Raw genomic sequence first — 68315 nt, 5'->3', positions numbered from 1 at the left:
CTTATCAGTGAGTGAATACCATGTGTGTTCCTTTGTGACTGGGCTACCTCCCTCAGGATGAATATATTCTAGTTCCATTTACTCGCCTAAGAATTTCATGTAGCCATTGTTTCTAATAGCTGAATAGTACTCCATTGTGTAAATGTATCAAATTTTCTTTTTTTATTGGATTTTTTATTTACATTTCAAATGTTATCCTCTTTCCCCCACCCAACCACTCACACTTTCCTACCTACCCGCCCTGATATTACCCTACACTGGGGGTTCAGCCTAGGCAGGACCAAGGGCTTCTCCTCCCTTTCATGCCCAATAAGGCCATCCTCTGCTACATATGCAGATGGAGCCATGGGTCTGTCCATGTGTACTCTTTGGATGGTGGTTTAGTCCTGGGAGCTTTGGTATTGTTGTTCTTATGGTGCTGCAAACACCTTCAGCTCCTTCAATCCTTTCTCTAACTCCTAAAATGGGGACCCCATTCAGTTCAATGGTTGACTGCAAGCATTCATCTCTTATCACAGGCTTATCATGGATGTCATTTGATTTTTGTGAGAGCACTGGTGAATCTTTACTAATTTTAACAGATGAGTGAGAGTGCTGTGAGTGTTGGAAAGCCAGGTCAGTTTTACAATATTCCTATAATGCGCAATATAAGAGAAGGTGACTTTAAATAACTACAAAGGACAACTACAAAGACACATGCTGATATATCCATATATTTTTCTCCTTTAATAGAGTAAAGAGCATGACAGTGAAACAAGGTACTGAAACTTAAATTTTGTTAGTAGTCTTCAGGACACATTCAGGAAGTGAGATATGGTTCTTAAAAACTGTTGAGTATTCGTCACTACCACTGCGATGCTTTCTTTCACAACAGAATTTTGTTTCCATGCTAGTGGATTTTCTACTGTCTAAAATGCATTTCATTAAATTTTAATTAAATATTAATCATATCCTGTCTGAATTATGCCAGTTTGTTTCTTCATACAACCTGGCATCCAAAGACATATCTTTTGAATTGGTTTAAGGTTCTGATCATTTAATTTTATATTACCTATTGGCTTGCTGTATATAGCTTTTATTATATTAGGTATCTGCCTTGCATCCCTGATCTTGCTAAATTTTTTTAGCATGGAGGGATATTGGCTTTTGTCAAAGTCTTTTTCCAGTGTCTAATGAGAAGATCTTATTTTTTTTTCAGTGTTTTTGTGAATATTACACTATCCCTGCATCCTTGGGATGAATCCTAACTGATCACAGTGACTGATATATTTTGATGTGTTCTAGGATTCCCTTTTATTGAGTATTTTTGCCTCAATCCTCATAGGAGAAATTGGTCTGAAATTCTCTTTCTATATTGCATTTTCTGTGGTTTAGGTATCTTAATAGTGACTTCATAAAAATATTTGGAAATGTTCCTTCTGATTCTATTTTGTGGAATACTTTGAAAAGTATTGATATCAGCTGCTCTTTCAAGTCTGGTAGAATTCTGCATTAAACCCATATGACCATAAAGGTTTTCTTGGTTGGGAAATATAAATCTAGAAATGAGTTATCCAAATAAAATACTTAAAACTGAGGTATAGAAATAGAATAATCTCACAATCCTGAAAAACACCAAAGCCTAACATCTCTTATCATCATGAAAATGCAAACCAAATGATTCCATATTACTACTGTCTAAATGACTGAATACATGAAGCTCAGACTGCCAAGAATGTAGAGTAAGGGAAACACTCCTTCATTGGAGATGAAAATATAAACTTGGAGAGCCACTATGGAAATCAATGTGGTGATACCTTGGAAATTTGAGACTTAATCTACCTCAAATTCCAGCTATACCACTAGTGGGGAGCTATACCACTAGCATGTTCCTACCTACCACAAAGACAATTGCTAATTGGCATTTATCCTGACGTTATAATAGTTAGAAACTCAAAACAAGCTTGACGTTCTTTAACCCAAGAATAAATAAGGAAATTGTAATATATTTACACAAAAGAGTACTGATCAGCTGTTTAAAAAATGACATAAAATTTATATTCAACTGGATAGAGAAATCATCCTGAGTGAGGCAACCCAAAACACACTTGATATGTGCTGAAGTATTAGCGAATATTAGCTCTTATGGAAAGGCTATCAATTCTATAATTCTCAAGCCCAGAGAATCTAAAAAAGAAAAAAAAATTCTATGGTAGGATGCATGAATCCTTCTTGGAAAGGAGAAACAGAATAGATTTGTGTGTTGATTGGGATAAGGTAGGAATAATAACAGGAGGAGAAGTCATATTGTAGAGTAAAGAATAAAAGAAGAAACTGTAAGAAGAATTATCTAGAATAGTTGGAAATTTACTGGATGATGTGGAAACCTACTACACCGGAAACCCCCTGAAAATTATGTAGGTGACTTTAATGAAGACTCCTTATAATCTATGTTATGTGCCCTATATTGGACATCTTCTATATACACGATAGTCTCACAGTGATGGGTAGAGTCCATTCCAAAATGGAAAAGGCATGGTGTGCATGATGGAATGTATGGCTATGTGAGTGCTTTGCTTGATAGTCACATTTTTCCAGATAAAAGAAAGAGGCGGAGTGCAAGATTTGAAATTAGAAAAGTACAAAAAAATCCTCAAATACTGTAACTATTAATGACAGTCATCCATCAAGTATCCATATACTAAGGCTTCACTACGTCCTCCACAAGGTTATATTTATGTGTTTATTTTTAAGTAGATGCGTTTTAAAATTCTGTTTCCTGTACTTCCCTTAATTTCATATAATCTCCAAACCTAATATTTTCATGAATATTGTGTAATTTATTTTCTAAATGTCTTTCTTAGAAATATTCATTGTCAAGCGGCAGGTCCCCTGCAGTCCAGACACGCCCAGATCTGAAAGGACCCAGTCAACAGCTCCCTGCACCCAAATCCCGTGGGAGGGAGAGCTAAACCTGCAGAGGGGCAGACAGGTCTGGGAAGGCAGAAGAGACTACACTCTGCCCACATTTCTGACTCCAGAGGAAAACACCTAACGCAATCTGGGACCCATTTGCACAGGGCCGCAGGGAAAAGGCGCCACCCTCACAGAGAGCTCAAAGGCAGCCTCCCAGGAGCAAATTCAGCCCTGTGACCAGAGGTAAGACCAATTTTTCTGCTCCCAGTGACCTGCGTGGTGAACTCAGGACACACGCACACATGATCAGCTGAAGACCAGTAGACAGGAAAGACTACAATCCTGAAAGCAGAACGCTCTGTTCCCATAACTGGCTGAAAGAAAACAGGAAAAGAGGTCTACAGAACTCCTAAAACACATGCATATAGGATGGTCTAGCCACTGTCAGAAATAGCAGAACAAGGTAATACCAGAGACAACCTGATGGCAAGAGGCAAGCACAGGAACCCAACCAACAGAAACCAAGGCTACATGATAAAATTCTCCCACCAAAGCAAACACTGAATATCAAAACACGCCACAAAAGCAAGATCTTGATTTTAAATCACATTGATCATGATGATGGAGGACTTCAAGAAAGGCATAAAGAACTCCCTTAGAGAAACACAGGAAAACATAAATAAACAAAGAGAAGACTATAGAGAGGAATCACAAAAATCCCTGAAAGTATTCCAGGAAAACGCAATCAAACAGGTGAAGGAATTAAAATGGAAAAAGAAGCAATAAAGAAAGCACCAAGGGAGACAACACTGGATACAGAAAACCAAAGGAAGAGACATGGAGCCGTAGATACAAGCATCACCAACAGAATACAAGAGATAGAAGAGAGAATCTCAGGAGCAGAAGATTCCATAGAAATCATTGACACAACTGTCAAAGATAATGTAAAACGGAAAAAGCTACTGGTCCAAAACATACAGGAAATCCAGGACTCAATGAGAAGATCAAACCTAAGGATAATAGGTATAGAAGAGAGTGAAGACTCCCAGCTCAAAGGACCAGTAAATATCTTCAACAAAATCATAGAAGAAAACTTCCCTTACCTAAAAAAAGAGATACCCATAGGCATACAAGAAGCCTACAGAACTCCAAATAGATTGGACCAGAAAAGAAACTCCTCCCGTGACATAATAGTCAAAACACCAAACGCACAAAATAAAGAAAGGAATAAATAAAAGCAGTAAGGGAAAAAGGTCAAGTAACATATAAAGGCAGACCTATCAGAATCACACCAGACTTTTTGCCAGAAACTATGAAAGCCAGAAGATCCTGGACAGATGTCATACAGACCCTAAGAGAACACAAATGCCAGCCCAGGTTACTGTATCCTGCAAAACTCTCAATTAACATAGATGGAGAAACCAAGATATTCCATGACAAAACCAAATTTACACAATATCTTTCTACAAATCCAGCACTACAAAGGATAATAAATGGTAAAGCCCAATATAAGGAGGCAAGCTATACCCTAGAAGAAGCAAGAAACTAATCGTCTTGGCAACAAAACAAAGAGAAGAAAAGCACACAAACATAACCTCATATCCAAATATGAATATAACAGGAAGCAATAATCACTATTCTTTAATATCTCTCAACATCAATGGCCTCAACTCACCAATAAAAAGACATAGACTAACAAATAAGCAATGAGCATTCTGCTGCCAACAAGAAGCACACCTCAGAGACAAATAAGACACTACCTCACAGTGAAAGGCTGGAAAACAACTTTCCAAGCAAATGGTATGAAGAAGCAAGCAGGAGTACACATGCTCATATTGAATAAAATAGATTTTCAACCAAAAGACATCCAAAAAGATAAAGAAGGACATTTCATATTTATCAAAGGAAAAATCCACCAAGGTGAACTCTCAATCCTCAATATCTATGCCCCAAATATAAGGGCACCTACATACATAAAAGAAACCTGACTAAAGCTCAAAGCACACATTGCACCTCACACAATAAGAGTAGGAGATTTCAACACCCCACTCTCATCAATAGACAGATCATGGAAAAAGATACTAAACAGAAACATAGACAGACTAAGAGAAGTCATGAACCAAATGGACTTAACAGATATTTATACAACATTCTATCCTAAAACAAAAGGATATACCTGCTTCTCACCACCTCATGGTACTTTCACCAAAAATGATTGAAAAATTGGACATAAAACAGGCCTCAACAGATACAGAAATATAGAAAAAAATCCCATGCCTCCTATCAGACCACCATGAGTTAAAGCTGGTCTTCAATAACAATAAGGGAAGAATGCTCACATATACAGGGAAGTTGAACAATGATCTATTCAATGATAACCTGGTCAAGGAACAAATAAAGAAATAAATTAAAGACTTCTTAGAACTTAATGAAAATGAAGGTACAACATACCCAAACTTATGGGACACAATGAAAGCTGTGCTAAGAGGAAATCTCATAGCTCTGAGTGCCTGCAGAAAGAAATAGGAGAGAGCATATGTCACCAGGTTGACAGCACACCTAAAAGCTCTAGAGCAAAAAGAAGCAAATACACCCAGGAGGAGTAGAAGGCAGGAAATAATCAAACTCAGAACTGAAATCAACCAAGTAGAAACAGAAAGGAGCATAGAAAGAATCAACAGAACCAAAAGTTGGTTCTTTGAGAAAGTCAACAAGATAGATAAACCCTTGACCAGACTAATGAGAGGACACAAAGAGTCTGTCCAAATTACCAAAATCAGAAATGAAAAGGGAGAAAAAACTACATAATCAGAGGAAATGCAAAAAATCATCAGATCCTACTACAAAAGCCTATATTCAACAAAACTTGAAAATCTGGAGGAAATGGACAATTTCCTAGACAGATACCAGGTACCAAAGTTAAATCAGGAATAGATAAACGATTTAAACAACACCATAACTCCTAAAGAAATAGAAGCAGTCATTAAAGATCTCCCAACCAAAAAGAGCACAGGGCCAGATGCGTTCAGTGCAGAATTCTATCAGACTTTCATAGAAGACCTCATACCAATACTATCCAAATTATTCCACAAAATTGAAACAGATGAAGCGCTACCGAATTCCCTCTATGCAGCCACAATTAGTCTTTTACCTAAACCACACAAAGACCCAAAAAAGAAAGAGAACTTCAGACCAATTTCTCTTATGAACATCGCGCAAAAATACTCAATAAAATTCTGGCAAACCGAATCCAAGAGCACATCAAACAATCATCCACCATGATCAAGTAGACTTCATTCCAGGCATGCAGAGATGGTTTAATATATGAAAATAAATCTATGTAATACACTATATAAGCAAACTCAAAGATAAGAACCACATGATCATTTAATTAGATGTTGAGAAAGCATTTGACAAAATTCAACACCCCTTCATGATAAAAGTCCTGGAAAGAATGGGAATTCAAGGCCCATACCTAAACATAGTAAAAGCCATATACAGCAAACCAGTTGCTAACACTAAACTAAATGGAGAGAAACTTGAAGCAATCCCACTAAAATCGTGGACTAGACAAGGCTGCCCACTCTCTCCCTACTTATTCAATATAGTTCTTGAAGTCCTAGCCAGAGCAATCAGACAACAAAAGGAGGTCAAGGGGATACAGATCGGAAAAGAAGAAGTCAAAATATCACTATTTGCAGATGATATGATAGTATATTTAAGTGATCCCAAAAGTTCCACCAGAGAACTACTAAAGCTGATAAACAACTTCAGCAAAGTGGCTGGGTATAAAATTAACTCAAATAAATCAGTAGCCTTCCTCTACACAAAAGAACAACAAGCCGAGAAAGAAATTAGGGAAACGACACCCTTCATAATAGATCCAAATAATATAAAGTACCTCCGTGTGACTTTAACCAAGCAAGTAAAAGATCTGTACAATAAGAACTTTAAGCCTCTGAAGAAAGAAATTGAAGAAGACCTCAGAAGATGGAAAGATCTCCCATGCTCATGGATTGGCAGGATTAATATAGTAAAAATGGCCATTTTACCAAAAGTGATCTACAGATTCAATGCAATCTCCATCAAAATACCAATCCAATTCTTCAGAGACTAAGACAGAACAATTTGCAAATTCAACTGGAATAACAAAAAAACCAGGATAGCTAAAACTATCCTCAACAATAAAAGGACTTCAGGGGGAATCACTATCCCTGAACTCAAGCAGTATTACAGAGTAATAGTGATGAAAACTGCAGGGTATTGGTACAGAGAAGCCACATAGACCAATGGAATAGAATTGAAGACCCAGAAATGAACCCACACACCTATGGGCAATTGATTTTTGACAAAGGAGCCAAAACCATCCAATGGAAAAAAAGATAGCATTTTCAGCAAATGGTGCTGGTTCAACTGGAGGTCAGCATGTAGAAGAATGCAGATCAATACATGCTTATCACCCTGTACAAAGTTTAAGTCCAAGTGGATCAAGGACCTTCACATCAAACCAGATACACTCAAACTAATAGAAGAAAAAGTGGGGAAGCATCTCGAATACATGGACACTGGAGAAAATTTCCTGAACAAAACACCAATGGCTTATGCTCTAAGATCAAGAATCGATAAATGGGATCTCATAAAACTGCAAAGATTCTGTAAGGCAAAGGACACTATTGTTAGGACAAAACGGCACCCAACAGAATGGGAAAAGATCTTTACCAATCCTACAACAGATAGAGGGCTTATATCCAAAATATACAAAGAACTCAAGAAGTTAGACCACAGGGAGACAAATAACCCTATTAAAAAATGGGGTCCAGAGCTAAACAAAGAAATCACAGCTAAGGAATGCCGAATGGCTCAGAAACACCTAAAGAAATGTTCAACATCTTTAGTCCAAAGGGATATGCAAATCAAAACAACCCTGAGATTTGACCTCACACCAATGAGAATGGCTAAGATCAAAAACTCAGGTGACAGCAGATGCTGGCGAGGATGTGGAGAAAGAGGAACACTCCTCCATTGTTGGTGGGATTGCAGACTGATACAACCATTCTGGAAATCAATCTGGCGGTTCCTCAGAAAATTAGACATTGAACTGCCTGAGGATCCAGCTATACATCTCCTGGGCATATACCCAAAAGATGCCCCAACATATAACAAAGACCCATGCTCCATTATGTTCATAGCAGACTTATTTATAATAGCCAGAAGCTGGAAAGAACCCAGATGCCCTTCAACAGCGGAATGGATACAGAAAATATGGTACATCTACACAATGGAATATTACTCAGCTATCAAAAAAATGACTTTATGAAATTCATAGGTAAATGGAGGGAACTGGAAAATATCACCCTGAGTGAGGTAACCCAATCACAGAAAAACACACATGGTATGCACTCATTGATAAGTGGCTATTAGCCCAAATGCTTGAATGACCCTAGATGCACAGAACTCATGAAACTCAAGAAGGATGACCAAAATGCGAATGCTTCACTCCTTCTTTAAATGGGGAACAAGAATACCCTTGGGAGGGAATAAGGAGGCAAAGTTAGAACAGAGGCAGAAGGAACACCCATTCACAGACTGCCCCACATGAGGCCCATACATATACAGTCACCAAACTAGATAAGATGGATGAAGCAAAGAAGTGCAGGCCGATAGGAACCACATGTAGATCTCTCCTGGGAGACACAGCCAGAATACAGCAAATACATAGGTGAATGCCAGCAGCAAACCACTGAACTGAGAATGGGACCCCCATTGAAGGAATCAGAGAAAAGACTGAAAGAGCTTGAAGGGGCTCGAGACCGCATATGTACAACAATGCCAAGCAACCAGAGCTTCCAGGGACTAAGCCACTACCTAAAGACTATACATGGATTGACCCTGGGCTCCCACCTCATAGGTAGCAATGAATAGCCTAGTAAGGGCACCAGTGGAAGGGGAAGCCCTTGGTACTGCCAAGACTGGACACCTAGTGAACATGATTGATGGAGGGAGGGTAGCAATGGGGGGAAGGTTGGGGAGGGGAAGCCCATATAATGGGATGGGTAGGAGATGGGGGATGTTGGCCTGGAAACCAGGAAGGGGAATAACAATCGAAATGTAAATAAGAAATACTCAGGTTGGTTCCCTGCACTCAAGACACCTCCGGAACATGAAGGAACCAACCGGATAAACAGTTCTCTGCACCCAAATCTCATGGGAGGGAGAGCTAAACCTTCAGAGAGGCAGACACGCCTGGGAAGCCAAAAGAGACTACACTCTGCCCACATTTCTGATTCCAGAGGAAAATACCAAAGGCCATCTGGGACCCTGGTGCACAGGGGCTCCCAGAAAGCGTGGTGCAGGTCCTCCTGGTTGCTGCCCTCGTCGGGAGCTCATAAGCAACACCCCATGAGCAAACTTGAGCCTCGGGAACACAGGTAAGACCAACTTTTCTGCTCCAAGTGACCTGACTGGTGAACTCAGGACACAGGTCCACAGGAACAGCTGAAGACCTGTAGATAGGAAAAACTACACGCCCGGAAGCAGAACACTCTGTTCCCATAACTGACTGAAAGAAAACATGAAAACAGTTCTACAGCACTCCTGACACACAGGCTTATAGGACAGTCTAACCACTGTCAGAAATAGCAGAACAAAGTAACACCAGAGAGAATCTGATGGTGAGAGGCAAGCACAGGAACCCAAGCAACAGAAACGAAGACTACATGGCATCATCGGAGCCCACTTCTCCGACCAAACCAAACAGTGAACATCCAAACACAACAGAAAAACAAGATCTAGATTCAAAATCATATTTGATCACGATGCTGGAGGACTTCAAGAAAGACATGAAGAACTCCCTTAGAGAAATGCAGGAAAACATAAATAAACAAGTAGAAGCCTATAGACAGGATTCACAAAAATCTGCGAAAGAATTACAGGAAACCACAATCAGACAGATGAAGGAATTAAAAATAGAAATAGAAGCAATAAAAAAGTAAAAAGGAAAACAACCCTGGATATAGAAAACCAAAGGAAGAGACAAGGAGCCGCAGATACAAGCATCACCAACAGAATAAAAGAGATAGAAGAGAGAATCTCAGGAACAGAAGATTCCATAGAAATCATCGATACAACTGTCAAAGATAATGTAAAGTAAAAAAACCTACTGGTCCAAAACACAGGAAATCCAGGACTCAATGAGAAGATCAAACCTAAGGATAATAGGTATAGAAGAGAGTGAAGACTCCCAGCTCAAGGGACCAGTAAATATCTTCAACAAAATCATAGAAGAAAACTTCCCTAACCTAAAGAAAGAGATGCCCATAAGCATACAAGAAGCCTACAGAACTCCAAATAGATTGGACCAGAAAAGAAACTCCTCCCGTCACATAATAATCAAAACACCAAATGCACAAAATAAAGAAAGAATATTAAAAGCAGAAAGGGAAAAAGGTCAAGTAACATATAAAGGCAGACCTATCAGAATCACACCAGACTTTTCGCCAGAAACTATGAAAGCCAGAAGATCCTGGACAGATGTCATACAGACCCTAAGAGAACACAAATGCCAGCCCAGGTTACTGTATCCTGCAAAACTCTCAACATAAATGGAGAAACCAAGATATTTCATGACAAAACCAAATTTAGACAATATCTTTCTACAAATCCAGCACTACAAAGGATAATAAATTGTAAAGCCCAACATAAGGAGGCAAGCTACACCCTAGAAAAAGCAAGAAACTAATCGTCTTGGCAACAAAACAAAGAGAAGAAAAGCACACAAACATAACCTCACATACAAATATGAATATAACAGGAAGCAATAATCACTATTCCTTAAAATCTCTCAACATCAATGGTCTCAACTCCCCAATAAAAAGACATAGATTAACAAACTGGATACGCAAAGAGGACCCTGCATTCTGCTGCCTACAAGAAAGACAACTCAGAGACAAAGACAGACACTACCTCAGACTGAAAGCCTGGAAAACAACTTTCCAAGCAAATGGACAGAAGAAACAAGCTGGAGTAGCCATTCTAATATCAAATAAAATCAATTTTCAACTAATATTCATCAACAAAGATAAGGAAGGACACTTCATATTCATCAAAGGAAAAATTCACCAAGATGAACTCTCAATCCTAAATATCTATGCCCCAAATACAAGGGCACCTACATACGTAAAAGAAACCTTACTAAAGCTCAAAACACACATTGCACCTCACACAATAATAGTAGGTGATTTCAACACCCCACTCTCACAATGGACAGGTCATGGAAACAGAAATTAAACAGAGACGTAGACAGACTAAGAGAAGTCATGAACCAAATGGACTTAACAGATATTTATAGAATATTCTATCCTAAAACAAAAGATACACATTCTTCTCAGCTCCTCATGGTACTTTCTCCAAAATTGACCATATAATTGGTCAAAAAACGGGCCTCAACAGGTACAGAAAGATAGAAATAATCTCATGCGTGCTATCAGACCACCATGGGTTAAAGCTGGTCTTCAATAACAAAAAGGGAAGAACACCCACATATACGTGGAAATTGAACAATGCTCTACTCAATGATAACCTGGTCAAGGAAGAAATAAAGAAAGAAATTAAAGACTTTTTAGAATTTAATGAAAATGAAGCTACAACATACCCAAACTTATGGAGCACAATGAAAGCTGTGCTAAGAGGAAATCTCATAGCTCTGAGTGCCTGCAGAAAGAAACAGGAGAGAGCATATGTGACCAGCTTGACAGCACACCTAAAAGCTCTAGAACAAAAAGAAGCAAATACACCCAGGAGGAGTAGATGGCAGGAAATAATCAAACTCAGAGCTGAAATCAACCAAGTAGAAACAAAAAGGACCATAGAAAGAACCAAAAGTTGGTTCTTTGAGAAAATCAACAAGATAGAAAAACCCTTAGCCAGACTAACAAGAGGACGCAGAGAGTGTGTCCAAATTAACAAAATCAGAAATGAAAAGGGAAACATAACTACACAATCAGAAGAAATTTAAAAAAAAAAAACATCAGATCTTACTACAAAAGCCTATCTTCAAGAAAACTTGAAAATCTGGAGGAAATGGACAATTTCCTAGACAGAAACCAGGTACCGAAGTTAAATCAGGAACAGATAAACCAGTTAAACAACCCCATAACTCCTAAGGAAATAGAAGCAGTCATTAAAGGTCTCCCAACCAAAAAGAGCCCAGATCCAGATGGGTATAGTGCAGAATTCTATCAGACCTTCATAGAAGACCTCATACCAATACTATCCAAACTATTCCACAAAATTGAAACAGATGGAGCACTTCCAATTTCCTTCAATGAAGCCACAATTAGTCTTTTACCTAAACCACACAAAGACCCAACAAAAAAAGAGAACTTCAGACCAATTTCCCTTATGAATATCGACGCAAAAATACTCAATAAAATTCGGGCAAATCGAATCCAAGAGCACATCAAAACAATCATCCACCATGATCAAGTAGGCTTCATCCCACTCATGCAGGGATGGTTTAATATACAGAAAACCATCAATGTGATCCATTATATAAACAAACTGAAAGAACAAAACCACATGATCATTTCATTAGATGCTGAGAAAGCATTTGACAAAATTCAACACCCCTTCATGATAAAAGTCCTGGAAAGAATAGGAATTCAAGGCCCATACCTAAACATAGTAAAAGCCATATACAGCAAACCAGTTGCTAACATTAAACTAAATGGAGAGAAACTTGAAGCAATCCTACTAAAATCAGGGACTAGACAAGGCTGCCCATTCTCTCCCTAATTATTCAATATAGTTCTTGAAGTCCTAGCCAGAGCAATCAGACAACAAAAAGAGATCAAGGAGATACAGATTGGAAAAGAAGAAGTCAAAATATCACTATTTGCAGATGATATGATAGTATATTTAAGGGATCCCAAAAGTTCCACCAGAGAACTACTAAAGCTGATAAACAACTTCAGCAAAGTGGCTGTGTATAAAATTAACTCAAATAAATCAGTAGCCTTCCTCTACACAAAAGAGAAACAAGCTGAGATAGAAATTATGAAAACGACACCCTTCATAATAGACCCAAATAATATAAAGTACCTCGGTGTGACTTTAACCAAGCAAGTAAAAGATCTATACAATAAGAACTTTAAGCCTCTGAAGACAGAAATTGAAGAAGACCTCAGAAGATGGAAAGATCTCCCATGCTCCTGGATTGGCAGGATTAATATAGTAAAAATGGCCATTTTACCAAAAGCGATCTACAGATTCAATGCAATCCCCATCAAAATACCAATCCAATTCTTCAGAGAGTTAGACAGAACAATTTGCAAATTCATCTGGAATAACAAAAAACCAAGGATAGCTAAAACTATTCTCAACAATAAAAGATCTTCTGTGGGAATCACTATCCCTGAACTCAAGCAGTATTACAGAGTAATAGTGATAAAAACTGCATGGTATTGGTACAGAGACAGATAGACCAATGGAATAGAATTGAAGACCCAGATAAGAACCCACACACCTATGGGCAATTGATTTTTGACAAAGAAGCCAAAACCATCCAATGAAAAAAAGATAGCATTTTCAGCAAATGGTGCTGGTTCAATTGAAGGTCAACATGTAGAAGAATGCAGATAGATCCATGCTTATCACCCTGTACAAAGCTTAAGTCCAAGTGGATCAAGGACCTCCACATCAAGCCAGATACACTCAAACAAATAGAAGAAAAACTGGGGCAGCATCTCGAACACATGGGCACTGATGTCCTGAACAAAACACCACTGGCTTATGCTCTAAGATCAAGAATCGACAAATGGGATCTCATAAAACTGCAAAGCTTCTGTAAGGCAAGGGACACTGTGGTTAGGACAAAACGGCAACCAACAGATTGGGAAAAGATCTTTACCAATCCTACAACAGATAGAGGTCTTATATCCAAAGTATACAAAGTACTCAAGAAGTTAGACCGCAGGGAGACAAATAACCCTATTAAAAAATGGGGTTCAGAGCTAAACAAACAATTCACAGCTGAGGAATGCCGAATGGCTGAGAAACACCTAAAGAAATGTTCAACATCTTTAGTCATAAGGAAAATGCAAATCAAAACAACCCTGAGATTTCACCTCACACCAGTGAGAATGGCTAAGATCAAAAACTCAGGTGACAGCAGATGCTGGCGAGGATGCTGAGAAAGAGGAACACTCCTCCATTGTTGGTGAGATTGCAGACTGTTACAACCATTCTGGAAATCAGTCTGGAGGTTCCTCAGAAAATTGGACATTGAACTGCCTGAGGATCCAGCTATACCTCTCTTGGGCATATACCCAAAAGATGCCCCAACATATAAAAAAGACACGTGCTCCACTATGTTCATAGCAGCCTTATTTATAATAGCCAAAAGCTGGAAAGAACCCAGATGCCCTTCAACAGAGGAATGGATACAGAAAATGTGGTACATCTACACAATGGAATATTACTCAGCTATCAGAAACAATGACTTTATGAAATTCATAGGGAAATGGAGGGAACTGGAAAATATCATCCTGAGTGAGCTAACCCAATCACAGAAAGACATACATGGTATGCACTCATTGATAAGTGGCTATTACCCAAAATGCTTGAATTACCCTAGATGCACATGAAACTCAAGACAGATGATCAAAATGTGAATGGTTCACTCCTTCTTTAAAAGGGGAACAAGAATACCCTTGGCAGGGAATAGAGAGGCAAAGATCAAAACAGAGGCTGAAGGAACACCTATTCAGAGCCTGCCCCACATGTGACTGATACATATACAGCCACCCAATTAGACAAGATGGATGAAGCAAAGAAGTGCAGGCCGACAGGAGCCTGGATGTAGATCTCTCCTGAGAGACACAGCCAGAATACAGCAAATACAGAGGCGAATGCCAGCAGCAAACCGCTGAACTGAGAACAGGACCCCCATTGAAGGAATCAGAGAATGAACTGGAAGAGTTTGAAGGGGCTCGAGACCGCATATGAACAACAATGCCAAGCAACCAGAGCTTCCAGGGACTAAGCCACTACCTAAAGACTATACATGGACTGACCCTGGACTCTGACCTCATAGGTAGCAATGAATATCCTAGTAAGAGCACCAGTGGAAGGGGAAGCCCTGGGTCCTGCTAAGACTGAACCCCCAGTGAACTAGATTGTTGGGGGGAGGGCGGTAATGGGGGGAGGACGGGGAGGGGGAGGGTTAGGGGGATGTTGGCCCGAAAACTGGGAAAGGGAATAACATTCGAAATGTAAATAAGAATTACTCAAGTTAATAAAAAAAATTCTCAAGTTAATAAAGATTTTAAAAAATGCTATCTTTCTTCCATTGAGTGATTTTAGCTCCTTTGTCAAAGACCATAAGTGTGTGGGTTCATTTCTGGGTCTTCAATCTGCCTGTCTCTGTACCAATAACATACAGTTTTTATGACATTGCTCTTTAATACTGCCTAAAGTCCGGGATGGTGATTCTGTCAGAAGTTCTTTTATTGTTGAGTATAATTTTTGCTATCCTGGGTTTTTTCTTATTCCTAATGAATTTGCAAATTGTTCTTCCTATCTCTATAAAGAATTGAGTAGGAATTTTAATGGGGATTGCATTGAATCTGTAGATTGCTTTTGGCAAAATGGCCATCTTTACTATATTAATCCTGCCAATCCATGAGCATGGAAGATCTTTCCATCTTCTGAGGTCTTCTTCAATTTCTTTCTTCAGATATTTGAAGCTCTTGTCATACATATCTTTCACTTGCCTGGTTAAAGTCACACCAAGCTATGTTATATTATTTGGGGCTATTGTGAAGGGTGTCATTTCTTAATTTCTTTCTCAGCCTGTTTATTCTTTGAGTAGAGAAAGGCTACTGATTTGTTTCAGTTAATTTTATACCCTGACACTTTGCTGAAGTTGTTTATCAGTTAGTTCTCTGGTGGACTTTTTGGAGTCACTTAAATACACTATTATATCATCTGCAAATAGTGATATTTTGGTTTCTTCCCTTCCAATCTGTATCCCTTTGATCTCCTTTGGCTGTCTGATTGCTCTGGCTAGGACTTTGAGTACTATATTGAATAAGTAGGGACAGAGTGGGCAGCCTGGTCTAGTCCCTGTTTTTAGTGCGATTGCTTCAAGTTTCTCTCCATTTAGTTTAATGTTAGCTACTGTTTTGCTGTATATGGCTTTACTATGTTTAGGTATGGGCCTTGAATTCCTATTCTTTCCAGGACTTTTATCATGAAGGGTGTTGAATTTTGTCAAATGCTTTCTCAGCATCTAATGAAATGATCATGTGGTTCTTATCTTTGAGTTTGCTTATATAGTGGATTACATTGATGGATTTTCATATATTAAACCATCTCTGCATCCCTGGGATGAAGCCTACTTGATCATGATGGATGATCATTTTGATGTTTTCTTGGATTTGGTTTGTAGGAATTTTATTGAATACTTTTGTGTCAATATTCATAGTAAAAATTGGTGTGAAGTTCTCTTTCTTTTTTGGGTCTTTGTGTGGTTTTGGTATAAGAGTAATTGTGGCTTCACAAAAGGAATTTGGTAGTGCTTCGTCTATTTTAATTTCGTGGAATAGTTTAGGCAGTATTGGTATGAGGTCTTCTAGGAATGTCTGATAGAATTCTGCACTGAACCCCTCTGGACCTGGGCTCTTTTTGTTTGGGAGATTTTAATGACTGCTTCTATTTCTTTAGGAGTTATGGGGTTGTTTAAATGGTTTGTTTGTTCTGATTTAACTTTGGTACCTGGTATCTGTCTAGAAAATTGTCCATTTCCTCCAGATTTTCAAATTTTGTTGAATATAGGCTTTTGTAGTAGGATCTGAGGACTTTTTTAATTTCTTCGGATCCTGTTGTTATGTCTCCCTTTCCATTTCTGATTTTCTTAATTTTCGATACACTCTCTCTGACCTCTGGTTAGTCTGCCTAAGGGTTTATCTCTCTTATTGATTTTCTCAAATAACCAGCTCCTGCTTTTGTTGATTCTGGGTATAGTCCTTTTCATTTCTACTTGGTTGATTTCTGCCCTGAGTTTGATTATTTCCTGCCTTCTACTCCTGGGATTATTTATTTCTTTTTGTTCTAGAGCTTTTATGTGTGCTGTCAAGCTGCTGATATATGCTCTCTCCTGTTTCTTTTTGCAGCCACTCAGAGATATGAGTTTTCCTCTTAGTACAGCTTTCATTGTGTCCCATAAGCTTGGGAATGTTGTATCTTCTTTTCATTAAATTCTAAGAAGTCTTTAATTTCTTTATTTCTTCCTTGACCAAGTTGTCATTGAGTAGAGCATTGTTCACCTTCTGTGTACATGTGGGCTTTCTGCCACTATTGTTGTTATTGAAGACAAGTCTTAGGGCATGGTAACCTGATAGGATATCTGGGATTATTTCTATCTCCCTGTATCTGTTGAGGCCTGTTTTGTGACTGATTATATGGTCATTTTGGAGAAGGTTCCATGAGATGCTGAGAAGAAGGTATATCCTTTTGTTTTAGGGTAGAATGTTCTATAAATATCTGTTAAATCCACTTGGTTCATAACTTCTGTTAGTTTCTCTACGTCTCTGTTTAATTTCTGTTTCCATGATCTGACCATTGATGAGAGTGGGCTGTTGAAATCTCCTAGTATTACTGTGTAAGGTGCAATGTGTGCTTTGAGCTTTAGTAAGGTTTCTTTTATGTCTGTAGGTGCCCTTGCATTTGGAGCATAGACATTTAGGATTGAGAGTTCATCTTGGTGGATTTTTCCTTTGATGAATATGAAGTGTCCTTCCTTACCTTTTTTAATGACTTTTGGTTGAAAGTCAATTTTTTTTGATATTAGAATGGCAACTCCATCTTGTTTCTTCTGGCCATTTGCTTGGAAAGTGGTTTTCCAGCTTTTTACTCTGAGATAGTGTCTGTCTTTGTCTCTGAGGTGTGTTTCCTGCATGCAGCAAAATGCTGGGTCCTCTTTACATATAAATTCTGTTAGTCTATGTTTTTTTTATTGGGGAGTTGAGTCCATTGATGTTGAGAGATATTAAGGAATAGTGATTGTCGCTTCCTTATTATTTTCATTATTAGAGGTGGAATTATGTTTGTCTCTCTTCTGGTTTCATTGCAAGGAAATTATATTCTTGCTTTCTGTATGGTGTAGTTTCTCTCCTTGTGTTGGAGTTTTCCATCTATTATCCTTTGTAGGACTGGATTTGTAGAAAGATATTGCATAAATTTGGTTTTGTCGTGGAATATCTTGGTTTCTCCATCTATGTTAATTGCAAGTTTTGCTGGCTACAGTAACATGGGCTGGCATTTGTGTTCTCTTAGAGTCTGTATGAAATCTGTCCAGGATCTTCTGGCTTTCATAGTCTCTGGTGAGAAGTCTGGTGTGATTTTGATAGGTCTGCCTTTGTATGTTGCTTGACCTTTTTCCCTTACTGCTTTTAATATTCTTTCTTTGTTTTGTGCATTTGTTGTTTTAACTATTATGTGACAGGAGGAATTTCTCTTCTGGTCCAATCTATTTGGAGTTCTGTAGGCTTCTTGTATGTTTATAGGCATCTCTTCCTTTAGGTTAGGGTAGTTTTCTTCTATAATTTTGTTGAATATATTTACTGGCCCTTTAAGTTGGGAGTCTTCACTCTCTTCTATACCTATTATCCTTAGGTTTGAGCTTCTCAATTTGTCACAGATTTCCTGTATGTTTTGGGCTAGGAGCTTTTTGTGTTTTACATTATCTTTGACGGTTGGGTCGATGTTTTCTATGGTATCTTCAAGAGACACAAAAGATTCTCTCTTCTATCTCTTACATTTTGTTGGTGATGCTTGTATCTACAGCTCCTTGTCTCTTCGTTTGGTTTTCTATATCCAAGGTTGTCTCCCTTTGTGCTTTCTTTATTGTTTCTATTTCCATTTTCAATTCCTTTACCTGTTTGGTTGTGTTTTCCTGTAATTCTTTCAGGAATTTTTTTGTGTTTCCTCTCTAAGGGCTTCTCCTTGTTTACTTGTGTTTTCCTTCATTTCTCTAAGAGAGTTCTTTATGTCTTTCTTAAAGTCCTCCATCATTATCAAAAATGTGATTTTAAATCTAAATCTTGCTTTTCTGGTGTGTTTGGATATCCAGTATTTTCTTTGGTGGGAGAACTGGGCTCTGATGATTCCAAATAGTCTTGGTTTCTGTTGCTTAGGTTCCTGCTCTTGCCTCTAGATATTGTGTTGTCTCTGGTGTTTGTTTGTCTTGCTGTTTCTGGGAGTGACTTGACCCTGCTGTAGGCCTCTGTGTCAACACTCCTGTAGAACTGTTTTCCTGTTTTCTTTCAGCCTTTCCTGAGAAGAGGTGTTCTGATTTCAGGTGAGTGAATGTTCCTGGAGACTGTCTTCCAGCTCTAGGCATGGGCAGGAATCAAAGGGTCCTGCCCCTGATTGCTTGTGTAGTTCCTTGCACCCAGCAGGCACAGTTGGCACTATGTGATTCCCTCTTGGGTCTGGACTGTGGGCAGAGGGTATTCTCCTCTGGCTTCTCAAGAGTATCCACACTTCTTAGGGTCCAGATATCTCCCCCAGGGGATTTGGGTACAGGGAGCTCTTTGGCTGATTCAGTTCAGTCCTGGGCACAGACCAGAACCATGGGTACTGGTGGCTGTCTGTTCCTATATCCCTGTGTCCAGAGGCATTGTACAGTTTCCCCTTGGACCGGCGATGTGGGCAAAGATGTGCAGAGGTGACAGTCTGTCCTGCGGTCGCAGGATGTCTGCACTCGTAGGTGGTCCATTCTCTTCCCCATGGGATTTGGGTGCAGGAAACTCCCATTTTTAGTTTTTAAATGGTTTTGTTCAATTCCTTCACCTCCTTGATTGTATTTTCTTGTATTTCTTTAAGGAATTTATGTGTTTCCTCTTTAAGGTCTTCTACTTGTTTACCTGTGTTTTTCTGTATATCTTTAAGTGAATTCTTTACATCCTTTTTAAAGGCCTCTGTCATTTTCATGTGATGGAATTTGGGGTCACTTTCTTGCTTTTCAGGCATGTTGGGGTATCCAGGGCTTGCTGTGGTGGGGGAACTGGGTTCTCATGGTGCCAGATTGCATTGGGTTCTGTCACTTATGATCCTGCACTTGCCTCTGGCCAACTGGTTGTCTCTGATGTTAACTGACCTGAGTGTCTCTGACTTCTGCTGCCCTCCTTGGAGGCAGATAAAGCCAGTCAACATTAAGACAGGCAGACTATCTCTGGTTAGGGTGGCCCTCTTGTTTCTCTGGTTAGTGCAGGCCTTCTGTGTCCTGAGGCCTGTAAACCTCATGGGAGCAGGCAGGCTGTGTCCCTGGTTATTTTGGCCTCCTGGGAGGCAGACAGGCTGTGGGGTATAGGAGGGTGTAAGGCCCAATGATCTGGTCATGGTATCAAAGCAGACATGTAGGAAAGTTGAGCTCTGCAAGGTAGGTTGGCCCTGTGTCAATTGGCTCTGTGTCTTTGGTTACTGCTAACCTCCTGAGGGTGTAAGTGGGTGTGTGGGTGAATATCTGGCATCTGATCTGGCCTGGGTAGGAATCAGGCTGTAAAAAGTGTGGAGCTCAGGGGATAGGGGTGAGGAGGTAGGTCTTTTATCAACTAGTCCCTATGGTTGTCCCTGCTGGCAAGATACCAACGGGAGAAAACAAGGTATTTCAAGATAAATCCAAATTCCAGCAATAGTTATCTTCAAATCCAGCCATACAGAAATTATTACAAGGAAAACTCCAACCCAAGGAGTTTAACTATATTCAAGAAAACATGGGAAATAAGTAATTCCATACCAGCAAAACTAAAAAAGAACACACACACATACACACACACCACCACCACCACCACCACCACCACCACCACCACTACCACCACCATCACCACCATAACCACCATCAAATAACAGGAAATAACAAACACTGGTCATTAATATCTCTCAACATCAATGGACTCACCTCCCCAATACAAAGACAAAGGCTAATAAGATGACTGTGAAAACAGGATCCATCATTCTGCTGCATACAAAAATCATACTTCAGCAATAAAGATATGCATTACCTCAAGAATACATGCCTGGAAAATCATTTTCCAAACAAAAGGACCCAAGAAGCAGGCTGGAGTAGCTATTCTAATATCTAATAAAATAAACTTTCAAGCAAAATTATTCAAAAAAAACAGAGAAGAACATTTCATACTCATCAAAGAAAAATCTACCAAGATGTTATGTCAATTCTGAAATCTCTGCCTCAAATACAAGGACACCCAAACTTGTAAAAGAAAGATTGCTAAAGCTTAAAGTGCACATCAGGGTTGTTCTTAATCTTGGTTTCTATATTTTCTTCTAGCATATTATATAGGCCCACAATTACATTTTAATTTATCATGGACTTTATTTTCTCCATCTATGGTGATTGAAAATTTTGCTGGGAATAGTAAAATTGGCTGACATCTATGCTTCTTTAGAGTCTGAAGCATATGTCCAAGTCCTTCTGACTTTTAGATTCTTCATTGAGAAGTAAGGTATAATTATAATACATTTTCCTTTATGGGCCACTGGGTCTATTTTTTTAGAGTTTAAAATTCTTTAATATGTAATCTATTCATGAGCAATACTAAGCATTTTGTTATAAAGACATATAAATAAAGAACAAGCAAAGACTCTCATTGTGAATTTCTTGTCTGTATTTCTGATACACTCAAACTAGCTCACATTTTGTCTTTCTATGCAGCCTTAAATTGTCTTCAGGATGGTTTTACCCTTTCAGGAACCCTTGTTTTATTTCTAATTGGTTTATTTTTTTTATTAACTTGAGTATTTCTTATATACATTTCGAGTGTTATTCCCTTTCCCGGTATCTGGGCAAACATCCCCCTCCCCCCTCCCCTTCCTTATGGGTGTTCCCCTCCCAACCCTCCCCCCATTGCCGCCCTCTCCCCAACAGTCTAGTTCACTGGGGGTTCAGTCTTAGCAGGACCCAGGGCTTCCCCTTCCACTGGTGCTCTTACTAGGATATTCATTGCTACCTATGAGGTCAGAGTCCAGGGTCAGTCCATGTATAGTCTTTAGGTAGTGGCTTAGTCCCTGGAAGCTCTGGTTGCTTGGCATTGTTGTACATATGGGGTCTCGAGCCCCTTCAAGCTCTTCCAGTTCTTTCTCTGATTCCTTCAACGGGGGTCCTATTCTCAGTTCAGTGGTTTGCTGCTGGCATTCGCCTCTGTATTTGCTGTATTCTGGCTGTGTCTCTCAGGAGAGATCTACATCCGGTTCCTGTCGGTCTGCACTTCTTTGCTTCATCCATCTTGTCTAATTGGGTGGCTGTATATGTATGGGCCACATGTGGGGCAGGCTCTGAATGGGTGTTCCTTCAGTCTCTGTTTTAATCTTTGCCTCTCTCTTCCCTGCCAAGGGTATTCTTGTTCCCCTTTTAAAGAAGGAGTGAAGCATTCACATTTTGATCATCCGTCTTGAGTTTCATTTGTTCTAGGCATCTAGGGTAATTCAAGCATTTGGGGTAATAGCCACTTATCAATGAGTGCATACCATGTATGTCTTTCTGTGATTGGGTTAGCTCACTCAGGATGATATTTTCCAGTTCCAACCATTTGCCTACGAATTTCATAAATTCATTGTTTTTGATAGCTGAGTAATATTCCATTGTGTAGATGTACCGTATTTTCTGTATCCATTCCTCTGTTGAAGGACATCTGGGTTCTTTCCAGCTTCTGGCTATTATAAATAAGGCTGCGATGAACATAGTGGAGCACGTGTCTTTTTTATATGTTGGGGCATCTTTTGGGTATATGCCCAAGAGAGGTATAGCTGGATCCTCAGGCAGTTCAATGTCCAATTTTCTGAGGAACCTCCAGACTGATTTCCAGAATGGTTGTACCAGTCTGCAATCCCACCAACAATGGAGGAGTGTTCCTCTTTCTCCACATCCTCGCCAGCATTTGCTGTCACCTGAGTTTTTGATCTTAGCCATTCTCACTGGTGTGAGGTGAAATCTCAGGGTTGTTTTGATTTGCATTTCCCTTATGACTAAAGATGTTGAACATTTCTTTAGGTGTTTCTCAGCCATTCGGCATTCCTCAGCTGTGAATTGTTTGTTTAGCTCTGAACCCCATTATTAATAGGGTTATTTGTCTCCCTGTGGTCTAACTTCTTGAGTTCTTTGTATATTTTGGATATAAGCCCTCTATCTGTTGTAGGATTGGTGAAGATCTTTTCCCAATCTGTTGGTTGCCGTTTTGTCCTAACTACAGTGTCCTTTGCCTTACAGAAGCTTTGCAGTTTTATGAGATCCCATTTGTCGATTCTTGATCTTAGAGCATAAGCCATTGGTGTTTTAGACAGAACAATTTGCAAATTCATCTGGAATAACAAAAAACCCAGGATAGCTAAAACTATCCTCAACAATAAAAGGACTTCAGGGGGAATCACTATCCCTCAATTCAAGCAGTATTACAGAGCAATAGTGATAAAAACTGCATGGTATTGGTATAGAGACAGACAGATAGACCAATGGAATAGAATTGAAGACCCAGATATGAACCCACACACCTATGGGCAATTGATTTTTGACAAAGGAGCCAAAACCATCAAATGGAAAAAAGATAGCATTTTCAGCAAATGGTGCTGGTTCAACTGGAGGTCAACATGTAGAAGAATGCAGATCGATCCATGCTTGTCACCCCGTACAAAGCTTAAGTCCAAGTGGATCAAGGACCTCCACATCAAACCAGACACACTCAAACTAATAGAAGAAAAACTAGGGAAGCATCTGGAACACATGGGCACTGGAAAAAAATTCCTGAACACTGGGTCTATTTTCCCTTGAAGCTTTTAATATTCTTTCTTTGTTCTATATGTTTAATGTTTTTATTATTATGTGGAAAGGAAACTTCCTTTTCTACTCCAATCTATTTGGTATTCTGTATGCTTCTTGTACCTTTATAGACACCCCCTTTAGGTTAAAGAGTTTTTCTTCTACAAAATTTGTAAAAATATTTTCTGGGACTTTAGTCTAAGTACTCTTCTGTTCTTATTATTCAAAGTTTTGGTCTTTTCATAGTATACAAATTTTCCATTATGTTTTGTGTCAGAAAATTTTTAGAATTTACATTTTCGGTAAGGGATATATCTATTTCTTCTAACATATATTCAAAACCTAAGATACTTTCTTCCAACTCTTGTGTTATGTTGGTGAAGCTTTCATTTGTTATTTATACTTAGGAATGTTTTCAATATCTGAATTTTAAGATTTATAATTATCTCAGTTCATTTTATTTTATTTGATTTTTCTTGTTTTTGTTTTTATTTTCTGGACTTGAACAATTTTATTTGTTTCTTCCAACTGTTTATTTCTTACCTTTCTATAAAGGACTTATTCATTTTCTTCCATTGTTTGTTTGTACTTTCCTGTATTTCTTTGAGATTTTTATATGCTTTCTTCAGCTATTTTTTCTTGTCTTTCTCTAAATGATTTATCCTTTCCTCATTAAGAAACTCTATCATCTTCATATAGTTGGTTTTAAGATCTTTATCTTTTACCTCACCTATGTTGGAATATTTAGAACCTGCTGTAGTCAGACAGTTGAGATATGGTGGAGACTTATTGCCTTGAAATGTTCTTGAATGTGAACTTTTCAAAAATTTTATTGGCTATTTTCTTTATATACATTTCAGATGTTATCTCCCTTCCCTGTTACCCCTCTGGAAATATCCTATCTCATCCAATATACCCCTGCTTCTATGAGGGTGCTTGCCCACCCAGACCAAGGGCCTCTCCTCAGATTAATGCCCAAAAAGGCCATCCACTGCTACATATGCAGATGGAGTGAATGGTAACTACATATATATTCCTTGGTTGGTGGTTTAGAACCAGGGAGCTTTGAGAGGTATGGATGATTGATATTGTTCTTCCTATAGGGTTACAAACTGCTTCAGCTACTGGTTTTTCTCCAGCTCCTCTATTGGGGACCCCACTTTCAATCTAATGGTTGGCCTCCTCTGTAATTGTCAGGCTCTGGCAGAGCCTCTCAGGAGACAACTACATCAGGCTTCTGTCACCATGCACTTCTTGGCATCCACAATAGTGTCTAGCTTTAATGATTGTATGTATGTATCCAGGTATGGTAGTATGTGATTGGCCTTTCCTTCAGTCTCAGCTCCACACTATCTCCAAATTTGTTCTGCCCCATGGGAACTTCAACAGAGACCCTGGAGAAGGGGTGGGAACAGATGGGACAAGAGGTTCGAGAAGTATTCTGATCAAGTCTCATTCAATAAAGCAAAAAGCACTTGCTTGTAAGCAGAAAAACTACACAATACAAATTGGTTGTCAGGGTAACAATAAACATATGTCACATCAAAAACCAATGGCATAAGTTTTGATTTCCCAAAAACTTCCAACCTACAATAAGTTTCAATTTCCTGAAGCTTCTAACTAACAATACAGTGAAACTCATTCTTGTGCAGAAGCAAGCTACCATGCAGTCTCCAGTATTCTTGACTGGTGGCAACCCCCACATATGTTACTTGGAAACAAGGGCCCATGAAGTAGAAAACACCTAGCTCAGACAAAGGAAGGCATAAGCAGGTTGGACGGTCCTGGATAGGTCCCCATTTTTTATTATTTCAAGCCACGAGAGAGCCCCTTGGGAACTGCGTCTGAGCAAGGCATTCTTCTCTAGTCGTGTTGTTGGATAAGGTAGCAGCTTATGTTGGCTCTCCTGTCTCAGGCCTCAAATGGTCAGAGAATGTTGTTCACTTACCCATCATTGACTGAACAGTTCAGCTCACAGGGGAGGTGGTTGGTAGCAAAAGACCCACCTAGGTCATTCATCTCAAGGCTTTGATAATGGACCTGTATAGGCCTAGCCTGAATGGCCTCGATTTGTTGCTTAATAAAAGCCATGAACTTGTTGAAAATCACAGGTCCCAGTGTAATCAAAAGCAAAATAATAACCAGGGATCCCACAAGGGCATCAAAAGAGAAGACATAGATGATCTCCACCAATGTTCCTCATTGGCGACAGAAGAAAATTTCTGTCTCTGTAATTCAACATTGAGCTTGTGTAATTTACTAACTTGGGTTTCCACCGAGACAGATTCATTGACATAGAAACAGCATTCTTCTCCTAGGAAAGGTCATGTTCTGTCCTTTTCCACGGTCAGGAGATTTAAGACTCACTGGTTCTATAAGGCAACCTGAGCAAGGGAATTCATCTGCCTTTGCAGGAGGACAGAGATTCTGCTGAGGCCTCTACTGCCAATTGAAACTGTTGAGAAAGTTTTGCTATGGTGCAGAGGGAATGTCCTATAGTCCCTCCTGCCAAGTCAGCAGCTACAATGGATGTAACAAGGTTGATGACAGCCACCAGGGGTAAGAAAACAGCCCATTTCATCCTTAAGGATGGCAGGCCAGCCCAACCTAGATATTCGGCAGGAGTGTGAAGGGTTAACTGTGGTACTAAGGTAACAGGAAGGCACAGCAACTCCTTATTTACAGAAGCTGAAAGAGTTTAGTAAAGAGTACCATTACACCAGAAAAAGAACCCTTGAGGGGTGAAAACATCTTTATTTGGAACAATCGTCAAATTACACAAGATAGTGCTAGCATCTGAAAGCCAAAACCAATGATAGATCAGAGATTGGAGAAAAGCCTTTATCCATATTACTAGAGCCATTAAATGAGGTGGGATGTGGGACTGCTGTTAAAGGAGGATGTCCTAGCATGGCACAAAGGAAACATGCAGAATCATTGACAAGACCTGTAATGTTGGCAATCATAAGGCCTTCTCTGAGAAGAGAAAGCCAGGAAAAAGGATGTCCTGAAGACAGGGAGATGAGTTGTGCATTTAACTCTTTTTCTTGTTCTTGGATTTCTGCATGAAGTGAGGTTTGTATTTGGACAAGAGAATGCCAAATATAGACATAACTGCTAGGCCAGGTTGTATCTCTAATCATATACATGACTCCCTTGACTGGTATAGTCCAGCGAGAATCCCATGGATCCTAAACAACCCACGTATAGCCTGTGGGTGTGTAATAAAACTTGTGGCCCTGATAAGGACCTTGGATAATAATCTCATCATTTCTTACGGTCCTAACATCATGGATTCTGCCTGATCAATAGGGACATCCCCCATTCTCCTCAATCCATCTGTCTATGCAGTACGGATGTTGTTGATCGAACAAAAAGCACAAAACAGGGGCAACTTTTCTGGGGCATGCCTTAAAAATCTGTAAAATTTAACATTATAGCAGATTGTCACCCCACAGGCGGGCAATCAGCCGTGGCCAAGAGATGACCATAACTGAGTTTTAGCATGGTTGGTATAATTTTCTGTCAGGAAAAAATGCCAGGCACATGGGGAAATTACCTCCCTTCTATCCAGTGCTAAAGCATCACAAGTGATTTCAATTGGCTCAAAAGGACCATCCATAGGAACATTTTCAGCAAGTTGAATTCAATCTTTTCCTGAAAAGATTGTATTCTCAGGGAAGAAGTTATTCTCTGGATTTATTATCATTATCAATTTGTTTTACCAATCACTCTGGCAGCCATCTAACTGCATCATTTTCTTGAGAAAAAATGTAGACTGACCCTCTCCCCCAGATAAGCACTGGGTCAAGTCCATGCCATGTATTATCTAAAGAATCTTTCCATTTGACCATGGTGAACTGGTTTTGTGAATTAGGGTGCCAAAAGCAATCTGCAGCTGACCTTTTATCAGCATCCAATTTTTAAAAAATTAAAATAAGAAGGGCATGGTTTAATATATTTCTGGGGGTACCCTTCACAGGGTACCATTCTTCCTTTTTTATTTTTTCAATAGTGGTTTTTAAAGACAAACGTGCTCTTTCTACCATGCCTTGTCCTTGAGGGTTATAGGGAATCCCCATAACATATGCAATGTGTAATTGTGTACAAAAATCTTGAAAAGCCTTTGAGGTATAACCCGGACCATTATCAGTTTTAATTGTTTGTGAATCCCCAAAACAGAAAAGCAATGTAGTAAGTGGGCAATGACATTTTGGTGGCTTTACCAGTTTGTAGGGTAGCAACAATGAACCCACTATAGGTATCTATACAAATACATTTATATTATAAATTACCAAATTCTCAGTAGTGCATGACATCCATTTGCCAGATCATATTTGGTGCCAAGCCTTTGGGATTGACTCCCAAGTGTGGAGTTGGGAGGTGAATCACGCAGGAAGGACATTGTTTGACTACCTGTCTGGCTTCTTCTCTGGTAATATTAAACATCAATTTTAAATGATGTAAAGAATGAGCAGTCTCTGACTGTTGAAGATTTTCAGGTAGGCTGGGTGAGGCAATGGCTTTTAACTTAGTGGCCCCATCTGCCACATCACTTCCTTGTGTCCAAGGTCCTGGCAGACCAGAATGGGCCCTGATATGTTCTAAGAAAAACTTCTTGGTCTGTTTCTGGATATGTTTTTGACAAGATAAAAACAAAAGTGGCTGTTTCTGAGACATATTGAATCTGTCCCACAATTTCTAACAAAGGCATGGAATGGGCTATCGGTATAAACATTCAAGGATTCATCAGGAAAGGTGGAAAGAACTGCAATAATGGATTGTAATTCAGCCAATTGGGCAGAGGAATTTTGAGTCTGAAATTTAGCTATTTTATCTTTAAAAGTATAGGCTGCAATCCCATTAGAGGATCCATCAGTAAATACTAATAAAACATCATCTAAAGGTTCTTTACTAATAAATATAACAATGTGTAACTTACAAAATTGAATTAGTCTATCTGGTAAATAATGATTATCTAAATCCCCTGTAAATGAGGCACAGGCGATTGGCCACGTATCTGTGTTTTGTAAAAGCCAATTGACCGGAGGTCGGGTGTAAGCCTGAATAATTTTTGCTGGCTCAATTCCAAAATATTTTTTAGCATTTTCTCTTCCTAAAATAATTAAATCTGCTATAGCTTCATCATAAGATAATAAAACCTTTTTCAGGGAAGGAGGTAAATGAATCTGCACAATAGGGTTACTCTGCCAAAAAAGGCCAGTAGGTGTCACAATAATATTTTTAATATGGTGAGCACCAAAGGTTGATTATAATCTATATGAGTAACAAATTTGGTGATGGCCTCCTTGACCTTTTGTAGTACCAAAGTGCTGACTGAGAAATTGTTCTTGGGGATTTAGGGTTAGGATCTCCTTTTAATATATCAAACAAGGGTTTTAATTCCCTGGTAGTAAGTTTTAAATAAGGTCAAAGTCAATTAATATCACCCAACAATTTTTGGAAATCATTTAAGAGTATATAATTGATTCCTGCGAATGGTAGCCTTTTGATTAATCTTTTGTCTGTTCATGTGGAATCCCAAATAAGTGTAGGGTTCTTGTAACTGAACCTCTTCTGGAGCTATTTGAAGTCCTGAAGCAACTAGCACTTGTTTCAGCTGTGTAAGGCATTGTAACCCCTGTCTACCTTCTTGTCCTGCTATTAAAATATCATTCATGTAATGAACAATAGACATGCTTTTCCAAGAATCTCTGATTGTTTGTATGGCCTTGTCGACATATTTTTGGCATAGGGTGGGACTGTTTGCCATTCCTTGAGGCAAGACTCTCCATTGATAGTGCCTCGTAGGTTCTTTAAAATTTATAGATGGTAGACTACAGGCAAACCTTTTCTGATCGTCAGGATATAAAGGAATTGTAAAAAAGCTATCTTTTAAATCAATTATTACTTTAACATAACCTAGAGCTTTAGCCACAGGAGAAGGCAGCCCAGGTTGGAGGGCTACCTTGGTAGCATTTACAACTCTTAAATCTTGTAACAGCCTCCATTTACCAGATTTTTTCTTAATAACAAAAATAAGAGTATTCCAAGGAGAGTTACTTGGAATAGGAGTTTAATATGTCTTCCTTCCAATTGTTCCTGCACTAACAATTATGCTACTTCTAGTTTTTCAGAAGTTAAAGACCATTGATTGACCCATATGGGCTCATCAGATTTCCAGATAATTGGATCAGCATACACTTGGGGTGCAGGCACATCAATAGTCGAAGTCAAAAATTTCCCAATCCTTTTTTATCCTTCTGACCCGTGGCTGAGATAGATTAAAGCACACAATTTTCTTGCTTTCCCAATCCTTTTCCACGGCTATATCCCTGGGCCTACATCTGTGCAGCAATCACCTCATTAAGGCTGCACATTATAACTTTCCTCTGGGAAAGCAAGTCCCTCCCCCATAAATTCACAGGCAAATGAGGAGTTACAAAAGGCTTAGTAAGGCCTGAATTATTTTCCTTAATTCTCCAAGTAAGGTATTTTGAACTTTGTCTCAAGTTGCTACTCTGACCAATAGCTCTCAAATTAGTTAATGTCTCTACAGTAGGCCAACTGGAAGGCCAATCTCCTTGTTTAATGACAGTCACAACACCGGAATGGACCGACCAGATAAACAGTTCTCAGCACCCAAATCCCATGGGAGGGAGAGCTAAACCTTCAGAGAGGCAGACACGCTTGGGAAACCAGAAGAGACTGCACTCTGCACACATCTCTGACGCCAGGCAAAAACACCAAACGCCATCTGGAACCCTGGTGCACTGAAGCTCCCGGAAACAGCGGCGCAGACCTTCCTGGTTGCTGCCGCCGCGGCGACCTCTTAGGCAGCACCCCACGAGCAAACTTGAGCCTCTGGACCACAGGTAAGACCAACTTTTCTGCTGCAAGTGACCTGCCTGGTGAACTCAAGACACAGGCCAACAGGAACAGCTGAAGACCTGTAGATAGGAAAAACTACACGCCCGAAAGCAGAACACTCTGTCCCCATAACTAGCTGAAAGAAAACAGGTAAACAGGTCTACAGCACTCCTGACACACAGGCTTATAGGACAGTCTAGCCACTGTCAGAAATAGCAGAACAATGTAACACTAGAGATAATCTGATGGCAGAGGCAAGCACAGGAACCCAAGCAACAGAAACCAAGACTACATGGCATCATCGGAGCCCAATTCTCCCACCAAAGCAAACACAGAATATCCAAACACACCAGAAAAGCAAGATCTAGTTTCAAAATCATATTTGATCATGATGCTGGAGACTTCAAGAAAGACGTGAAGAACTCCCTTAGAGAACAAGGAGAAGCCTACAGGGAGGAATCGCAAAAATCCCTGAAAGAATTCCAGGAAAACATAAATAAACAAGTAGAAGCCCATAGAGAGGAGTCACAAAATCCCTGAAAGAATTCCAGGAAAACATAAATAAACAAGTAGAAGCCCATAGAGAGGAGTCACAAAAATCCCTGAAAGAATTCCAGGAAAACACAATCAAACAGTTGAAGGAATTAAAAATGGAAATAGAAGCAATCAAGAAAGAACACATGGAAACAACCCTGGATATAAAAAACCAAAAGTAGAGACAAGGAGCTGTAGATATGAGCTTTACCAACAGAATACAAGAGATGGAAGAGAGAATCTCAGGAGCAGAAGATTCCATAGAAATCATTGACTCAACTGTCAAAGATAATGTAAAACGGAAAAAGCTACTGGTCCAAAACATACAGGAAATCCAGGACTCAATGAGAAGATCAAACCTAAGGATAATAGGTATAGAAGAGAGTGAAGACTCCCAGCTCAAAGGACCAGTAAATATCTTCAACAAAATCATAGAAGAAAACTTCCCTTACCTAAAAAAAGAGATACCCATAGGCATACAAGAAGCCTACAGAACTCCAAATAGATTGGACCAGAAAAGAAACACCTCCCATCACATAATAGTCAAAACACCAAACGCACAAAATAAAGGAAGAATATTAAAAGCAGTAAGGGAAAAAGGTCAAGTAACATATAAAGGCAGACATATCAGAATCACACCAGACTTTTCGCCAGAAACTATGAAAGCCAGAAGATCCTGGACAGATGTCATACAGACCCTAAGAGAACACAAATGCCAGCCCAGGTTACTGTATCCTGCAAAACTCTCAATTAACATAGATGGAGAAACCAAGATATTCCATGACAAAAACAAATTTACACAATATCTTTCTACAAATCCAGCACTACAAAGGATAATAAATGGTAAAGCTCAACATAAGGAGGCAAGCTATACCCTAGAAGAAGCAAGAAACTAATCGTCTTGGCAACAAAACAAAGAGAAGAAAAGCACACAAACATAACCTAATATCCAAATATGAATATAACAGGAAGCAACAATCACTATTCCTTAATATCTCTCAACATCAATGGCCTCAACTCCCCAATAAAAAGACATAGATTAACAAACTGGATACGCAACGAGGACCCTGCATTCTGCTGCCTACAGGAAACACACCTCAGAGACAAAGACAGACACTACCATAGACTGAAAGCCTGGAAAACAACTTTCCAAGCAAATGGTCGGAAGAAGCAAGCTGGAGTAGCCATTCTAATATCAAATAAAATCAATTTTCAACTAAAATTCATCAAAAAAAATAAGGAAGGACACTTCATATTCATCAAAGGAAAAATCCACCAAGATGAACTCTCAATCCTAAATATCTATGCCCCAAATACAAGGGCACCTACATACGTAAAAGAAACCTTACTAAAGCTCAAAACACACATTGCACCTCACACAATAATAGTGGGAGATTTCAACACCCCACTCTCATCAATGGACAGATCATGGAAACAGAAATTAAACAGAGATGTAGACAGACTAAGAGAAGTCATGAGCCAAATGGACTTAACAGATATTTATAGAACATTCTATCGTAAAGCAAAAGGATATACCTTCTTCTCAGCTCCTCATGGTTCTTTCTCCAAAATTGACCATATAATTGGTCAAAAAACGGGCCTCAACAGGAACAGAAAGATAGAAATAATCTCATGCGTGCTATCAGACCACCACAGCCTAAAGCTGGTCTTCAATAATAATAAGGGAAGAATGCCCACATATGCGAGGGAATTGAACAATGCTCTACTCAATGATAACCTGGTCAAGGAAGAAATAAAGAAAGAAATTAAAGACTTTTTAGAATTTAATGAAAATGAAGGTACAACATACCCAAACTTATGGGACACAATGAAAGCTGTGCTAAGAGGAAAACTCATAGCGCTGAGTGCCTGCAGAAAGAAACAGGAAAGAGCATATGTCAGCAGCTTGACAGCACACCTAAAAGCTCTAGAACAAAAAGAAGCAAATACACCCAGGAGGAGTAGAAGGCAGGAAATAATCAAACTCAGAGCTGAAATCAACCAAGTAGAAACAAAAAGGATCATAGAAAGAATCAACAGAACGAAAAGTTGGTTCTTTGAGAAAATCAACAAGATAGATAAACCCTTAGCCAGACTAATGAGAGGACACAGAGAGTGTGTCCAAATTAACAAAATCAGAAATGAAAAGGGAGACATAACTACAGATTCAGAGGAAATTCAAAAAATCATCAGATCTTACTATAAAAACCTATATTCAACAAAACTTGAAAATCTTCAGGAAATGGACAATTTCCTAGACAGATACCAGATACCGAAGTTAAATCACGAACAGAAAACCAGTTAAACAACCCTTTAACTCCTAAGGAAATAGAAGCAATCATTAAAGGTCTCCCAACCAAAAAGAGCCCAGGTCCAGACGGGTTTAGTGCAGAATTCTATCAGACCTTCATAGAAGGTCTTCATAGAAGACCTCATACCAATATTATCCAAACTATTCCACAAAATTGAAACAGATGGAGCACTACCGAATTCCTTCTATGAAGCCACAATTAGTCTTTTACCTAAACAACACAAAGACCCAACAAAGAAAGGGAACTTCAGACCAATGTCCCTTATGAATATCGACGCAAAAATACTCAATAAAATTCTGGCAAACCGAATCCAAGAGCACATCAAAACAATCATCCACCATGCTCAAGTAGGCTTCATCCCACTCACGCAGGGATGGTTTAATATATGGAAAACCATCAATGTGATCCATTATATAAACAAACTGAAAGAACAAAACCACATGATCATTTCATTAGATGCTGAGAAAGCATTTGACAAAATTCAACACCCCTTCATGATAAAAGTCCTGGAAAGAATAGGAATTCAAGGCCCATACCTAAACATAGTAAAAGCCATATACAGCAAACCAGTTGCTAACATTAAACTAAATGGAGAGAAACTTGAAGCAATCCCACTAAAATCAGGGACTAGACAAGGCTGCCCACTCTCTCCCTACTTATTCAATATAGTTCTTGAAGTTCTAGCCAGAGCAATCAGACAACAAAAGGAGGTCAAGGGGATACAGATCGGAAAAGGAGAAATCAAAATATCACTATTTGCATATGATATGATAGTATATTTAAGGGATCCCAAAAGTTCCACCAGAGAACTACTAAAGCTGATAACTTCAGCAAAGTGGCTGGGTATAAAATTAACTCAAATAAATCAGTAGCCTTCCTCTACACAAAAGAGAAACAAGCCGAGAAAGAAATTAGGGAAACGACACCCTTCATAATAGACTCAAATGATATAAAGTACCTCGGTGTGACTTTAACCAAGCAAGTAAAAGATCTGTACAATAAGAACTTCACGACTCTGAAGAAAGAAATTGAAGAAGATGTCAGAAGATGGAAAGATCTCCCATGCTCATGTATTGGCAAGATTAATATAGTAAAAATGGCCATTTTACCAAAAGGGATCTACAGATTCAATGCAGTCCCCATCAAAATACCGATCCAATTCTTCAAAGAGCTAGACAGTACAATTTGCAAATTCATCTGGAATAACAAAAAACCCAGGATAGCTAAAACTATCCTCAACAATAAAAGGACTTCAGGGGGAATAACTAACCCTGAACTCAAGCAGTATTACAGAGCAATAGTGATAAAAACTGCGTGGTATTGGTTCAGAGACAGACAGATAGACCAATGGAACAGAATTGAAGACCCAGAAATGAACCCACACACCTTTGGGCACTTGATTTTTGACAACGGAGCCAAAACTATCCAATGGAAAAAAGACAGCATTTTCAGCAAATGGTGCTGGTTCAACTGGAGGTCAACATGTAGAAGAATGCAGATTGATCCATGCTTATCACCCTGTACAAAGCTTAGGTCCAAGTGGATCAACGACCTCCACATCAAACCAGACACACTCAAACTAATAGAAGAAAAACTAGGGAAGCATCTGGAACACATGGGCACTGGAACAAAATTTCCTGAACAAAACACCAATGGCTTACGCTCTAATATCAAGAATCGACAAATGGGATCTCATAAAACTGCAAAGCTTCTGTAAGGCAAAGGCACTGTGGTTAGGACAAAACGACAACCAACAGATTGGGAAAAGATCTTTACCAATCCTACAACAGATAGAGGCCTTATATCCAAAATATACAAAGAACTCAAGAAGTTAGACCGCAGGGACACAAATAACCCTATTAAAAAATGGGGTTCAGAGCTAAACAAAGAATTCACAGCTGAGGAATGCCGAATGGCTGAGAAACACCTAAAGAAATGTTCAACATCTTTAGTCATAAGGGAAATGCAAATCAAAACAACCCTGAGATTTCACCTCACACCAGTGAGAATGGCTAAGATCAAAAATTCAGGTGACAGCAGATGCTGGCGAGGATGTGGAGAAAGAGGAACACTCCTCCATTGTTGGTGGGATTGCAGACTGGTACAACCATTCTGGAAATTAGTCTGGAGGTTCCTCAGAAAATTGGACATTGAACTGCCTGAGGATCCAGCTATACCTCTCTCGGGCATATACCCAAAATATACCCCAACATATAAAAAAGACAAGTGCTCCACTATGTTCATTGCAGCCTTATTTATAATAGCCAGAAGCTGGAAAGAACCCAGATGCCCTTCAACAGAGGAATGGATACAGAAAATGTGGTTCATCTACACAATGGAATATTACTCAGCTATCAAAAACAATGAATTTATGAAATTCGTAGGCAAATGGTTGTAACTGGAAAATATCATCCTAAGTGAGGTAACCCAATCACAGAAAAACACACATGGTATGCACTCATTGATAAGTGGCTATTAGCCCAAATGCTTGAATTACCCTAGATGCCTAGATCAAATGAAACTCAAGACGGATGATCAAAATGTGAATGCTTCACTCCTTCTTTAAAAGGGGAACAAGAATACCCTTGGCAGGGAAGGGAGAGGCAAAGGTTAAAACAGACACTGAAGGAACACCCATTCAGAGCCTGCCCCACATGTGGCCCACACATATACAGCCATCCAATTAGACAAGATAGATGAAGCAAAGAAGTGCAGACTGACAGGAGCCGGATGTAGATCGCTCCTGAGAGACACAGCCAGAATACAGCAAATACAGAGGCGAATGCCAGCAGCAAACCACTGAACTGAGAATAGGACCCCCGTTGAAGGAATCAGAGAAAGAACTGGAAGAGCTTGAATGGGCTCGAGACCCCAAAAGTATAACAATGCCAAGCAACCAGAGCTTCCAGGGACTAAGCCACTACCTAAAGACTATACATGGACTGACCCTGGACTCTGACCTCATAGGTAGCAATGAATATCCTAGTAAGAGCACCAGTGGAAGGGGAAGCCCTGGGTCCTGCTAAGACTGAACCCCCAGTGAACTAGATTGTTCAGGGGAGGACGGCAATGGGGGGAGGATGGGGAGGGGAACACCCATATAGAAGGGGAGGAGGAGGGATTAGGGGGATGTTTGCCCGGAAACCGAGAAAGGGAATAACACTCGAAATGTATATAAGAAATACTCAAGTTAATAATAATAATAATAATAATAATAATAATAATAATAATAAAAAAAAATAACAGTCATAACAGCTCCCATATCAATTAATCTTGTCAATAACTTTCCATCTAGCCAAAGTTTAAGGGAAGATTTCTGAGCAGTAATCCCCTGGACCCAATAAATATTTGATGATCCAAAACCCCTATCTCCTCTTTTGGGAGGTTATATTTTATTGTCAGTTTTAATTAAGGAATATTGTGCTATCCTCTTCCCTTGGGCAATGGTTATAATATTGTCTACTGCTTTGGTCATAACTTTTTTTAGGAGAAAATTAAGATAAAATTCAATTCACATAGTAAGGTTTCTAAACTTTTGTTTTAATTTACTATTGTAAATATTTACATTTCAATTGTTATTACCTTTCCCGGTTTCCAGGCCAACATCCCCCTAGCCCCTCCCCTTCTATACGGGTGTTCCCCTCCCCATCTTCCCCCTATATAAGCATTGTCTATCACTCAAGGATAAATCTGCAGCCTTTTCATGGTCACCCTACTTCTTCCTATAATCAATCCAAACGTTTGAGACAGCAGAGGACATAGATTCCAGTATTGAGAGCCTGAGCCCCCATCTCCGGGGTTAATACTGTGAACAGAGGTCCATTCTCACACTTCCTGGTGTTGCTCTACTAAGTTTTGAAATGGATTGTTAGAGTTGGCTGGAACAAAGATGACTGCCCCCCAAGCTTGTTTCTGAGTCTGGGGCTGGCCCCTCCCCCATTTCCCTGATGATGTATTGGGTTCCCTTCAGAGTCTCTCTTTGATCTGCACAAATTTGCCTAATGTGTTCCTCATTTGCATTTTGGGCAGAGGCCAGAAGCAGGGGGATCAGATTGTTTCCTAATTGGATCCCTGAGGCAATCCTTTTTTTTTTTATTAAATTGAGTATTTCTTTTTTTTTTTTTTTCCTCATTCTTTTTTTTTTTTTTTTATTAACTTGAGTATTTCTTATATACATTTCGAGTGTTATTCCCTTTCCCGGTATCCGGGCAAACATCCCCCTCCCCCCTCCCCTTCCTTATGGGTGTTCCCCTCCCAACCCTCCCCCCATTGCCGCCCTCTCCCCAACAGTCTAGTTCACTGGGGGTTCAGTCTTAGCAGGACCCAGGGCTTCCCCTTCCACTGGTGCTCTTACTAGGATATTCATTGCTACCTATGAGGTCAGAGTCCAGGGTCAGTCCATGTATAGTCTTTAGGTAGTGGCTTAGTCCCTGGAAGCTCTGGTTGCTTGGCATTGTTGTACATATGGGGTCTCGAGCCCCTTCAAGCTCTTCCAGTTCTTTCTCTGATTCCTTCAACGGGGGTCCTATTCTCAGTTCAGTGGTTTGCTGCTGGCATTCGCCTCTGTATTTGCTGTATTCTGGCTGTGTCTCTCAGGAGAGATCTACATCCGGTTCCTGTCGGTCTGCACTTCTTTGCTTCATCCATCCTGTCTAATTGGGTGGCTGTATATGTATGGGCCACATGTGGGGCAGGCTCTGAATGGGTGTTCCTTCAGTCTCTGTTTTAATCTTTGCCTCTCCCTTCCCTGCCAAGGGTATTCTTTTTCCTCATTTAAAGAAGGAGTGAAGCATTCACATTTTGATCATCCGTCTTGAATTTCGTTTGTTCTAGGGATCTAGGGTAATTCAAGCATTTGGGCTAATAGCCACTTATCAGTGAGTGCATACCATGTATGTCTTTCTGTGATTGGGTTAGCTCACTCAGGATGATATTTTCCAGTTACAACCATTTGCCTACGAATTTCATAAACTCATTGTTTTTGATAGCTGAGTAATATCCCATTGTGTAGATGTACCACATTTTCTGTATCCATTCCTCTGTTGAAGGGCATCTGGGTTCTTTCCAGTTTCTGGCTATTATAAATAAGGCTGCGATGAATATAGTGGAGCACGTGTCTCTTTTATATGTTGAGGCATCTTTTGGGTATATGCCCAAGAGAGGTATAGCTGGATCCTCAGGCAGTTCAATGTCCAATTTTCTGAGGAACCTCCAGACTGATTTCCAGAATGGTTTTACCAGTCTGCAATCCCAACAATGGAGGAGTGTTCCTCTTTCTCCACATCCTCGCCAGCATCTGCTGTCACCTGAGTTTTTGATCTTAGCCATTCTCACTGGTGTGAGGTAAAATCTCAGGGTTGTTTTGATTTGCATTTCCCTTATGACTAAAGATGTTGAACATTTCTTTAGGTGTTTCTCAGCCATTCGGCATTCCTCAGCTGTGAATTCTTTGTTTAGCTCTGAACCCCATTTTTTAATAGGGTTATTTGTGTCCCTGCGGTCTAACTTCTTGAGTTCTTTGTATATTTTGGATATAAGCCCTCTATCTGTTGTAGGATTGGTAAAGACCTTTTCCCAATCTGTTGGTTGCCGTTTTGTCCTAACCACAGTGTCCTTTGCCTTACAGAAGCTTTGCAGTTTTATGAGATCCCATTTGTCGATTCTTGATCTTAGAGCATAAGCCATTGGTGTTTTGTTCAGGAAATTTTTTCCAGTGCCCATGTGTTCCAGATGCTTCCCTAGTTTTTCTTCTATTAGTTTGAGTGTGTCTGGTTTGATGTGGAGGTCCTTGATCCACTTGGACTTAAGCTTTGTACAGGGTGATAAGCATGGATCGATCTGCATTCTTCTACATGTTGACCTCCAGTTGAACCAGCACCATTTTCTGAAAATGCTATCGTTTTTCCATTGGATGGGTTTGGCTCCTTTGTCAAAAATCAAGTGACCATAGGTGTGTGGGTTCATTTCTGGGTCTTCAATTCTATTCCATTGGTCTATCTGTCTGTCTCTGTACCAATACCATGCAGTTTTTATCACTATTGCTCTGTAATATTGCTTGAGTTCAGGGATAGTGATTCGCCCTGAAGTCCTTTTATTGTTGAGGATAGCTTTAGCTATCCTGGGTTTTTTGTTATTCCAGATGAATTTGCAAATTGTTCTGTCTAACTCTTTGAAGAATTGGATTGGTATTTCGATGGGGATTGCATTGAATCTGTAGATGGCTTTTGGTAAAATGGCCATTTTTACTATATTAATCCTGCCAATCCATGAGCATGGGAGATCTTTCCATCTTCTGAGGTCTTCTTCAATTTCTTTCCTCAGTGTCTTGAAGTTCTTATTGTACAGATCTTTTACTTGCTTGGTTAAAGTCACACCGAGGTACTTTATATTATTTGGGTCTATTATGAAGGGTGTCGTTTCCCTAATTTCTTTCTCAGCTTGTTTCTCTTTTGTATAGAGGAAGGCAACTGATTTATTTGAGTTAATTTTATACCCAGCCACTTTGCTGAAGGTGTTTGTCAGGTTTAGTAGTTCTCTGGTGGAACTTTTGGGATCCCTTAAATATACTATCATATCATCTGCAAATAGTGATATTTTGACCTCTTCTTTTCCGATCTGTATCCCCTTGATCTCCTTTTGTTGTCTGATTGCTCTGGCTAGAAATTCAAGAACTATATTGAATAAGTAGGGAGAGAGTGGGCAGCCTTGTCTAGTCCCTGATTTTAGTGGGATTGCTTCAAGTTTCTCTCCATTTAGTTTAATGTTAGCAACTGGTTTGCTGTATATGGCTTTTACTATGTTTAGGTATGGGCCTTGAATTCCTATTCTTTCCAGTGCTTTTATCATGAAGGGGTGTTGAATTTTGTCAAATGCTTTCTCAACATCTAATGAAATGATCATGTGGTTTTGTTCTTTCAGTTTGTTTATATAATGGATCACATTGATGGTTTTCCATATACTAAACCATCCCTGCATGCCTGGGATGAAGCCTACTTGATCATGGTGGATGATTGTTTTGATGTGCTCTTAGATTCGGTTTGCCAGAATTTTATTGAGTATTTTTGTGTCGATATTCATAAGGGAAATTGGTCTGAAGTTCTCTTTCTTTGTTGGGTCTTTGTGTGGTTTAGGTATAAGAGTAATTGTGGCTTCGTAGAAGGTATTCGGTAGAGCTCCATCTGTTTCAATTTTGTGGAATAGTTTGGATAATATTGGTATGAGGTCTTCTATGAAGGTTTGATAGAATTCTGCACTAAACCCGTCTGGACATGGGCTCTTTTTGGTTGGGAGACCTTTAATGACTGCTTCTATTTCCTTAGGAGTTATGGGGTTGTTTAACTGGTTTATCTGTTCCTGATTTAACTTCGGTACTTGGTATCTGTCTAGGAAATTGTCCATTTCCTGAAGATTTTCAAATTTTGTTGAATATAGATTTTTATAGTAAGATCTGATGATTTTTTGAATTTCCTCTGAATCTGTAGTTATGTCTCCCTTTTCATTTCTGATTTTGTTAATTTGGAAGCACTCTCTGTGTCCTCTCGTTAGTCTGGCTAAGGGTTTATCTATCTTGTTGATTTTCTCAAAGAACCAACTTTTCGTTCTGTTGATTCTTTCTATGGTCCTTTTTGTTTCTACTTGGTTGATTTCAGCTCTGAGTTTGATTATTTCCTACCTTCTACTCCTCCTGGGTGTATTTGCTTCTTTTTGTTCTAGAGCTTTTAGGTGTGCTGTCAAGCTGCTGACATATGCTCTTTCCTGTTTCTTTCTGCAGGCACTCAGCGCTATGAGTTTTCCTCTTAGCACAGCTTTCATTGTGTCCCATAAGTTTGGGTATGTTGTACCTTCATTTTCATTAAATTCTAAAAAGTCTTTAATTTCTTTATTTCTTCCTTGACCAGGTTATCATTGAGTAGAGCATTGTTCAATTTCCACGTATATGTGGGCATTCTTCCCTTATTGTTATTGAAGACCAGTTTTAGTCCGTGGTGGTCCGATAGCACGCATAGGATTATTTCTATCTTTCTGTTCCTGTTGAGGCCCGTTTTTTGACCAATTATATGGTCAATTTTGGAGAAAGTACCATGAGGAGCTGAGAAGAAGGTATATCCTTTTGCTTTACGATAGAATGTTCTATACATATCTGTTAAGTCCATTTGGCTCATGACTTCTCTTAGTCTGTCTACATCTCTGTTTAATTTCTGTTTCCATGATCTGTCCATTGATGAGAGTGGGGTGTTGAAATCTCCCACTATTATTGTGTGAGGTGCAATGTGTGTTTTGAGCTTTAGTAAGGTTTCTTTTACGTCTGTAGGTGCCCTTGTATTTGGGGCATAGATATTTAGGATTGAGAGTTCATCTTGGTGGATTTTTCCTTTGATGAATATGAAGTGTCCTTCCTTATCTTTTTTGATGAATTTTAGTTGAAAATTGATTTTATTTGATATTAGAATGGCTACTCCAGCTTGCTTCTTCCGACCATTTACTTGGAAAGTTGTTTTCCAGGCTTTCAGTCTGAGGTAGTGTCTGTCTTTGTCTCTGAGGTGTGTTTCCTGTAGGCAGCAGAATGTAGGGTCCTCGTTGCGTATCCAGTTTTTTAATCTATTTCTTTTTATTGGGGAGTGGAGGCCATTGATGTTGAGAAATATTAAGGAATAGTGATTATTGCTTCCCGTTATATTCATATTTGGATGTGAGGTTATGTTTGTGTGCTTTCATTCTCTTTGTTTTGTTGCCAAGACGATTAGTTTCTTGCTTCTTCTAGGGTATAGCTTGCCTCCTTATGTTGGGCTTTACCATTTATTATCGTTTGTAGTGCTGAATTTGTAGAAAGATATTGTGTAAATTTGGTTTTGTCATGGAATATCTTCGTTTCTCCATCTATGTTAATTGAGAATTTTGCAGGATACAGTAACCTGGGCTGCCATTTGTGTTCTCTTAGGGTCTGTATGACATCAGTCCAGGATCTTCTGGCCTTCATAGTTTCTGGGAGAAGTCTGGTGTGATTCTGATAGGTCTGCCTTTATATGTTACTTGACCTTTTTCCCTTACAGCTTTTAATATTCTTTCTTTATTTTGTGCGTTTGGTGTTTTGACTATTATGTGACGGGAGGTGTTTCTTTTCTGGTCCAATCTATTTGGAGTTCTGTAGGCTTCTTGTATGCCTATGGGTATCTCTTTTTTTAGGTTAGGGAAGTTTTCTTCTATGATTTTGTTGAAGATATTTACTGGTTCTTTGAGCTGGGAGTCTTCACTCTCTTCTATACCTATTATCCTTAGGTTTGATCTTCTCATTGAGTCCTGGATTTCCTGTATGTTTTGGACCAGTAGCTTTTTCCGCTTTACATTATCTTTGACAGTTGTGTCAATGATTTCTATGGAATCTTCTGCTCCTGAAATTCTCTCTTCCATCTCTTGTATTCTATTGGTGAAGCTTGTATCTACAGCTCCTTGTCTCTTCTTTTGGTTTTCTATATCCAGGGTTGTTTCCATGTGTTCTTTCTTGATTGCTTCTATTTCCATTTTTAATTCCTTCAACTGTTTGATTGTGTTTTCCTGGAATTCTTTCAGGGATTTTTGTGACTCCTCTCTATGGGCTTCTACTTGTTTATTTATGTTTTCCTGGAATTCTTTCAGGCATTTTTGCGATTCCTTTCTGTAGGCCTCTATTTGTTTATTAATGTTTTCCTGTGTTTCTCTAAGGGAGTTCTTCACGTCTTTCTTGAAGTCCTACAGCATCATGATCAAATATGATTTTGAAACTAGATCTTGCTTTTCTGGTGTGTTTGGATATTCCATGTTTGTTTTGGTGGGAGAATTGGGCTCCGATGATGCCATGTAGTCTTGGTTTCAGTTGCTTGGGTTCCTGTGCTTGCCTCTCACCATCCGATTATCTCTAGTGTTACTTTGTTCTGCTATTTCTGACAGTGGCTAGACTGTCCTATAAGCCTGTGTGTCAGGAGTGCTGTAGACCTGTTTTCCTCTCTTTCAGTCAGTTATGGGGACAGAGTGTTCTGCTTTCGGGCGTGTAGTTTTTCCTCTCTACAGGTCTTCAGCTGTTCCTGTGGGCCTGTGTCTTGAGTTCACCAGGCAGGTCACTTGCAGCAGAAAAGTTGGTCTTACCTGTGGTCCTGAGGCTCAAGTTCGCTCACGGGGTGCTGCCCTCGGGCTCTCTGTGGCGGCAGCAACCAGGAAGATCTGCGCCGCCCTTTCCGGGAGCTTCAGTGCATCAGGGTTCCAGATGGCCTTTGGTGTTTTCCTCTGGCGTCCGAGATGTATGTGCAGAGAGAAGTCTCTTCTGGTTTCCTAGGCTTGTCTGCCTCTCTGAAGGTTTAGCTCTCCCTCCCACGGGATTTGGGTGCAGAGAACTGTTTATCCGGTCTGTTTCCTTCAGGTTTCAGCTGTGTCTCAGGCAGGGGTCCTGCCCCTCCTGGGCCCCCCCCCCCACGGGAGCCCAGAGGCCTTATACAGTTTCCTCTTGGGCCAGGGATGTGGGCAGGGGTGGGCAGTGTTGGTGGTCTCTTCTGCTCTGCAGCCTCAGGAGTGCCCACCTGACCAGGCGGTGAGGTCTCTCTCGGTGTTTGGGAGCAGAGAGCTGCTGCGGGCCGGGATCCGCGGGTGTGGGACTCCCGTTAAACACAGGACGTGCCCGGTCCTAGAGGAATTCTGCCTCCGTGTGTCCCGAACTCACCAGGCAGCTTTCTTGCAGCAGAAAAGTTGGTCTTACCTGTGGTCCCGAGGCTCAAGTTCGCTCGCGGGGTGCTGCCCTCGGGCTCTCTGTGGCGGCAGCAACCAGGAAGATCTGCGCCGCCCTTTCCGGGAGCTTCAGTGCATCAGGGTTCCAGATGGCCTTTGGTGTTTTCCTCTGGCGTCCGAGATGTATGTGCAGAGAGAAGTCTCTTCTGGTTTCCCAGGCTTGTCTGCCTCTCTGAAGGTTTAGCTTTCCCTCCCCTGAAGCAATCTTTAGCAGAATGACCCTGCCTTACCACATTTAAAACACCTCCATTGATTTTTGACTTTGTTAGTGATGAATTCTTTGTCTGTCCACTAAAGGCTGCAGCCATAACAAGACCCTGTTGATATCAAGGTCCAATGTCTGAACAGAGGCAGCTGTAACCTGTAAAATCAGTCTTCTTTCTACAGGGTCTGATAGCCACCTGACAGTCTGGATTGTCGTTTTCATAGGCTAATTGTTTCACATAATTAACATCTGCCTCTGCACTTCCAAAAATGTCCCCTGTAGTAGTCATGACCCTGTGTACAAAGTCTGCAAAAGGCTCATCCGTCCTTGTTTCACCCCAGTAAGTGATGTTCCTAGGTCCCCTTTAACAGGGAGTTTTGTCCAGGCCCTAGTGGCTGCTGCTTGAATTTGAGCGAATAGCCCAGGATCACATTGCATCTGAGCATCGTTAGTATCATAATTGCCTGATCCAGTCAGTGTGTCAGAGGTCCACCCATTACCTGCCTGAACTTTCCTTTTGACAGTCTCTCTACAATCTTCAAAAAATTCTGACTTCCATAGAAGATAGTCGCCTCCAGTCAGGACTTCATGGACTAATGTATACCAGTCCCCAGGAGTGAGCCAGTTTTCAGCCACTGATTCTAAAATGACCAGAGTATAAGGGGCAGTAGCACCATATTGGGCCACAGCACTTTTTAATTCTTTGATAATTTTAAAGTCAAATCCTTGGTGATGTCTCCAAGGCTGTCCCTGTGCATCTGCACTTTCTGTTACTGGGAAGGCTTCTAAGACATCTATCTATCTTTTCATTTTCATTGTTAGGATTCACAAGCATCTTGCCTTTTGGTGCAAATTGTCCAGGCTGCTGTGGAGGGTGAGTTGTTTTTGCTTTTGAGCTTGTATCTGCCACAGACTCATCCCCTGTTTTTATTTTGTAGTTTGTTCATCAAAGACTGACGGAGTTCCTCTAACTTTATTTGTTCCTAGAGATAAATGATTTTTGCTTTCAACTCTTGCTTGAAAAAGCAGTCACAGGAAACTTTTCAGGCCCAGAAGTTTTATAAAAATCTCCTACTCTATTCCGTCTTTGAACATCAATACTGCCCTCTTGAGGAAACCAAGGACAAAGATCCTTAACAAAATCAAAAAATGTAAACAGATCGTTGGTTTTTACCTTTACTCCTCGAACCTTTAATGCCTCTTTTAATTGTTTCACAAAGACCTCATGTTAGCTTAATGCTTGTCCCATATTCAGATTCTATCACTCCCCTTCGTTTCAGCCACGGCAGGCTCCCTCGACATTCAAAGGAATTTCTGTATACAAAGCCAGCCACCTGAGTCTTCTTCCTCAAGATAAAGCCCCTGTATACAGGCCCCACACAGTGGGCACCACCGGTCCCGCCTGCAGGAAATTCAACAAGAGGGGCAAGAAATGAAGACAAGACAGTATTCTAATCAAGTCTCATTTAATGAAGCAAAAAGCACTTGCTTATGAGCAGAAAATTCATACAACACAAACTGGTTGTCAGAGAACAATAAACAAATGTCACAACAGAAACCAATGGCATAAGCTTTGATTTCCCAAAAACTTCCAACCTACAATAAGTTTCAATTTCCTGACGCTTCTAACTAAAAATAGAGTGAAACTCATTCTTGTGCAGAAGCAAGATACCAGGAAGTCTCCAGTATTCTTGGCTGGTGGTAACTCCCACGTATGTCATTTGGAAACAAGGACCCGTGAAGTGGAAAACACCTAGCGCAGGCAAAGAAAGGCATGAGCAGGCCGGGTGGCTCTGGATTTCCTCTTGTGAATATTTTCTCAGAGTCCTTCTCAGAAGGACTGAAGCAACTTTGGTCCTCCTTCTTTTTAAGCTTCATGTGTATTCCAAGAGTTTGAGTTAATATCTACTTATACCTGAGTGCATATCATGTGTGCTCATTTGTGACTGGGTTACACCACTCGGAATGATACTTTTTAGTTCTCTACATCTGCCCAAGAATTTCATGAAGTCATTGTTTCTAATAGCTGAGTAGTAGATGTAAGTGTACATTTTCTGTATCCATTCATCTGTTGAAGGGCATCTGGGTTCTTTCCAGCGTCTGGCTATTATAATAAGGCTGTTATGAAAATATAGAGCATGTGTCCATGTTATATGTTGGAGCATCATTTGGGTATATTTCCAGGAGTGGTATAGCTGGGTAGTCAGGTAGCGCAATGTCCAATTTTCTGAGGAACCACCAACCTGATTTCTAGAGTGGTTGTACCAGCTTGTAGTCCCATGAACAACAAAGGAATGTTCCTCTTTCTCCCCATCTTTGCCATCATCTGTTGGCACCTGAGTCCCATTTAACTTAGCCATTCTGACTGGTGTGAGGTATAATCCCAGGGTGGTTTTGATTTGCATTTCTCTGATGAGTAAGGAGGTTGAACAGTACTTTACGTACTTCTTGGCCATTCTATATTGCTCAGTTGAAAATTCTTTGTTTAGTTCTGTACCCCATTTTTAATAGGGTTATTTAATTTTCTGCAGACTAACTTCTTGAGTTCTTTGTATATATTGGATATTAGATTTTTGATCCACTTGAACTTGAGCTTTGTACAAGGTGATAAGAATGCATCGATTTGCATTAGTTTACATGCTGACCTCCAGTTTAACTAGCATCGTTTCTTGAAAATGCTGTCTTTTATCCAGTAGATGGTTTTAGCTCTTTTGTCAAATATGTAGTCATCATAGGTGTGTGCATTCATTTCTGGGCTTTCAATTCTATTCCACTCATCTACCTGCCTGTCTCTCTACCAATACCATACTTTTTTATCATTATTCCTCTGTAATACAGCTTGAGGTTAGGGATGGTGATTCCCCCAGTAGTTCTTTTATTGTTGAGGATAGTTTTCACTATTCTAAGTTTTTTTGTTATTCCAAATGAATTGGCAAATTGTTCTTTCAAACTCTATAAAGAATTGAGTTGGAATTTTGATGTAAATTACGTTGACTCTGTAAATTGCTTTTGGCAAGATAGTCATTTTTACTACATTTATACTGCCAATTCATGAGCATGAGAGAGCTTCCCAACTTCTGAGATCATCAAATTCTTTCTTCAGAGACTTGAAGTTCTTGTCATACAGATCTTTCACTTGCTTGGTTAGAGTACCACAAAGAAACTTATATTCGGGACTATTGAAAAGGGTGTCATTTCACTAATTTCTTTCTCAGACAGTTTATCCTTTGAGTAGAGAAAGGCTATGATTTATTTGAGTTATTTTTATATCCAGCATGTTTGCTGAAGTTGTTTATCAGGTTTAAGAGTTCTCTGATGGGGGCCAGAGAGATAGCTCAACTAGTAAAGGTTCTTACTACCAAACCTGATGACCTGAGTTCAATCCCTAGTACCTACTGATTGGAAGGAGAGAACTAATTCCCACAAGTTGTCCTCTGACCTCTATACATGCACCTTGGTTTATGCACTCCCACACACATACAAATAAATCATAATAATAAAAGCAAATATAATTTTTTAAAAAAGAGTTCTTTGATGCTATTTTGGGGGTCACTTAAGTATACTATCACATCATCAGCAAATAAGATATTTTTTATTTCTTTTTCACCAATTTTGATCCTTTTGGACTCGTTTTGATTCTAATTGCTCTGAGGACTTCTAGTACTATATTAAATAGGTAGGGAAAGTGGGGGAAGCCCTGTCTAACCCCTGATTTAATGGGATTTCTCCAAGTTTCTTTCCATTTAGTTTTTTGTTGGCAATAGGTTTCCTATATATTCTTTTACTATGTTTAGGTATGGGCCTTGAATTCCTGATCTTTCCAAGACTTTTAACATGAAGGGGTATTGAATTTTGTCAAATGCTTTCTCAGCATCTGAAATGATCATGTGGGTTTTTTTAATTTATTTTTTTATACAGTAGATTATTTGATGAATTTCCATATATTGAACTATCCCTGCATCCCTGGATAAAGCCTACTTGAGCAAGATGGATGACCATTTCAATGTGTTCTGGAATTTGGTTTGCGAGAATGTTATTGAGTATTTTTGCATTGATATTCATAATGGAAATTGGTCTGAAGATCATCTTCTTTGTTGGGTCTTTGCTTTAAGTATAAGCTTAACTGTGGCTTCATAAAAGGTATTGGGTAGTGTTCCTTCTGTTTCTACTTTGTGGATTTTTTTCTATTTTATTGGTATTAGGTCTACTTTGAAGGACTGATAGAATTCTACACTAAACCCATCTGGTACTGGGCTTTTGGGGGGGGCGGGGAGGTGATTTTAATGACTGCTTCTATCTCTTTAGGGGTTATGGGACTGTTTAGATGGTTTATCTGACCCTGATTTAAATTTGGTACCTAGTATCTGTATAGAAAATGGTCCATTTCCTCCAGATTTTTCAGTTTTGTTGAGTATGGTCTCTTGTAGTAGAATTTGATTTTTTTTTTAATTTCCTCAGTTTCTGTTGTTCTAGCTCCCTTTTCATTTCTGATTTTGTTAGTTTGGATACTGTCTCTGTACCCTCTGGTTAGTCTGGCTAAGGGTTTATCTGTCTTCTTGCTTTTCTCAAAGAACCAGCTCCTTGTTTAGTTGATTCTTTGTATAGTTCTCTTGGTTTCTACTTGGTTGATTTCAGCCCTAAGTTTGATTATTTCCTGCTGTCTACTACTCTTGGGTATATTTGTTTAATTTTGTTCTGAGGCTTTCAGGTATGCTGTCAAGCAATTAGTTTCTTTTTGGAGGCACTCAGAGCTATCAATTTTCCTCTTAGCACTGCTTTATTATTATTATTATTATTATTATTATTATTAATTATTATCGTATCCCAATACTTTGGGTATGTTGTGCTTTCATTTTCATTAAATTCTAAAAAGTCTTTAATTTCTTTCTTTTTCTTTAACTAAGTTGTCATTGAGAGTTGTTAAGCTTCCTTGTGTATGTGGGTTTTCTGGGATTTTTTTGTTTTTTGTTTTTTGTTTGTTTTTGTTTTTGTTTTTTGTTGTTGTTGCTGTTGTTGTTGTTATTGAAGACCAGTTTTAGTCCATGGTGATCTGATATGATGCATAGGATTGTTTCAATTTTCTATCTGTTGAGGCCTGTTTTGTGGCTATTTATATGGTCAGATTTATAGAAGGTACCATGAGGTGATGAGCAGAAGGTATATACTTTTTTTAGGATGAAATTGTGTGTGTGTGTGTGTGTGTGTGTGTGTGTGTGTGTGTGTGTGTGTGTGTGTTAAATCCATTTAGTTGATAACTTCTTTTAGTTTCACCGTGTATCTGTTTAGTTTCTGTTTCCATGATATGTCCATTGATGAGAGTGGGGTATTGAAGTCTCCCCCTATTATTGTGTGTGGAGCAATGTGTGCTTTGAGCTTTAGTAAGGTTTCTTTTATGAATGTAGGTGCCCTTGCATTTGGAGCAATAGCCACAAATAATATAAAATACATTGGTGGGACTATAACCAAGTAAGTGAAAGATCTAAATGACAAGAACTTCAAGTTTCTGAAGAAAAGTCGAAGAAGATCGCAGAATACGGAAAGATCTCCCATGCTCATGCATTGGCAGGATATTAATATTGTAAAAATGGTCATCTTGCCAAAAGCAATCTAGAGATGCTGTGTAATTTGCAACAAAATTCCAACTCTATTCTTCGTATAATTAGAAAGAGCAATTTGCAAATTCATTTGGAAAAGCAAAAGTCCCAGGATAATAAAAATTATCCTCAATAATAAAAGAACTTCTAGGGGAATCATCATCCTTGAACTCAAGCAGTATTACAGAGCAATAGTGATAAAAACTTCATGGTATCTGGAAATCAGTCTGGTGGTTACTCAGAAAACTGGATTTAATACTTCCTGAGAACCCAGCTATACTACTCCCGGGCATACATCCAAAATTTGCTCCAACATATAACATGGACACATGTTCATAGCAGCTTTATTATAGCCAGAAGCTGGAAAGAACCCAGATGCCCTTCAACAGAGGAATGGATACAGAAAATGTGGTACATCTACACAATGGAATATTACTCAGCTATCAAAAACAATGACTTTATGAAATTCGTAGGCAAATGGTTGGAACTGGAAAATATCATCCTGAGTGAGGTAACCTAGTCATGACAGAACACACATGGTATGCACTCATTGATAAGTGGATATTAGCCCAAAATCTTGGGATACCTAAGAAAAACTTCTCAGATCATATGAAACTGAAGAAGAAGGAAGACCTAAATGTGGATGCTTCGTTCCTTCTTAGAAGGGAGAACAAAATACTCACTGGAGGAAATACAGGGACAAAGAGTGGAGCAGAGACTGAAAAAAAGTCATCCAGAAACTGCTCCACCTGGGGATCCATCACATATGTAGCCACTAAACTCAGTCAGTATTGCTGATGCCAAAAAGTGCTTGCTGACAGTTGCCAGATATGAGTGTCTCCTGAGAGTCTCTGCCAGAGCCCTACTGATACAGATGTGGATGATTGCACCATTGGACTGATCAAGGGGACCCTAGTGGAGGAGGTAGAGAAAAGACTGAAGGAGCTGAAGGGATTTGTCACCCCATAGGAAGAACAATAATATCAACCTACCAGACCCCACCAGACCTCTCAGCTACCAATGTGGACAAATAGAGGGACCTATTGCTCCAGTCACATATGTAGCAGAGAATGGGATTGTCCAGCATCAATAGGAGGAAAAGTTCCTGGTCCTGTGAAGACTCATTTCCCCAATGTAGTGTAACACCAGGGCATTTGCAATGTAGTGAGTGGGTGGGAGTGGGAGCATCCTCATAGAAGCAGGAGGAACAGGAAGGGGTATGGGAGAAGGGATAAAGGGGATAACATTTAAAATGTAAATGCATAAAATATCAAAAAAATAAAATTTAAAAAAGGTAAAGCATTTGTTGCTTCCTGTTGCTTTTCGTTTTTATATATTTGGTTGTGAGCCTAGCCTTTAACGGCTGAGCCATCTCTCCAGCCCGCTGTTCGTTTTTTAAATGTAGAATTATGTTTGTGTTGATTGAACACAAACATAATTCTTTTGGGTTCCTTGAAACAATATTACTTTCTTGATTTTTCTAAGGTATAGTGTGCCTCCTTTTGTTGGTATTTTCCATCTATTATCCTTTGTAGGGCTGAATTTGTGGAAAGATATTGTGTACATATGGTTTTGTCTTGGAATATCTTGGTTTGACCATATATGTTAATTGAGAGTTTTGCTGGGTATAGTAGCCTGGGCTGTCATTTGTGTGCTCTTAGGGTCTGTATGACATCTGCCCAGGATGTTCTGGCTTTCATAGTCTTTAGTGAGAAGTCTGGTTTAATTCTGATAGATCTGCCTTTATATGTTATTTGACACTTTTCCCTTACTGCTTTTAATATTCTTTCTTTCTTTGTTTTGTTTTTGTTTTTGTTTTTTTTGCATTTGGTGTTTTGATTATTATGTGACAGGCATTCTTTTTTGGTCCAGTCTATTTGGCGTTCTGTAGTCTTGTATGTTTATGGCATCTCTTTCTTTAGGTTATGGATGTTTTCTTCTGTAATTTTGTTGAAGATATATACTGGCCCATTAAGTTGGGATTTTTTGCTCTCTTCTATACCTATTATCCTTAGGTTTGATCTTCTCATTGTGTCCTGAATTTCCTGGATGTTTTGGGTTAGAAACATTTTGCATTTTCTTTAACTGTTGTGTCAATGTTTTCTATAGTATCTTCTGCCCCTGAGATTCTCTCTTCTATCTCTTGTATTCTTTTGGTGTTGTTTGCATCTATGACTCCTGATCACTTTCCTAGGTTTTCTATCTCCAGTGCTGCCTTCCTTTTGATTTCTTTTTTGTATCTATTTCCATTTTTAGGTCCTGAATGGTTGTGTTCAATTCCTTCACCTCTCTGTCTCTCTCTGTGTGTGTGTGTGTGTGTGTGTGTGTGTGTGTGTGTGTGTGTGTGTGTCTTCTTATAATTCTTTATGGAATTTTTGTGTTTCCTCTTTAAGAGCTTCTACCTTATTATTTGTGTTCCCCTATATTTCTTTAAGGGAGTTATTTATGTCCTTCCTAATGTCCTCTATCATCATCATGACATGTGATTTTAAATCTGAGTCTTGCTTTTCCAGTGTGATGGGTTATTCAGGACTTGCTGCAGTGGGAGCACTGGGTTCTGATGATACAAAGTAGCCTTGGTTTCTATTGCTTATGTTCTTGTGCTTGCCTCTAGCCATCTGATTATCTCTAGTACTACCTGCCCTTATTGTCTTTGTCTGGAGCCTATCCCTCTTATTATCCTGGTTGTGTCAGAATTCCTCAGAGTCCAGCTATCTCTGTGATCCAATCAATCTGGGATGCTGGGATCCTGGGATCCTAGGATTCTGAGATCCTGAGATCCTGTGTCAGAGCTCCTGATAGTCAAACTGTCTCTGGGATCTTAAAATCCTGTTACCAAACTCCTGAGATCCTGTTGTATCAGAGCTTCTGGAAGCCATGCTTTCTCAGGGTTTTGCAGGAATAGGTGGGGAACCAGAGACCTGGGTTTGCTCCAGGCACAGATCCAAGCTGGAAGGAACCTGGCTGGGTGGGGTTTGAGTTTCCCTGTTTCCTGTAGGGGCCCCAGTTATGTTGGGTGTTGAGAAAAATGTTGTGGCCTCAGCTGTGATCTTGAGTGTATCAGAGCTCCAGTGCTTTTGGTTGTGTTCGATCTCCTGGGAGTCAAGCTTCCTTTGTGATCCTGTGATCCTGAAATCCTGTGATCCTTTGACCCTGGGCATTTCAGAGCACCTGGTAGTTCGACTCCCTCTGAGTTTTGTAAGACTGGATGCAGAGCCAGCACCCCAGGTCTGCTCCAGGACATGTTCTGACTGGAAGAAATCCATGCCACTGGCAGGGTAGGGGTTCCTGCATCCCTGGATCCTGGGGACCCAATTACTCCAGGTGTTGGGGTAGATGTTGTGGCCTCTCCTGTGCCTTTCAGAGCACCTGGGAGTCAGACTCCCTCTGGGTGTTTAAGCATAGGGGCAGAGCCAGCACCCCAGGTCTGCTCCAGGTGAAGGTTCAAACTGTGAACCTAGGTGTGTTAAAGCATTGGGAGTTGAGCTTTCCCTGGGACTGGGTGCAGAGATAGCACCTAAGGTCTGCTCAGGACACCGGTTCAGACCAAAAGGAACCCATGCCACTGGCTGGGTGGGGGTTCCTATGTCCCTGAATCCTGGGGGGTCCCAGTTACTCCAGGTGTTACAGCAGTTGTTGTGGCCTGATCCTGGGCATGTCAGAGCACCTGAGAGTCGAGCTTTCTCTGGGTTTTGTGGGGCTGGGTATGGAGCCAGCACCCAAGGTTTGCTCAGTCCAGAAGGAACCCTTGTCCCTGGCTGGGCAGGGCTTCCTGTGTCCCTGAATTCTGGGTGTTGGGGCAGATGTTACCTCTCATGTGGTCCTGGGTATTTCAAAACATCTGGAAGTTGGACCCCCTCTGGGTGTTGTAGGGGTGGATGCACAGCCAGTGCCCAAGGTCTGCTCACAGCACTGGTTCAGACTGGAAGGAACCTGTGCCACTGGCTGGACATGGGCTCCTGTGTTCCTGAATCCCGAGGATCCCAATTACTCCATGGATTAGGGCAATTGTGGCCTCCTCACATGATCCTGAGCATTAAGCATCTGGGAGTCAGTCTTTCTTTGGGTATTCATTGAATGTGTTTTTATGCTATTGTTGATGCATCTGGATTTGAGGTGATTATATGTTTAGTTGATTTCTGGGTTTGTCTGCATTGGGTGTGTTTTCTTCCATAGTTTTTGTTTCCTTTTGGGATTGTCAGAGAGTAGATGCCTGTTTTACTAGTCTACTCAGCTGATTTGTTCAAGGGAAATGCTTGCTAGTGTTGGAGGATGAGTGTAGGAGAGTCCAAGTGGAGATGATCTGTTGTAGTGCTAGAGGCAATGCTGATAATTGTGACTGACTGAAGCAACAGAGAAAGTTGAGGAGGTCCACAAACAGTCATCTGGCTGGAATGGCCTCTATGTGGTTGAGCAGGGTGTGTCACCATGAGTTGGGGGCTGAGGCATAGTTGTGGGGCAGGAATGAAAAGGTGGGAAGGATGGTATGAAGAATCCACAAAATGCTAGGTCAAGTGGAACTGGAATCAGGTTATATTATGGGGGACCCTTCATGGGGAAAGTTCATGGGCAGCCTACCTTATTATGGAAGTTTAAACTACAGTTTCCTACTTCTATATACAGGATACATCCAAATAAGTATTAGTATGCAATGGCATTGACTTTTGCCATTGAAGAAATCAACAAGAATACACATCTATTACCTAATATGTCTCTGGGCTATGACATGTACAGTATTGGTCAGAATCATGCAGCAATATTAAAGAATTCCATCAGGTTTCTCACAGGCTTGGAAGAGGCCATCCCTAACTACACCTGCAGAAAAGAGTCAAAATCAATAGCAGGAGTGACAGGAATATCATGGGAATTTCCTTACAGAATCAGCACCATTCTCAGTCTCTACAAATATCCTCAGGTGAGGCTTAGTGAAAATCTGAAGAGTAAAACCATTTTCTCTTGGGGACACTATCAGGATTTAAGGGGATTGAGGAGATGGGGTGAGAGCAGGGTTCATAAATTTATAAAATCTATAATTCAAGATATGAATTCATATATATATATATATATATATATATGAATGTGTTGAGTTTTCAGTAGTTTTAGTCATTTCCTCTAATGTTCTGTATAAGTTGGCAACAACTTTTTTTAAAAAATGAAAAAAAATTTTTTTATTGGTTATTTTATTTATTTACATTTCAAATGTTATCCCCTTCCTAGTTTCCTCTCCACAAGCTCCCTATCCCCTCTTCCCTCCTCCTGTCTCTATGAGGGTGCTCCCCTTCCTTCCCACCCACTCCTGCCTCAGCAGCCTAGTGTTCCCCTACCTGGGTCATCAAGCCTCCTTATTCTTAATTATTTTTCTTACTTAGAATCTATTAGGTCTATTTGTAATTCACGGAATTGTTTTTATCATGTCACTTTATATCTTCTTTTCTCATCAGTTGACATTTGGGCCTTTTGATCCAACGCTTAGTGACCATGTGAGATTTCCTTTTATCTATCAGATGGCCCCTGAGGACACATCTTTGACCCTTGGCATGGTTTCATTAATGGCTCATTTTAGCTGGACTTGGGTGGGGCTGATCATCACCGAGAATGAAAAGGGTATTAAATTCCTGTCAGACTTGAGAAGAGAGATGGAGATAAACAGCATGTGTGCAGCCTTTGTGCAAATGCTTAGTGTCGAATACCCGTACTACTTAAATCACCTGCTCAGCACTGATCCTGCAGTCATGAAGGAAAGGGTAAAAGTGGTCATTGTATTTGCTGAAATTGACTCCACTCTAGTTGTGGTATTTAAACAGTCAGGACCAGTAGACCCATGGAGGGTGTGGGTCACAACCTCACAGTGGGATGTTGCTAGCAGTATGAGACATTTCATCCTGGACTCATTCCATGGAACCCTCATGTTTTCACAGCATCATCCTGAAATTTCTGCTTTTAAAGATTTTATACAGACTGTAAACCCATCCAAATATCCAGATGATGTTTTCCTTTCAAATATATGGAAAGTGTATTTTAATTGTCCATTTTCACGTGTTTATTGTAAAACGCTGAAAACTTGCTCATCCAATGGATCCTTGGCATTGTTACCTTGGCATCGATTTGACGTGGACATGAGTGAAGAAAGTTATCACATATATAAGGCAGTATATGCAGTTGGCCAGAGCCTCCATGAGCTGCTACTAGAAAATGTAGAAGTACAACCAATGAAAAACAGGAAAGGACTGATTTTCCCCCTCCTAGGGGAATGTGACTTCTTTGGATGGGTTGTTAATATCACCAAAGTCATACACATATCATATATAATTATATATGTATAATATGTAGTAATATTAAAAGACACTTTATATTTTTCCAAGTGGAGAGGTTTAATGAGAGAAGAAGAGTAGAGTGGAGTAAAGGGCCATGGGCATGTGGTGGGAAGGGAGAAGGGGGCAAGAACAGAGAAGAACAAAGAGCAAGAGTCTAAAGGATACTTTATATATTAAATACGTTATATCTAAAGGGGCCATGATTTGAAAGATAAAAAGATATATACATATACACACATATACATATGAGTTATATACATATGTGTGTATTATATATAAATTTTTATATGTATATAATATAGATATACATATAAAGGGGCCCCTGAATTTGGAAGAAATATGTATTATATACATATATGTGTTTATATATGAATATATGTGTGTGTTTATATACATATATGTGTGTGTTACATATACATAAATATTTTTTACAGTGCCCTAAATTTGAAGGAGAAAAAGGTACTCCATACATAAATGTTTATACATATGTATATATGTGTTCATATAATACTACTTGTCTGTATGTTTTCAGGACTAGAAATTTTTATAAAATTTTCTTAAAGTTTTCAGAAACATTCTCCAACCAAACATTTATACTCACTTTTTACATATGTGAGATTTTATGAACATTTTATTGCATAGTAATTAAACCTAAATCTAAGTTAAAATATAAAAATTATGCTAGTTACATATGAGTAAAAAGTTGTCAGTCATGATCAAAGATTTTCATTAAATGCTTTCTGAACATTCGGTCAACCTCATTGTTTTCATCAGGAAAATCTCAGCCTTTTCCCATGGCTTTATCAAATGAGAAGAAGAGTGGGTGAAAAGTCATTTTAAGTCTGACAATGATACAGACTGTCTCATGGACCTGTTTGTACAGGGCCCACCTTTCAGAGACCTGACTACTCTCACAGGGTACCCAAGGTCGAATTCATATACTCACAAGGAGGCTCACAACCATCTGCAACGTAAGTCCCAGGAGATCTGACGTCATTCTGTCTCCCCTTGCATGACATAGTGCACGGCATAGTCCCACTGCAGGAACATAGTACACAGACAGACATGCATATCGGCAAATACCGTTTATGTCATAGTGCATGGCATAGTCCCACTGCAGGAACATAGTACACAGACAGAATGCATATCGGCAAATACCTTTTGTAAATGAAATTGTTTCATAAATTTGTGTAGTTCAGGTAGACAAAAGTCAACTTTTCCTTTTTATTCTCTAAGAACAAGTTGAGATGAAACAGCAGTTCACAGTCTCCTAGTTGCTAACTAACCATGCAACCCTTGCTATTGCTGCTTCCTTTGTTCTGAGACTGGTTGACATTATAAATTAAGGTATTAATTCTGCAATTCCTTCATTTGTGTAAGTCTACTGTACAAATTTAATAAGATTTTGTTTTTAAGGGAGATATTAAGAAAGTCAGGGCATCTTCCTAATTTCATTTTGTCTCTTAAATATGAAACACATGTCAATAATAGATCCTGAATCTCTTTCAGCTGCACCCATTCCTGAAGAATATCCAGTTTAATAATCCTACTGGAGGCAAAGTAGATCTGAGCCAGACAGGAAAACTAGAGGCATAGTATGACATTTTTAACTTCTGGAATTTCCCACAAGGTCTTGGTTTTAAGATGAAAGTAGGAACATTTTCCTCTTTTCTTCCACGTAACGAACAGTTATCTCTGTCAGATGGCATGACAGAGTGGGGCACCGAAGACAAACAGGTGGGTTAATTTTATCTGAATGTTTTGGGGTGTTGTCCTATCATCTAATAAAATGGGGAAATAGCGTATAGGTATTTAAGTTGTCTCTTTCCAGATTTCAATCTTTTCTAGATGATATTCAGAAGATATCAGAGAAATGTAACCATTTACAAATGATGTAGGGCACATGAGTCTTCTGCTTAGTTTACATACATGTTTTACATGTTTTATATGTTTGTTGCCTAATACTTAAGTGCAGTTCAGTTCAGTCATATTTTAAAATATGTTTTGTAGTAATTTTATCTCTTCTCCATATATGTCTATAGACGCCACTATCTGTGTGCAGTGTAAGCTGTGCTCCTGGACTCATGAAATCCCCTCAGGAGGACAAGGCTACATGCTGCTTTGATTGCCGCCCCTGCTCAGAGAATGAAATCTCCAATGAGACAGGTATCCCCAAGCATTTCAGAGATGATACCAATCTCTGTCTTGCAGTATGACCTCCATGCCACAGAGTGAAAAGGATTTAGAAGACAATGTTCTTTGTTTCTTAGTGTAATAATCTTTCATATTTTATAATCAATGAGATATCTCACTGGAAACAGCATGATCTTTATACTTTTAAACCATTGATGACTTAGGTTTCCCTTGAAAATACTTTGGAAATCACAAAGAGATCCTCATTTTCACCTTCCTTAAAAACCAAAACCTATGGTTGGTTGGTATTGTTGTTCTTCCTATGGTGCTGCAAACCCCTTCAGTTCCTTGAGTCTTTAACTCCTTCAATGAGGTCCCTTTGTTCAATTCAATGGTTAGCTGCAACCACCCTCATCTGTATTAGTAGCACTCTGGCAGTGTCTCTAAGGAGACCCTCATACCTGGCTTTTGTCAGCAAGCACCTCTTGGCATCAGCAATAGTGATTGTGTTTGGTAGCAATATATAGGATGGGTCCCCAGGTGGGGAAGTCTCTGGATGATCTTTTCTTCAGTCCCTGCTCCACTCTTTGTCCCTGTATTTCCTCCTTTGAGTATGTTGTTCTCTCTTCTAAGAAGGAATGAAGCATTCACATTTTGGTCTTCCTACTTCTTGGGCTTCGTATGATCTATGAATTTTTTCTTAGGTATTCCAAGCTTTTGGGTATCATTCACTTATCAGTGAGTACATACCATTTGTCTTCTTTTGTGACTGGGTTACCTCACTCAGGATGATATTTTCTAGTTCCATGTATTTGCCTAAGAATTTCATGTAGTCATTGTTTTTAATAGCTGAATAGTATTCAATTATGTAAATGTACCACATTTTCTCTATCCATTCCTCTATTGAAGGACATCTAGGTTCTTTTCACCTTCTGGATATTATAAATAATTCTGCTATGAACATAGTAGAGCATATGTCCTTGTTATATGTTGAAGCCTCTTTTGTATGTATGCCCAGGAGTGGTATAGCTATGTGCTCAGGTAGTACTATGTCCAATTTTATGACAAATAGGCACAGGGGGAGATTTCCTGAACAGAACTCCAATGGCTTATGCTCTAAGATCAAGAATTGACCAATGGGACCTCGTAAAATTGCAAAACTTCTGTAAGGCAAAGAACACTGTCAATAGGACAAAACAACAACCAACAGATTGGGAAAAGGTCTTTACCAATCCTACATCTGATAGAGGGATAATATCTAATATATACAAAAAGCTCAAAAAGTTAAGGCTCCAGAGAATCAAATAATCCTATTTTAAAAATGGATAACAACTACCCAAAGACTATACATGGACTGAACCTGGGCTCTAACAGCATTTATAGCAGTGAATAGCCTTGTTGGGGAACCAAGGGGAAGCCCTTGGTCCTGCCAAGGTTGGACCCCCAGTGTAGGGGATTGTTGGGGGGAGGTAAGGGGGGAGAACACCTATATAGAAGGGGAGAGGAAGAGGTTAGGGGGCTTATAGACAGGAAACTGGGAAATGGAATAACATTTGAAATGTAAATAAGAAATACCCAATCTAATAAAAATGGAAAAAATAGGGTACAGAGCTAAACAAAATATTCTCAACTGAGGAGTACCAAATGACTGAGAATCCTTAATCATCAGGGGAATGCAAATCAAAACAACCCTGAGATACCACCTCATATCACTCAGAATGGCTAAGATCAAAAACGCAGGTGACATTAGATGCTGGTGAAGATGTGAAGAAATAGGAACACTCCTCCATTGTTGGTGGAAGTGCAGGCTTTTCAAGTAAGACTTAATTAATCTTTGGATTTTCTTAGTGTTTGTTGTTATGTTAACCTTTTGATTTCTGATTCTGTTAATTTGGATATTGTCTCTCTTCCTTTTAGTTAGCTTGGTTAAGTGTTTGTGTGCTGTATTGATTGTCTCAGAGAGTGAGCTCTTTGTTTAGTTGATTCTTTGAGTTGATCTCTTTGTTTCTAATTGGTTGATTTCAACCCTGAGTTTTATTATTTCCTGCTATCTAATCCTCTTGGGTGTATTTGCTTCTTTAAATTCTAGAGCTTTTAGGTGATACGCTGCTAGTAAGAGATCTTCCAGTTTCTTTATGAAGGCATCTAGTGCTTGAACTTTCCTTTAAGCACTGATTTTGTTGTTTCCCATAAGTTTGGGTATGCTGTGCCTTCATCTTCGTTGATTCTAGAATGTCTCTAATTTCTTCATTGATTTCTTCTTTGACCTAGTGATCATTGATTAAAGAGCTGTTTGGTTTCCATGAGATTGTAGGCTTTCTATTTTTCCCTTGTTGAAGTCCAGCTTCAATGCATGCTGATCTGATAAGATGCAATGTTCAATCTCCCTGTATCTGTTTAGGCTTGTTTTGTTACTGAGTATATGGTCAATTTTGGAGAAGTTGTTATGTGCAAAGAAGAATGTATGTTCTTTTGTCTTTGGATAGAATGTTCTATTGATATCTGTTAGGCCCACTTGGTTCATAACATCTGTTTAGTTTATTCCTCTGTTTAGGTTCTGTCTTAGTCAGGGTTTCTATTTCTGCACAAACATCATGACCAAGAAGCAAGTTGGGGAAGAAAGGGTTCATTCAGCTTACACATTCACCACCAAAGGAAGTCAGGACTGGAACTCATGGGGCAGGAAGCAGGAGCTAATACAGAGGCCATGGAGGGATGTTTCTTACTGGCTTGCTTCCCCTGGCTTGCTTAGCTTGCTTTCTTATAGAACCCAGGACTGCCAGCCCAGGGATGGCCCCACCCACAATGGGTTGGTTCCTTCCCCTTTAATCACTAGTTGATAAAATGCCTTACAGCTGGGTCTCAGGAAGGCATTTCCTCAACTGAGACTCCTTTCTCTGTGATAACTTCAGCTTGTGTCAAGTTGACACATAAAACCAACCTGTACAGGTTCTGTTACAATGACCTGTGTATTGCTGAGAGTGGGAAGTTGAAGTCTCTCAGTACTAATGTGTGAGGTCCAATGTGTGATTTAAGCATTGGTGGTGTTTCTTTTATGAATTGTGATTACATTGTATTTGATGTATATATTCAGAATTGAGACCTAGATTTTTTTTTCGATTAATATGAAAGGTCTTTCCACATCTCTTTTGATTACTTTTAGGTACAAGTCTATTTTATTAGATATTAGAATAGCTACTCAAACTTGTTTCTTGGATCCATTTTTTTGAAAATCCTATTTTCCAACCCTTTAATTCGATGTCCAGTTTTGTGGCTAAGCTGTTTCTCTTGTATACAGCAGAATTATGAATCTTTTTTATGCCTCTACTCTATTGGCCTCTGTCTTTATATTGGAGAATCAACTCTGTTGGTGTTGAGAGATATTAATGACCAATGACTGTTAATTCCTGTTATTTTGATGATGTTGGTGGTTCTCTATCTCTTTGTCATTCTCTGTCTCTTTGTCTCTCTGTCTCTCTCTCTGTGTCTCTGTCTCTCTGTCTCTCTGTCTCTCTCTGTCTCTGTGTGTGTGTGTGTGTGTGTGTGTGTGTGTGTGTGGTGTGTTTGTGTGTATTTCTCTTCTTACTGTTGTCAAATTATTTATTTCTTGTGGTTTCTTGGGTGTAGTTACCCTCATTGAGTAAGAGATTTTTGATACTATCTTCAGTAGAGCTAGATTGGTGGAAAGATATTGTTTAAATTTGGTTTAGTCCTGGAATATCTGATTTTCTTCATCTATGATCACTGAATATTTTGCTGGGTATAGTAGTCTGGGCTGCCATTTGTGGTTTCCTGGGGTCTACAAGACACCTTCCCAGGCCCTTTTGCTTTTTAGAGTCTCTGTTGAGAAGTCGGGTGCAATTCTGGTAGATCTACATTTATATGTTACTTGGCCTTTATCCCTTGCAACTCTTAATATTGTTTCTTTGTTCTGTACATTTAGAGTTTGACTTATTACATGGTGGGAGAATATTCTTTTCTAGTCCAATTTATTTGAAGTTCTGTAGGCTTCTTGTACCTTTATAGACATTTCTTTATTTAAATTAGAGAAATTTTCTTTTATGATTATGCCAAAGATATTTTCTAAGCCTTTGAGCTTGGAATCCTAGTTCTTTCCTATCATCCTTAGGTTTGATCTTTTCATAATATCCCAATTTTTCTGGATGTTTTGTGTCATGAACATTTTTGGATTTTGCATTTTCTTTGACCAATGTATCAATTTCTCCTATCAGATTTTCTATGCCTAAGATTTATCCATGTATCTCTTGTATGCGATTGGTAATGCTTTCATCTATAGTTCCTGTCACAGCAGGACTGCTGGCTTCTGGTAGTTCCATGTTCTGGTTCTTGTTGATTTTTTTTTTATGCTCTCCTTTAGCTGTATGGCTGTCCCTCATGTTGGCTACATGATCCTGATACCAGCAGGACTCCTGAGGAAGGCAAACAGAGCTGTAAGACAGACAATGGAGGACAGGGGACCTCAGGCAACTCACCTCTGCTGTCTGTACCCCCAAGTGAATCTGAATGGCAAGGAATTGGTTCCAAGCTAATTGTTTCTGGGGCTTCTGCAGGCCTCCACTGGGAAGCAAGCCTCTAATTTGGTCCCACAAGGATCCAAAGTAAGGTAGGGCAAGCCCAGAGCCAGACAATAGAGGTCCATAATTTTTTAATCACTGAGTGTCAGAAGTCATTCAGTTCTTTGGTGTTTTAATCAATTTCTAAATCCTTCAGTGCCTCAAGATTTTAGTACAAAGATTTTGTCTTTCATGGTTAAGTTTATTTCAGGGTATTTTTGTGACAATTATGAAAGGAATTTTCCTAAATTTTTCTCATGTCGGTCATTGTTATGTAAAAAATGCTGAATTTTATATATTTTATTTATTATATATTAATATTATTTATTTATATATTTATAATATTAGTATATTTTTATATATTATATTTTATATATTATTTTGTATGTAGCTCTTCTGTTTTAATCTTATCTGTGAAGTTTCTGGTGGAATATTAGGGCCATTCATGAAAATAATGATACTTTGACTGCTTCCTTTCTTCTTTGTATAAATCTTACTTTATTCCTCTTGCTTTATCTCAAAACTGAAGCATGATATTGATAATTGGGAAGAAAGTAAATACTTGTCTTGTTTCTGATCTTAGTGGAAATGTTTTCTTCTTGTCCTTTAAACATAATATTACTTGTATATTGTTTACATGCAGTTTTACTACTGTTGTGAAATAGTGCCATCATTCCTGGATTAGTGGAAATATAAAAGTGTTTCTCCATTAATTGAGAGGACCATGTGACTCCTGCCTTTGAGTCCATCTAAGTTATGTATTCTGCAGTTTTAATTTCCATACATTGAATTCTTATCAATCTCCATCAGGAGACTGGGACATTACTTTCTTTCCTTTTTGTTCATTTACCTGGTTTTAGTACAAGATTAAAATTGGTTTCATAAAAAAACACCAATGGCTTATGCGCTAAGATCAAGAATCGACAAATGGGATCTCATAAAACTGCAAAGCTTCTGTAAGGCAAAGGACACTGTGGTTAGGACAAAACGGCAACCAACAGATTGGGAAAAGATCTTTACCGATCCTACAACAGATAGAGGCCTTATATCCAAAATATACAAAGAACTCACGAAGTTAGACTGCAGGGAAACAAATAACCCTATTAAAATATGGGGTTCAGAGCTAAACAAAGAATTCACAGCTGAGAAATGCCCAATGACTGAGAAGCACCTAAACAAATATTTAACATCTTTAGTCATAAGGGAAATACAAATCAAAACAACCCTGAGATTCCACCTCACACCAGTGAGAATGGCTAAGATCAAAAACTCCAGCAACAGCAGATGCTGGCAAGGATGTGGAGAAAAAGGAACACTCCTCCATTGTTGGTGGGATTGCAGACTGGTACAACCATTCTGGAAATCAGTCTAGAGGTTCCTCAGAAAATTGGACATTGAACTGCCTGAGGACCCAGTTATACCTCTCTTGGGCATATACCCAAAAGATGCCCCAACATATAAAAAAGACACATGCTCCACTATGTTCATCGCAGCCTTATTTATAATAGCCAGAAGCTGGAAAGAACCCAGATGCCAGAGGAATGGATACAGAAAATGTGGTACATCTACACAATGGAATACCATTCAGCTATCAAAAACAATGACTTTATGAAATTCATAGGCAAATGGAAAATATCATCCTGAGTGAGGTAACCCAATCACAGAAAAACACACATGGTATGCACTCATTGATAACTGGCTATTAGCCCAAATGCTCAAATTACCCTAAATGCACAGAACACATGAAACTCAAGAAGGATGACCAAAATGCGAATGCTTCACTCCTTCTTTAAAAGGGGGAACAAGAATACCCTTGGCAGGGAATAGGGAGGCAAAGTTTAGAACAGAGGCAGAAGAAACACCCATTCAAAGCTTGCCCCACATGTAATCCATACATATACAGCCACCCAATTAGATAAGATGGATGAAGCAAAGAAGTGCAGGCCGACAGGAACCAGATGTAGATCTCTCCTGAGAGACACAGCCAGAATACAGCAAATACTTAGGCGAATGCCAGCAGCAAACCACTGAACTGAGAACGGGACCCCCGTTGAAGGAGTCAGAGAAAGGACTGGAAGAGCTTTTTTTTGGGGGGGGGGTTCTTTTTTTCGGAGCTGGGGACCGAACCCAGGGCCTTGCTAGGTAAGCGCTCTACCACTGAGCTAAATCCCCAGCCCCTGGAAGAGCTTTTTAAAGGGGCTCGAGACCCCATATAAACAACAATGCCAACCAACCAGAGCTTCCAGGGACTAAGCCACTACCCAAAGACGGACTGACCCTGGGCTCCAACTTCCTAGGTAGCAATGAATAGCCTAGTAAGGGCACCAGTGGAAGGAGAAGCCCTTGGTCCTGCCAAGACTGAACGGGCAGTGAATGTGATTGTTGTGGGGAGGGCGATAATGGGGGGAGGATGGGGAGGGGAACACCTATATAGAAGGGGAGGGGGAGGGGCTAGGGGGATGTTGGCCTGGAAACCAGGAAAGGGAATAACAATTGAAATGTAAATAAGAAATACCCAATTTAATAAAGATGGAGAAAAGAAAAGAAAAGAAAAGAAAAGAAAAGAAAAGAAAAGAAAAGAAAAGAAAAGAAAAGAAAGCTTCAAACTATTCCTTCTTTTTTATGAGATATTTTCAAAAAGATAGGTTTGGTTTCTTCTTTTAAGATCTGCCCAAATTAAATAATAACATTTTCTTGGATATTTTTATTTAGAAAAGTTAACTTAAAAGAAAATCGGTGAGAAGAGTCACCTACAAATCACTGGTTGGAACATTATACTATGTTTCCATGACAGGTTATTTCCAATGAGTGGTTATTATAATTCACCTGAACACTATTAAAGTGTTATCCAAGCTTTCCTTCAAGTACAACTTCCTAGTATATTCTATCCCTAAAGACTGTCTGACAGACAAAAAAAAAATACTTTATTGGAAAGTGATTAGAGTTGTTTATATTGATGACATCATTCCGTTCATTCATGCCTGACTTCACAGTTGCCTTTAAAAATCATTTTTTAAATTAATAATCCCACTGAATTTAGAAATAAAATTCAGTTTGAAGTATATAAAAATTCATTCATTTCAAATACCTAGAAAACATCAATGAAATGCTTTTAAAAGCTTCTAAATCAACAAGATAGATATCATTTAGAAAAATAAGAAATATCTTTAAAGAAAGGACAGAGACGTGATCTTGGCTGGAATATTTTAAGGCTAAAATGTTAAGACAATCAAAAGTGATCTATTTGCTGCTGTCATTTTTGTTCACCTCATTGTTAGGCATACATGTTGGTGACATTTCATGAGTGTCACTTTCTGATATTGCTAGGAGAGAGTCTCCCATCTAATTGTTTGATCTTCTGTCTCTTGCAATCTTTCTGCTCTCTCCTCTGAATTGGTCCCTGAACCTTCAATATGGTTGTACTTTTATAGTTGTACCCTAAGGACTTGATTTCATTTTATTGGTTGTACACTTCTATGATGGTCTCTGTCTCTTGTAAACAGATATTTGCCTCATATAACATTAAAATTACATGTATATGTCACTATAAGAGCAAATCTTTAGAATATAATCTTTGGAAAAAACTGCATCAGGATAAAAAAGGAAAACTTTTTACCAACACAGAAATGTTACAGCTCTTAGATCGTGGTGACTTACCCTCTAGAAAAACACATTTTGTTCTTGTGACATCTAAATTCAATCTTAATTATTTTATAATGATATACTGAAAATGCTGCAAGAGTTTATCTTTTGTATTTGTTGCATGTTGAGAAGAGGTTTATTATGAATATGTTATATGATGAAAAAGCATTGGGGTGTGTACTTGAGTTGAAAGAAGAGGATGTATGATAAAAACATTGCTGACAGTTCGCTGTAGTGTCCACTGTCAAAATAACTGACTACTCTATCCAATACCACTAGGGGTTATGGGAATGTGGTAATATTTGTTGGATTTATGACTGATATGATATTTTATTTTTCACCAGACAGGATTCAATGTGTAAAGTCTCCAGATGATCAGTATGCCAACACAAAACAAACTCACTGCATCCAGAAAGTGGTGACCTTTCTAGCCTATGAAGACCCCTTGGGGATGGCTCTGGCCTGCATGGCTCTGTCCTTCTCTGTACTCACAGCTCTTGTTCTTGTGTCTTTGTGAAGCATCATGAAACTTCAATTGTGAAGGCCAATAACTGCACTCTCAGCTACGTCCTGCTCATTTCCCTCATCTTGTGTTTCCTCTGTTCATTTCCTTTCATTGGGCTTCCCAGCATGGCCATCTGCATACTACAGCAGACAGCATTTGGAGTCGTGTTCACTGTAGCTGTATCTACTATCTTACCAAAACTATTACTGTGGTTCAAGCTTTCAGAAACACTATACCAGGAAGAAGGATGAGGTGGGTTCTGGTATCACCTAACTTGATCATTCCCATATGTACCTTTATCCAAATGGTTCTTTGTGGAATCTGGTTGGGAACATCTGCTCCCTTTATTGATACAAATACACACACTGAATATGGCCACATCACGGTCATGTGCAACAAGGGATCAACTACTGCCTTCTACTGTGTGCTGGGATACCTTGGCTTTTTAGCTATGGGTACATTAACTGTGGCACTTTGGGCCAGAAACCTGCCTGATACCTTCAATGAAACCAAGTTCCTGACATTTAGCATGCTGGTATTCTGCAGGGTCTGGGTCACCTTCCTCCCTGTCTACCATAGCACCAAGGGGAAGGTCATGGTGGCTATGGAAGTCTTCCCCATCTTGGTCTCCAGTGCAGGGTTGCTAGGATACATCTTTGTCCCCAAATGCTACATAATTCTGATAAAAACTAAAAAGAACTCTTTTAAGAGACTGAGAAATGCAAGAGAGTGAAAGTGAAACATTCAGTCTGAAAGATTACCTTACATGTCTGCATTTCAATCTCAGAATTTTGAGCCACCACAGAAAAACCATGGTATGAGAATAAATAGTAACTAAAATCATTTTATATATTATTCACAATATTCAACTTCTGTACAAATATGTAGCCTATCATAATAAGCATAATCAGGTTTTGAATTCAGAATATTAATACAAAGCTGCAACAATGTAATAGATGTTTTAGAACAAGAAATGAAGAGTGAGCTCTCTGTTCATTTACTGTCTAGTTCTGGAATTCATATGTAATAAATATGTGAGGTGCAGTTATTATTAATAGCTCCCTTGACACTTATTTTATAGTATTACATTTTAATATATGTATTGGGTTTTAAAATTATTTGACAATTTCATACATTTATACCATGACCTATATC

At 39.3% G+C, this 68315-nt stretch overlaps 1 pseudogene; it reads left to right on the top strand.

The window, feature by feature from the left end:
• On the top strand, positions 54638-67890 carry Vom2r-ps140 (vomeronasal 2 receptor, pseudogene 140; annotated as a pseudogene).

Source organism: Rattus norvegicus, chromosome 9 (assembly GCF_036323735.1).
Source record: "Rattus norvegicus strain BN/NHsdMcwi chromosome 9, GRCr8, whole genome shotgun sequence".
NCBI classification, from domain to species: domain Eukaryota; kingdom Metazoa; phylum Chordata; class Mammalia; order Rodentia; family Muridae; genus Rattus; species Rattus norvegicus.
The sequence above is the reverse complement of the archived record's forward strand: the minus strand, read 5'-3'. Positions and strand labels throughout refer to the sequence as shown.